Source organism: Coffea eugenioides, chromosome 6 (assembly GCF_003713205.1).
Source record: "Coffea eugenioides isolate CCC68of chromosome 6, Ceug_1.0, whole genome shotgun sequence".
Taxonomy (NCBI): domain Eukaryota; kingdom Viridiplantae; phylum Streptophyta; class Magnoliopsida; order Gentianales; family Rubiaceae; genus Coffea; species Coffea eugenioides.
The window spans coordinates 11824249-11885196 of NC_040040.1; the positions used below are offsets into that span (position 1 = coordinate 11824249).

At 33.8% G+C, this 60948-nt stretch overlaps 7 protein-coding genes across 8 annotated transcripts; 4 read left to right on the forward strand and 3 right to left on the reverse strand.

Moving 5' to 3' along the window:
• Positions 1–8954: 8954 nt before the first annotated feature.
• On the forward strand, positions 8955–11214 carry LOC113775587 (protein TIFY 10A). The gene is made up of 5 exons (XM_027320530.1): positions 8955–9372; positions 9580–9733; positions 9906–10192; positions 10304–10361; positions 10784–11214. Exons 1-5 carry the CDS (start codon positions 9219–9221, stop codon positions 10896–10898), a joined length of 768 nt encoding a protein of 255 aa, XP_027176331.1. The 5' UTR covers positions 8955–9218; the 3' UTR covers positions 10899–11214.
• A 5515-nt stretch (positions 11215–16729) lies between these two features.
• LOC113773096 (oligouridylate-binding protein 1) lies at positions 16730–23664 on the forward strand. 2 transcript variants are annotated; one of them, XM_027317632.1, is made up of 12 exons: positions 16730–17062; positions 18405–18466; positions 18792–18894; positions 19442–19518; positions 19586–19647; positions 19744–19831; positions 19920–19995; positions 20096–20126; positions 21665–21784; positions 22118–22200; positions 22751–22924; positions 23123–23664. In XM_027317632.1, the coding sequence occupies exons 1-12, from the start codon at positions 16967–16969 to the stop codon at positions 23375–23377; spliced, it is 1227 nt and encodes a 408-aa protein (XP_027173433.1). In that variant the 5' UTR covers positions 16730–16966; the 3' UTR covers positions 23378–23664. The 2 variants fall into 2 exon arrangements, with proteins under 2 accessions (XP_027173433.1, XP_027173432.1); XM_027317631.1 differs by having other exon boundaries at positions 16736–17062; positions 22115–22200.
• A 1150-nt stretch (positions 23665–24814) lies between these two features.
• Positions 24815–26181, reverse strand: LOC113774733 (FCS-Like Zinc finger 13-like). The gene is made up of 2 exons (XM_027319343.1): positions 25509–26181; positions 24815–25351 (listed from the first exon to the last, which is right to left on the reverse strand). The coding sequence occupies exons 1-2, from the start codon at positions 26108–26110 to the stop codon at positions 25186–25188; spliced, it is 768 nt and encodes a 255-aa protein (XP_027175144.1). The 5' UTR covers positions 26111–26181; the 3' UTR covers positions 24815–25185.
• Positions 26182–34220: 8039 nt separating this feature from the next.
• Positions 34221–35178, forward strand: LOC113773555 (beta-galactosidase 15; the record flags this gene model as incomplete). Its single annotated transcript, XM_027318192.1, has 5 exons — positions 34221–34400; positions 34515–34686; positions 34824–34888; positions 35011–35049; positions 35104–35178. Coding segments are annotated over exons 1-5 (531 nt in total), but the record flags the coding sequence as incomplete, so codon positions are not given.
• LOC113773556 (beta-galactosidase 15-like) lies at positions 35179–38267 on the forward strand. Its single transcript, XM_027318193.1, has 12 exons — positions 35179–35247; positions 35347–35435; positions 35539–35644; positions 35762–35849; positions 35956–36074; positions 36196–36357; positions 36492–36685; positions 36778–36881; positions 36967–37076; positions 37243–37464; positions 37576–37787; positions 37880–38267. Exons 1-12 carry the CDS (start codon positions 35179–35181, stop codon positions 38265–38267), a joined length of 1863 nt encoding a protein of 620 aa, XP_027173994.1.
• An 823-nt stretch (positions 38268–39090) lies between these two features.
• Positions 39091–39895, reverse strand: LOC113776328 (ethylene-responsive transcription factor ERF011-like). Its single transcript, XM_027321462.1, has one exon. The coding sequence runs from the start codon at positions 39887–39889 to the stop codon at positions 39347–39349; it is 543 nt and encodes a 180-aa protein (XP_027177263.1). The 5' UTR covers positions 39890–39895; the 3' UTR covers positions 39091–39346.
• A 10683-nt stretch (positions 39896–50578) lies between these two features.
• Positions 50579–51666, reverse strand: LOC113776155 (ethylene-responsive transcription factor ERF017). Its single transcript, XM_027321255.1, has one exon. The coding sequence runs from the start codon at positions 51549–51551 to the stop codon at positions 50895–50897; it is 657 nt and encodes a 218-aa protein (XP_027177056.1). The 5' UTR covers positions 51552–51666; the 3' UTR covers positions 50579–50894.
• Positions 51667–60948: the final 9282 nt, after the last annotated feature.

Below are 60948 nucleotides of genomic sequence, written 5' to 3' on the forward strand. Positions count from 1 at the left end.
AACGACATTTGCTTGACACAATATATGTTGGTGGACCGCCCGAAGTTTCGATGACATTTCCATGCATTGTTAAGCGATTGTTAAGCGACAAAAACGAGTAAAGGATAAAGAGGCATCCATATTTTATCTGTAAACTTGGAAGATTATGGACGACTCCGAAGCATTTGTTGGCAATGCATACCTAAGCATGAAAGGGTAAGATTCTATGTCCAATGTGAATAACTATGTTATAAAGTATTGCTACATATTTCTCGACTGAAAGAAATAATCACAGATAGCATTTTAGCAACAAAAAAAAAAAAAAAAATTTTGGCATCTCATCTTTGAAAATGATATGTTTTAGTAACGCATACTCGTGCGCGTAATCATTTCTTAAAATAATATATGTGCTACGCATGATATGTTTGACATGGGGAAGCTGGGAATTAGGGCATCTTCTACCAATTTGCAGCATGAATTGATATGGGGGGAAGCTGGAAAAAAAAAAAGCTACCTAGTTATATTCCAATTTCCCGGGACCATCATTGTGCATTGCTTCAAAAATGTTCCAAGTTTATCATTCTAAATTATTCTTCTCTGACCGGGAACGTGACTATGTGAGTGAATACATTCACCAAAGCACGGAAATGGGAAATTGTCAATTACGATTGGTGTGATACTTGGGAGACATCGACAGCAAGAAAGGATATGCATGGGTACACAGCATCTTCAGTCATGGGTTATAAAGAAGTTGGCATAAACATCTCGAGTTCGTGATTTATGCTAAAATCGTATGTTTTCAATTGGAAGCAATCTAATTCCCGTATATAAACATGTTTTACGAAGTAATCCATTTGACGATAAGCTTGCAGTTGCATAGTCGTAATTAGGGGTGTAAACGAGTCGAGTCGAGTCGATATTTGACCTAATCGAATCGAGTCTTAATTTAGTTTTATGAAACTCAAACTCAAACTCAACAAGTTCAAAATGTAAAGCTAATTTGAGTCGAGCTCGAATTCGAATTCGAGTTTAAAAAAATAATTAGTTTTATTTTTAAAAAATAAATAAAATAATAATTTTTCTTAACAGATAATAAAATATTAGGAATATATATGTAATTTTACTATTAAAATAAATATATATATATATAATCGAATCGAATCGACTCGCGAGTTAACGAACTGAATATCTTTGAGTTTGAATTCGATTTGATCAGGTCGAACTCGATGTTGAGTTTAAGTCAAGGTCGGACTCGACCTGCTCACGAGTAGTTCGATTTGTTTGCTAATGTGGACTTTGTCGTCGCGTAAGGATTGATGAGTGGGATTTAAGCAGATAAATAATCCATGATCTACAATTATTATTATTTTTTTAAAGCAGAAAACAGGTGGGATTTACTAATTGGGGACGAGAAAGGGAACGATAAGCCACTAATTGTCAGCGGGCACAGTCAAACGTGTGGTGCTACATTATGCAGCACGAGTTCCTTCATGAAATAAGTTAACCTCATTGCACGCTATTTTCATTAATCACGTACGGCTAAACATGCTAGAACCAAAATGTTAATGATATGAAGAAAGCACAAAGGAATCCAAACAAGTTCTTGTCAGTTCAACAATAGACATAGAGTTATTTCTGGCCATTGGATGAGAACCAAATACTATGATTGATTTGTTATTCTTGTTCTCACAATTATCGTAATGATATATAAATGGATGAATTGTAAATCAACAAAAGTTATGACCTACGATTAAGGCTCGTATAGGTAGTATCCTATCAAAATACGTAATTTATTTTAGAGGGAACATCTTTGAATTAATTATGGAAAATTCACTACGGGAATTGAATACTTGAGAGAGAGAGAGAGAGAGAGAGAGCTATGTATCTCCAAGTTTTCTGTGATTAACTTTAGGATTTATTTATTTCATTTTTTTCCCTCCTTTTCTAAGGTAATAAACTCTATACAATGTGAATATTATATGATAGAGATTAGAGAACATGTGGATTAATTAGTACCCGTAGCTCCATTCTTCATTAGTTGCTCCCAACTGCTTTATTTAGATTTTAATTCTGGATCTTTTGTTATGCGACTTTTTTAATCTTTTTCTTTTTCTTCAATTTTTTGGATTTTCAAAGCTTAAACAAAGCCAAACTCGAAACTACAAGAACCTGTTTCTTGAATCTTGAGGATTTACAAAATCAACTTTTACAATAACTCGAAACAATTGTAAATGAGACAAAACATAGAGCTTGAAACATTAAAAGTTGGATTTTTCTCAACCATTTCAAAGAAACTTCCTAGGGTATCAATGGTGTACATATCCTAAGTAAAAAACTTAATAACATCCGTAAATTACCAATCCCCAGTAATTTGCATTTTCTTTTTATTCTCTTTTTTTTTTAATTAGACGGCAACCGTTAGTATAATCTACTCCTACTCCTACTCTAACCTGCATTAGGGGAAAAAAGAGGTCCAACAAGGTCTAGAGAAATCGACAAGAACTGAACTATCATCGGATCAGAAAAGTGCATTACGCACCCATATAGATTTTTAAAAAAATCACATATAATGGCATATTGATATAAGGTAAAATTTGAACTCTTGACCTTCCCCATCAAGACTTAAAATCTTAATTTAATGTTACACAACTAAGAAGAGCACAATACACAAATTAAAGGCTGGAAGTGGAAGATCAAAAACGATTCGTTGTTTCATGATTCGTCACGTGCTGTAGAAATGAAATCATTAAAACATTGGTGAAAACTTTTAAAGGAAAGTTGGAATATAATAATTTTAAGAAAAACGTTGGATTTAAAACTGCTGATTATATATGTGCTTTCTATTGGACATTTCAGAGGCCCCATCAAAAATACTAGTGATCGAGTTGTTCCTGAGAGGGACAGGATCACACGAAGTAGTTGCTCTATGCCTTGCTCGAAGGGATGGGACGCTTGTCGCTTGAGCATGTCTTCTTGTGGATATGATGAATTGACATCCTACCAAAGGCTTAATAGTTACTCGGTAGTTATATCTATTTACCTAACGTTAATTGTATAACTCCAATCATTTTTTTCACCGCTTTAGCATTTAACGAGAACTCGTTCTAACATTTCCAAAGACAGAATATGGATAAAGTGAAAGAACATGAACTGTATTTAATTTCATATAAAGATTGTTTTTTTTTTAAAAAAAAAAGGAATTATTATACAACTGTTTCTATATAAAAGACTTATATTCTCCTAAATTGTAATCTGGAAAATGATCGAATTTTACTTTTTCCTCGCACCACACTTGATTGATTAACATAAAGAGTCTGGACTTGGTTTTGAGTGAGTGGGTTGCTTTTGATTTCAGCAAAGTCGGCATTGGCTTCGGTTAGCTGGTTTCCCAAAAGAAAATAAATGTCGGCAAGGGTGACGCCGGGTCTTTATGGATTTTCTGCATGGGACTCGTGAGACGAAAATTGACATACGGATCGTATCACTGCATGCCGACGCGGTTCGTCTTCTTCGCCGCTCCGTTGGCTCCACACGATCCGTACAAATGGTGGATCCTATGAGGATAAGTGCTTAACTTGGCATGGCTGGTGCGAATGTGATGAGCTGATTCTTTATGTAAAATTAAACTCCGATGCAAGTTGTACGTACACGTGCAAAATTTTATTTCAGATTTTATGGTTAACATCGAGCTAAGGCCTGGGCAAGCTTGAGATTTGGACCACAAAAAATATTACGTTGAATATTATTGAGGGAGAATATTAATATGATGTAGTTCCCCAGAAGAATATTTGAACTCAAGCTTTACCCAGATCTGGAGCTTATTACCTTCTCTCGCTCTTATGGTGCCAAGTATATTCCACTTTCTTGTCTTTCCAAATTCGTGTTTGGATTGCATTTTCCGTCATTTTTCATGAAAAAATTACTGTAGTGATTTGATATATGTGAGGGAAAAAGGTGATATGGAAATGTGATCACGGAAAACGATAATATTTTCTGACGGAAACAAGCAATGCAAACAAGGCAGGTACCCCAATACGAGTTCCACCGTTTTTTTTTTTTTGGGCTTTCCCATCTGAATCATCCCCTTGCAATAATTTGCACGGTAATAATTTGATAAATGTGAGGTAAAAAATGTAATTCAAAAATGTATTCAAAAAAATATATAAATTTTTTTTTCAGAAAATTGCATCCCAAACAACACCATAAATATGATAACAAATTCTTAACTACAAACATATTCTAATTTGGCAACGTACAAATCAATAAGATTTAAGGAACAAGTGCTCAAAAAGTGCAAAAATAGGTATTTCCTGATGATAAATTATTTACATGACAAAATAACAATTAACTTCTAACATATTTGGAGGGAAAAGGGATGTATTGGATGGTATAGAACGAGCGAGTGTAAGTAAAAGATTTCAGATTCAAAATAAAATAAAAATTTACTTCTAACAGATTTCGACTCAATATTATAATATGATCGTTTTAGGAAATCATTACATCAACACATGTCTAATGGCTTCTTGTTAGCACATTGTTCAACAATGGCAGTGATTTACATTGAAATGAATGAGATTAGTGTGATCCACAGATAAAGAATTCCTATCCATCATCCAACCACAAGTTGGACTCTTGAAAGTGTCTCCTTATAACATGACTATGGGAGGACTCTCGGGTATCTTGTTTTATCTTTGCACAGCATGACTCGTTACATCTTTCTTTCTATATACAAAGCGTGAACAGGATTTGGTGTTTAAACAGAAAAAGTATTATTTTATTTGTTTTGCTAAATATATTCTTTCAATATTTACTATCCCCGTCGTATATATAAACTTCTAACTCTTGCACAACTACCATCATACAAGTCGGCACTCTTCTTGCCCCCGACTTGTAAATGCTTAAACTTTATTTATTGTCTATCCCTTTTCCCAAAAAAAAAACTACCACTATACTACTCCTATGGCAATGATCCGCTATTGTAAGTCATTAATCTATTGCCTTTTACCAAAGAATTTATTTGTAAGTCATTAATCTTCATTCTTTTATACTTTTTATCCTTTTGGGTTGTCCACTATGCCTTTTGCATGTGTATGTTTCTCAATTATCATTCATTCGTTTCTTAATCTATCTTATTTATCGGAGTGCGCGCCCACGCACACACACAGCAAGCGTGCCTCGATCAGTGATTACACCGGAACAAGTCACAATTGAGGTAGAGTAGCGAATCGATTTGAAAATTTCAAAAACTTGTAGGGGACACGTTTACCCCGGAGTGCTCTTGAAATTTCGAACTGAAGTACAACAGGCGAAGATATTTTTTGACAAACCCACCGCACCACGTCGCCGGTTGGTAAAAGAGTAATTTAAAAGAGTAGACATGAAGATCACGTGGTGGATTAGTAAAGCGTCATAAATCGCGTCACTCACCGCCCGTGACTTGACCCCTCACATTTCATTTTTCTCGCAACAGCCTATCTCCCATCCCCCAACCACAGCCGCTACTACCGCGCCTCTGACTCAGCTTCCATCCCCGTAGCCCTTAGCTACCCCTAACCAAAGAAATATTCAGATCATTTTGTGATTATATCAGGAAGCCTAATGTTTAAACTTACACGCAACACACAAATTCAAACTCACATGGGACATTCCTTCACTGTCATTTTACCCCTTAATGTTTGGAATTCTTATCAATTTTTCTTTTAACGTTATTTTAGTCATGTTACCTTCAAAACTAACAGTCAAATTTAATAAAATATATTAAATAAAGTGATTAGACATGTTTAGCCTTTAAAATTATTATCACTTTACTTTTATAAACTATAGTCTTATTATTAATTCACCCTATAGAGTTATTTTTTAAATAATTTGTCTCACCATTAATTCAATATAGCAAGTTAGAAATCTTTAGAACATAGTACCCTCTTTTGTATAATAAAAACAATAACAAATTTAGCGTGGCTCCTCTAAATTTTAGTATCAAGGAAAAAAAAATCAAGTATTAATCTCTTTCTTCTTAACAATTTTATTAATATTGAAAACATAGAAAAATATGAGAGAGAGGGAGAGAAAGAGAGTTTAATTCTTTTTTTTTTATACACAAACAAGAAAGAATTCAATAGTTTTATTATTTTAAAATTACTTTATTTTTTTATTTACTATCCAAATCCAATCTTAATCCTGAAAACATTAAGGTAATACGACAATATTAGATTATTTCTTAATTCTTTTTTTGCAAAATCTAATATTCTGTCTCTTTTTTGTCCTATTGCTTTTTCTTTTTCTAGTATTAATAAGTATGAAAGAAGCAGTTTTAGAAAACTCTTTTATTTTTATATTTTTTGTACTCTTAAAGTAAAACATAAGAAAGAATAACCATTCCAACTTTTTTACTTTTAATTATATATAAAAAAATGGTAAATACATTTAAGAATTTTTTTTAACATACTTGTTAGATTAATGATAGAGTAAAATACTTAGAAAATAATATTAGAAAGTAAAGCTATTGTATCACAGTAATTTAAAGAGATAAAGTGATAATAACAATGTACTAATACTATAAAATAAAAGAATATTTTTATTAAAAATTTATTGATATGCTGAGTTAAATTATCTATGACATTAAATAATTAAGAGATAACGTTATGGGGTAAATTAATAGTAGTAATAATAAAGTAATAACAATCCAAACGATAATGATAAAAAATTTCCCCTACAGGACAGTGTCAATCACACCTTAAAAGTTGCAACTGTGTTCCCAGAGATTATACCACGCGTCCACAGATATTGCCACGTGACGCGGCATGCATAGTTTCAGTACCACGTGTCGCCTCTGGAGTGGCGGAAAAGAACGTGCATTTGCCGTTTTAGCTTCAAAATGGTTAAGAACTTTGTGTGGTGGCCCACTCCGGCCCCGACGGAGTTTAACTGAAGTACGGCACGAAACCCGCAGAAATACATGAGAATAACAGATGGACGCTTTTAACTAACGCCGTTAGTTAGAGGTTAGTTTAACACCGCCAAAAAGGGGTGTCTACCTAAGAATAGCCGTTGTACAGCTTCGAAACTCTTCCTTTCTAAAGTTTGGTGGGTCATTCACGATTTACCCAGTTGTCCAAGATGAAAGAATCAACAACTGGCGTTAATCACACATTTGCTTTTTCAGCCACGTGATTAAATTAGGTAATGACCATTAATTAATTTAGTGAAGGGAATCAAAGTTGGTATTTAGTGGGCTCAGAGTGGTTGATTAGTTGTAGTATTTGTTTAATAATCCACAAACCCATTTGGTTCTGCAAGGAGAAATTTCCTCTAGTCATAAATGTTTACAAATAATTTCCAATTATGTAGAGCATTCTAAGGTACACCCTTGTCTTTGGCTCTGACATACATTGATTAAAGAAGCATACTGAACTTACCCAGGACAAAACCTGACTCAAACAGTGGAACTTTACTTTTTTTCAATGATTCTTAACCTTGTCAGGTACTCAATATTCACTTTTGTAAGCTTTCCTGTTGCCTATCCTCCAATAGACTAGTATTTTATATTTCTTTTTTGATTCTGAAAAACAATTGGCAGATTTCATATTAATTTGTCTTTTCTACATGCGGGAGTTGACTATTAGCCTCAGGCAATATGTATTCCAATCCAGCAAAGGGAATCAACCACTAATGAAGAAGTCCTAAGCATGCTTGTGGAAAGAGGTTAAGAAAGCAAGATTTAATCAAAATGTTCCCCCTCAATTGTTTTTTGGATTTTCTGATAAAAAAAAATTACTGTAACGATTTGATATATGTGAGATAAAAATGTGATTGAAAAATATATTCATAAAAAAACACATCTAGTTGGTGATACTAAGTGGAAGTTGTGGTTTCCTGCATGGCTTATGAAAGAGGAGCACACGCTGATTATTTGATAATTGCCAATAATGCGTAAATACTCTTGTAGCTATCATTACTACTCAATATATACGATGATGACCTTCGGATAGAAAAAAAATAAAAAGACAAGCACTTAAGATGTCACAGAAATAGCTAAAAATTTATTTGATCGTTCGACTTTGCTGATTAAATTTGGGCAGTTCATGAGTTAGTCGTCCGCCTCATTTAATGTTCACAATTATTTATCATTAATAAGTTAAAAATTTTATAATGATCATAGTACCATTGCATTTTTCATTTACGATAAAACCATCATATTTATTGAAGTCAAATACCAAGCCTTTAATTCCTTCTCGTGCTGTATCCCTCTTGACCTGGTAAACTCGGATGCCTCTATCTTCTCTCTCTACACTACTAATCAACTTTCTAGAAATGAAAATGAAAATATTTATTCTCTCATTACTGTATACTCTGTTCTTGTTTATTATTGTAATTAAGATCTCATTTGAATTGATATTTTTTAGAGTTTTTATTAAAAGAATATAGATTGTAACGATTGATATACGTGAAATTAAAAGGTATTTAAAAAAATATGTTTATAAAAAATATAAAATTTTTTTAGTAGAAAATTGCAATACAAAAATTTTTCTGTAGAAAACTGCAAACCAGACGCAACATGCCTAACCAAAATTTCTTGGTCTCCTTTGGGGGGTAGTAACCAAAAAATTTCTTTCTTCCTACCTCTTCTCCGGAATGTGGTGGAGAAATCGAGAACTCCCTGACAAGGAAAAATGGGACGAAAGGTAAAATGCGATGGAAGAATTATGAAAGACTTGAAAAATAGATAAATGAAGAAAAGCAAGTGGCAGGGTTGATGGCTGACGGCAACCTGCCCCGAGGACAGAGATTGTAAATTCACAGAAAAGGAAGGACACGCAATGGACACCGCTTCAGTGGACGCAAAGAACACGTGTTTGAAATGGTTGGAGATAAAAGAAAATACAAAAGGACCCCACCTAGCAGACCAAAAAACCTTTAAGAAAACTGCAAAAAATCAACCCTTGAAAGGTGCAAGGTGCGACCTCCCAGATCCCTAAAACCCCATATAATCCTCGTGTGTAAATTCAGTTCCTTGTACCTTTAACCCTTGACTCCTCGGCCAACCCAAATAAAAACCTCATACGTTCCCCCTGTTTCCCATATTCATTCACAAGTCCCTTACATAAAAAGGCAAACTCCGGTGATTGATTTCTCTCATGCCCAACCGCTCTCCATCTCTCTCTGTGTAGGCTAAGCAAGAGACAACATATATTCCTTGTTCTAGGCGTATTCCTGCTTTCCTGTTCATCTTCTCCGGTACTATGGGTTCGTCGGAAGTTATGGATTCCGGGAGGTTCCCAGCTGCCCAGAAGTCAAACTTTGCTCATACTTGTAGTCTTCTCAGTCAATACTTGAAGGAGAAGGGTAGCTTTGGAGATCTCAGCCTTGGTCTCACCCGAAACTTTGAGCCTAATGGTATTTTCCCAGATCCAATATTCTTATGTTAATTTTTCTTTTTTTGGGAACTTTTGGGATGTATTCAATCATTCCTTAATGAAACTAAGATGCATTAAAGCCGTCTTCTCTGATACTGTTTTTAATCCCCGATTCATTCTCCTTTCTTTTTTGGAGAAATACTGGTAGTACATAACTGATTACTCTCTCTCTCTTTTTAACCCACAGGGCCTCCGACTAAGACCATGAATTTGCTCCCCATGATCGAGAAAACGGGTAAGAATTCCGATGCGCCGGCGGCGGCTAGGACTCCCAGCATGCCGGTAAATCTTTTTGGCACCGCATTCCCTAAAGGAGAAGCCCAAAAGAAAACCGATGACAGGTTGGTACTCGGCGGCAGTAGTAATTCTACATACTAAAAATTTTGACCATTTTACCCATGCCTTTGTAGAATAGTAAAGTCATACGATGTGGTTCTTCAGGGTTATTATCGTCCCGAACAAACTTATTGCAGACGTTTTAACTTTTTGTTGTTCGATTTTCTGATCTGACAGTGTGGTAAAGGCGGAACCAGAAACTGCCCAAATGACGATTTTCTACAATGGACAAGTCATGGTGTTCAATGACTTCCCAGCAGACAAGGCCAAGGAAATCATGCTTTTGGCCGGCCAGGGATCTTCACCGCATGGTGTCAACACTTATGCTACTGCTAACATGGTTCCAAAACCGGCTGAATCTGCTACCACCAACTTGGTTACCTCTTCTCCAAGCATTGTCCCCAGCTTTGCTAACAACTTGGTCCAAGAATCTGCCCAGAAACCTCTTCAACCGAATTTTAATGGTAAGTTAACGTTTACTTGAATCTTTACTCCGCACCCGTCTTCTTTATTTGGCGTTTTGTTCGAATTCTAACATGGGATTTATCTCTTTTTTTTTTTCCCGGCGTTTGCAGATTTGCCAATTGCAAGGAAAGCTTCACTCACAAAGTTCTTGGAGAAACGAAAAGATAGGTAGGCGTTTGGAATTGAAGTCATGCAGTAAATGTTCTTTACCAATATCATTCTGGTCTTTATTCACTTTAGCTGGAGATGGACATAGGAAGGAGAAGATAAATACTAGTGTAAAATTGCACTTCCTTCTTAGAGTCACATAGCAAAAAGAGTTTATTTTTGTTGGTTTGAGAGTCGTCGTCTATGATTTTGCCAATTATTTCCCGATAGGAATATAGGAAGGAAAGGTTGGAGCTTGATACAATACGTCGTTTTGTAAAGGAAAAAAAGATGTAAACATTTATGATGATTTATTAATTCAAAATTCATTTTTGATACTATTGGAGTTGTTATTCTCATCTGTTTGTTTGTCTAATATTTGGGATGAAGTTGAGATATTGATATCCTCGTGATTTTTTTGTATTTTATTGTTGACATTACAGGATCACAGCAAGAGCACCATACCCGGTGGGAGCTGCTGATCCGAAGCCGGCTGAAAGCAAGACATGGCTGGGCTTCGCTGCTCAATTCCCTGTGCAAATGGAGCGCCATGCGTAGTTTCTTGATAAAAAAAAAGTCTTGCTTTTGGGTTATGCTAATCTGTCCCCGGATTGATGATTGATTCCGCAGTGGAAGTTAAAAAAAAAGCTGTTTAATATCATCGTTATTAACTAGAGCATTTAAGTGTTTAGATCTGACCATATACACCAGTCAATTTTTGTTATTGTTGGTTCTTCCTTCGTGTAATTAGAGACTAGAGAGAATATTTTATTCCTTGTCCATCTATCTAGTTCATGTTAGCATGCTGCTACTATATGTATCAGAAGATCCTGCTGAGATTCATCGATCTGAAACCTGAATTTTCTTGCGCCAATATTCCTTTCGAAGCTGTACATAATTAAAATTTACTACTATTTCGCCAAATTCCTGTCTCACTGACTCTGAAAAGAGTCTTCCGTTGTTATGTTATTGTCGGTTCGCGAGAAACATGGGCCCTGGTGTTGGTGTTCTTGAGGGGGGTGGTGAAATGTTTCAACGGAGAGACGAATCTGCTACACCTACACCTTAATGGCAGTTTGAGTACACGATTCCTTTGGCCATTCTTCTGATGACTCCTGCGTGGGTTCGATCAGTGCGTGTGTGTGTGTGTTTATTTCGTTTCCGAAAGAAAAAAAAAGAGTACACGATTCTTCCAAATTGGGATGCAAAAGAGAGTCTGCGACTGAAAGTTACACGAATGGCAGGTTATTTGATTCTTCTTTTACCAAATTGGATGCTAAGAGAGAAGGGAAGGAGGAGTCAATGAGGCTGTGGAAATCGGGTTCGGTGGACGATTTGTCATCATTGACATGTTGCTTTAAGGGTTTGCATGACTGACTGTCCATTTTTGGCCACAAGCATCCATCGTATCGTTCGTCGGCGCACCGCGTTTGAAATTATTGCACGTACCGTTTCGTCGGAGTACAATCCATTTAATTTAAGCAAGTCTAATTTTTTTAAATAATAAAAAAAAGTTGCACCGTCTGATTCCATCCACTCAGCTCTTTTTACTTTTAGAATTTTAGTTGTTGTGTTTGGTCTTCGCGTTTCAATTGGGTTCGGGTTCAAAGCTTTGGAGACGTAAGCGAAACGCTTACTGTATCTTGTACCAACACATATATATTTTAATAAAACTCGGAGAACAATTTTCATTTCAATTACTTACTAGTAACCAAAGCCAAATAAAAAAAAAAAAAAAAGGTAAAGCAAACATAAAATAAAAATGAAACCCAAGTAAAATATCTGGCTTTTGGGCATTGCAGTGGTCCATTACTACTGTTTCAACCTCCCACGGGATCGGGATGGCGATTGAGAGCGCACGCGGTTTTGAAAAATAGTACCACGCGGAAATGGCTTGCATACTTTTGGCAAAAGCAAATGCTCCTACAAATTGGAGGAAAACGGAGAAAGGCTCACGAGACCCATGATCCATTGCCCAGCCACCACTAAACAAATTTTTGTCAAAGGCACATGCTCTAAATAAGTCCCGTTTCAGTACGAATGGACGACCATTCGTTAAGTACTACAGTAGTAAAAACCAACCACTACTATTATCGCCGTGCCCCGAGGAAAGTGGTTGGGAAATGGAATTGGTCAAAAGCAGCGACAGATGGAGCGCATTCTCACCAAAACCGATAGGCTATAATAGTAGCAGTAGTATTTCAAAATTAAAAACTGGTCACGTTGTTCATGCGGTCTTTGCTCTTCTCTGCATTTTAGTAACTTGACCTCTATAATTATCACAGAAAGAGGGCCACCATTCATGATTTTTAGGTCACATTCACAAACCATCCATATAGACTCTGTACATTTATGTCCAATTTGGCCAGGATGATGGGAATGGGACGCGAGAACTAACTATATTTACAGTAGTTGATCACTACATGTCTTTGTGGGGTAGGAGGTCAATGATTCAAATCTTGACTCCCATCAAAAAAATTGCCACTTAATATGATTTCTCTTAAATTCATATGGGTGTCTCTTGCATCCGTATGGTTCAATGGTAGTTCAATCTCCGTTGATTACTTGTGATCCTGTTGGATCACCCTCTCAGTATAGATTAAAGTAAGAGGAAGAGTAAATGTAAATGGTTATAATAGGTAAAACAAAACAAAAAAGACTGGGATGAGAGGGTGGGAATGCCAAGTATGGCATGATGGTGGCTAAACGCACATTTGTTCATGCCACCACATTCACGTCCACATGCTGTGGTTTGATGGATTGGTTGTGGGTGGAGGCTTTGAGACGTCACCTTTGTTCCAGAATACAATTTTTTTTTTTTTTTTCAAATCTTTCAAATTAAAGCTCAAGGGGAATGTACTAAAACAAATTTTAAACTGCTTATTGCGCTTGGCAATGTGATGTGCAGGATGGTTATGTAGGCCTATGCTCAACCATTATGAGTCGGGACCTGCTTCCTCGATGTTTCCTTCTTGCCTTGTCTTAACCGGGAAGCCAATTGGCGGACCCTGTTACGTAGTAGTAATTCCAAATGTCTTTGGAGATAGGAGAGTGGAAAAAAAAAAGGATGAAATTAGCAAGTGCAAAATTGCTCCCGTCGACTAATTTCTTACTATTATACTACTAAATTGTCACTATTAATTAACAAATGTTATTATTGTGCTGAAGGACGAGGATTTGTCCCAAGATAAAATCCCATCTTTTGAAATTTTGCAAGGTTAAATGTGAGGGTTTGTTAAACAAACATGCAGTAGTGTTAAATGCGAGGCTTAATTTGTTATGGATGCAGTAGTGTATGAGAGGCATTGATTGATACATTAACTAAATACTACTACTAGTTTAATGGGACAATTAATTAAACTAAGAGAACTAAAAAACATTTTATTACTATTAAAATAACGGCAATGTTTGACGTGCCAGTATTACAAGCATTGAAAATAACCATAATATATAACTCCAAGATTAATTAAGTGAGGTTTTGGTTGACTTTGGAGTTGCAGGTGTGAAAAAGCTGAACTGCCATGGGCGGTTTAGTTATGAATAGCTGCAATTTTGGAATAAAAAAAACGAACCGGAAGAAGAGAGGTTCCAACTTGCAACTGAAATCAGCAAACCTTAAAAGGAGTGAGGACAGTAGTATCATTTAGTTTGTTTGCATGTTGTGCAGGAATGTTGAAAATTTTCTTTCATTTTCCTGCACTTTCTTGTATTTTGTATCCTATACAATTTTTACTCATAGAGATTTCAATAATTGTCACTAACTTTCTATTTTTTCTCAATGTTTTCCTTAGTAATCAAACGTGTATGAAAATTTCATATTCATTTTCTTTTACCTCACTTTCGTTTACTTTATTTTCCCATACAACTTTCCTTCTGTTCAAACAGAGCGAGAGGAAAGCCAACAACATTTGCGATTTAAAATTGATAACTACTTTGCATGCACTAAGTGGGAGAGAAAAGAGCAGGTTTGAGGTATTTTCCCTTGATTCTGATTTTGAAGGGAAAAAATATAGGAGAAAATAGAGATGATTGATTTGTTAACATATAGGGAGAGAAATTGGAAGTTATTTATTAAACTGTATTATAATATCGATTTGCTCATCGGACATTCATCAAGATTTATTAAACAAGAGAATAAATAGGCATGTAAATCCACATCCAGATCCAAATATTATTCTTTTCTTCTCTTGTGTTCTGCATAGTTCTTTATGAAATAACATCAAAATCTGTTCTCTTCTATTACTATGAAATAAAGCACTAGTTCTTTATTTTCTTTCACGCCAATAGCAGGCCTAAGCATCCGGAAGAAATTGTTACTTGACAACAAAATCGGAAACAAATTATTGACATTTAGGTGATCAAGGACCCCTTTTTTCCCCCTTTTCCCGTTCAGTAAACTCCAAACCTTACAAAGGAGACGAGAAAAAGGGAGGACTTCTAGAATCAAAACAAACATCTCGCAGTCATCTAACTAATCGTGGGCATTAGCAGCATTAGGTCAGCAAGATGGCATATCAGCCCAATCATCTTTATTGTGGACAAAGGCATTTGAAAGGTCAGAGGGGCAATCACCAATCTCATGCTTTAACCCACCCAACAATCATCAACAATGAATTGTTCCAAATTTTTATTCGGGACATATTTCACAACTCATTATAAATCACCATGGCAAGAAAAAATACATTACTATTTTCCATTTTAACCTGCATGCCAATTACATAATACAATAAAAAATTTTCTTTGCCTTTTTCTTGAAAAAGACAAATACAGATTAATATACTACTTCAAAGCCTACTAGATTAATTACTCAAAATGAAGCCTCCATTAACTTAAGCATCCAAGGCCGGAAAAGAATACAGCTGGCCCTTATCGTGCGTGGATGTAACTCCAGTTCTACGGTTCAACTCAAGCTTCACTCTGGACAAAAGCCCAATATACGAGTCTTTATCTGAATCGTGGATCATCAAGTTTTTGGATACACACTTTTTGCATGGGTACGTGTACTAATGTTATGGACTTGTGGCCTATGATCGGGACTTCAACGGGGTGCTTGGGCTTGGTGAACCGGTCAATCTCATTTCTGATTGTAACTAGTCCAATCTCAATGCCATAGATTAATCAAATCAATGGTTGATACAGTAGGTGTGTTTGGGTAGGGGATTATTTGAAAAAAAAAATTTTATTATTTAAAATAAATTATAATACTTTTTTTATGATATGATGCATGTAAGATAAAAAAATAATTTGAATTAAATAATATTTGGAAATTTTTGTCAAGTTAAAGCCACTTAGGCCTTTCTATGTTGTTTATCCTATCATACCAAATTTTTATGGCTGATGTTGGTTCCACGAACCTTGCATTTGCACCTCTCTTGATAGTATGCCCCATTTCAAACCATCATGTACATCATTCATCCTACTAAACATATCACAGATGTAACCAATAATATTTTGCTGTCAATGTACCCTCGTTTTTGTTCAAAGAAGATGTTTTTGAAATATCATTTTGGTACAAGCTCGATAAATCATGATGTAAAATAGCGATTATGTTTTGATTGAGTGATTAATTTTCAAACGTAAATAAATAAATCATTTTTATGTATTTTAAAATATAAAAATGTTCATGAAATAGAATTTGAATCAATCATCAGTTAACTGGTACGATACAGTTACCAATTTGATGAACCCGACCTTCTTTCGTCCACATTATGGACTTAGACATGCTAACGTTGTTTGAATTACACATTATTTTCGTCCACTTATGAATTGAGTGTGTTTGGATTACATATTATCTTCATCTTATATACGCACTGATTTACTTACATAATTAACATATTTTTCAATCACTTTTCTCACATACATCATATCAAAAAAGTACTATAGTATTATGGTTTGTTTGGATAAAGTATTATTTGGAGAATAATTATTATAACACTTTTTATGATGTGATGTAGGTGAAATAAGAAGGTGATTGAAAATATAAAAAAATAAATTAAAAAATATAGTTATAATGTAAATAAAATATTGTTTAAAATAATTTACTATTTAAATAAATTTATTATTTTTTTATAAAATTATCTCAAATAATTTACTATCCAAACACACGGTAGATGTCAATTTGGAACGAGGAATCCTGTACGAGTGTAAGGGGAAGTGACACCCAGCTAACGTTGAAATTAATTCATCCGAGTAGGTCTTTTCTTTCTGGGAATAAATAATTGAGAAATTGGGTCTGCCACCAGATGCAAAAATCCCAGAGATCGAGCGGTAGACAAAACCCGATTGCCCCGCTAATCAGCTTTGAGAGATGTACCCTATTTTTATTCACCCTCCATTATAAAGATCCAAAACGAGCGTGAACGCGAGGGGGGAGCATCAGTACATCATCTCCTTCTCGCCTTCTTCTCTCTCTGTCCTTCCAGGGTTTCTTTTCTTTTCTTTTCTTTTTTTCTTTTTCTTTTCTTTTTTCTTTTTTCCCTTTTTATTTCCGTTTTATTTTTCCTCTTCCCCCCCCTTCCCATTTTTTCCCCTTTTTCAAGCCCTAATATTCAACTCCTTACCTATTAATTTATCCGATATTTAGCTAATCTATTATATTCTCGGAAAAATAAATTAAAAAAAGGAAGATGCAGCAGCAGAGGCTGAAGCAGCAGCAGCAGCAGCAACAACAAGCATTGATGCAGCAATCTCTCTACCACCCGGGTCTTTTAGCTCATACTCAGGTCTTTCTATTTCTCTCTTTATCTATTTTTCTTTTAATTTGAGTTTTATTTTGAAATTTTTTGCATGATTATTTATCTAGGTTTCAGTAGAGATAAAGTTAGCACCTTCAAAAACATATAGTGGAAGAATTATGTTTTTTACTCTGTTTACGTTGATGTCGAGTCGGATTTTTTTTTGTTTCGATATTATTACGTATATATGCTTAATTAGATATGTTTTCTGTTTTGTTTCGCTGAAGTCAAATTTGTTTGATATTTTGTTTTGAAGTTGTTTCTTTTTTGGACAATTAATTTGTCTACACTTTTTCTAGCTAATTGCTCTATTTTGCTTAAGAAAGATGGGGAAAAAGTTTGGAAATTAATATAGCTCTTGTTCTCTCTCTCTCTCTCTCTCTCTCTCAAAAAACAGTTTTCCAGAATGAATACTCAGCCATGCTCGTAGGTGCACGTGGGTTCTTTCTTCCTTAAAAAAATGGTCAAATTTGAGTTTAAAACTTAAGTTGCATCAGAGTCAATTCTACCTCCTCGTTTTATATTCTTAAACTGCGGGGATATTGAAAGTTCAGTTCTTTCCTGTAAAATTTGTTTCATTTTCATGAGCTATTATTAGTTTATTTCTATTATTACTGTAGTAGTAGTATGGATGCACGTCTATATGCTGGTTTGTATTTACCTTTTTTATTTCCTTCTAATTATGAGCTTGTTTGCGTTTTCATGTTTGTGCTTGGAAAATTTCCTGTTATAAGTGGGATTCGACGGCTGTGGACTTTGGAGAATTTCTTGATTGAGATGAGAGGTGGAATTGGAAAAAATTATTGTCTAGCTTTCTGTAATTGTTATGTTTGCATATAGGTGCCTTTATTTCAACGATGGAGTGTTAGAGCTAATTTGGTATTATAAGTCTTGAGGTCAATTGTCCACCACCTTTTCAGGCATATTCACGTACACGTGATTTGTGCTCATGAGAATATCTTTTGCTGCCCTAAATGTCTACTTTCTGTTGAAGTAGCGAAGGCTTAATCCAAGTATGAGTTAGATGAGTGGTTTTATCTGTTTTGCAATGTTTCTATGAATCCAGAATAGAGATTAGACTTGGTCCTTTATATCACCCCACTGATTACTATAGATATATTTATGTACAGAAATGAGATTTTATGAAGGCAAACCTTTAATTTTTGAGTTGAAATATTGATCCTAATGAGTGGTCACCTCCTTATTATTTTCTTAATCTTTTTGGAATTAACTGTAGGTTTCATTTATTTTGGAGTTTACCTCTCTCCCTCGCTATTTCTTTCTTTTCTTTTCTTTTCTTTGGATCTTTACATTTATCACTAATCTGCAGATAGAGCCTATATTGAGTGGAAATCTGCCTCCAAGATTTGATTCAAGTACATGCCGCAGTGTGTGAGTGCCTTGCAAAGATTTTACTTTGTTTTCTCTTTTCTTTTTGGGTAGCCTTTTTGACATTTTTTTGTTATTGCATCTCTTGGGGGTTTTCCTGTAGGAGATGAGTGCATAAATTAAAAGTTTACTTATGGTAATGCATTGGTTCATAGACAACACAAGAATGATATAAGATGTACTTAAGTTGTACTTTTGTTTATGTTCAATAAATTCTATGGATGTAATCTGTGTGCATGTGTCTGTTTTCTGCTGTTCCGTGTCAGTTCTCAAGAAGTAAAATGCCAATATACTCCTCTTAAGTTTGTATTTCAATGAGATATTGCAGATATGTTGGGAATATCCACCCACAAGTGACAGAACCACTTCTTCAAGAGGTTTTCTCTAGTACTGGTCCTCTTGAAGGTTGCAAGCTCATCAGAAAGGAGAAGGTTTGTTTACATTGCTTCAACTTTCTTTCTTCCTCTCTGCCTGATTTTGTAAGACTGTTCCACAAATTTATGTAAGGTGCCATCAGCAGTTTACATTGCTATTAATTTATATTAAATACAACATATCATTGAAACTTTCTCAAGCTGACTATAGAAGTATGGTTGAACATTTCCAATTTAGTAAGCTGCTCTTTTAGCTATAGGAATCTTTCAAGTAATGTAAGATGAGAATGCGATGCATTTGGACCTTTTTCCCATTATAAGAAAGACCTATTGGTTTTTGAAACATACCCCTTCTTTAGAATCTGCTGTCTTCTTGTCTTGACTAAGCTACAACCAGCTCCAGAATTTTGAGCATCAACAAATTTCTTCTTAATGCTTGAGTACCAAGATTTCCTACTTGTGTCTGTAGTCGATCAGTTTATAAGGATTCAGATTTCTTTTTTTTTTTTGGACCAAGAAGGCAAAAGACTTTGAAACATCATTCCTAGAATTTCATGTCCTACTTGCTCAATGATGATGACTTTTTCTGCTCCTCTTTATGCAGTCATCCTATGGTTTTGTGGATTACTTTGACCGAAGATCAGCTGCACTTGCTATTGTGACTCTTAATGGGCGACATCTGTAAGTGTTTTACATTTTTGTGGTCTTAAATATTACGACTTTCGATATCTGACGTCGTAGTCTACAGATTTGGACAACCTATAAAAGTTAACTGGGCATATGCCAGCGCTCAGAGGGAGGACACGTCAAGTATATATATATAAACTCTCAACTGATGATGTTGTGTAGTTTTTATATCTTTTTTTTTTTATTAATCCCATTTAATCCTATGGTCATGATTTGTAGATCACTTCAACATTTTTGTTGGCGACCTTAGTCCAGAGGTTACAGATTCCACATTGTTTGCTTGCTTTTCTGTCTATCCTAGCTGCTCGTAAGTTTCATTATTCTCTTGGTCATTCCTACTTTCTATGATTTGGGTAAGAATGAAGGTGGCTACAATGTTTTGCACTTTTTAACAGAGATGCAAGAGTTATGTGGGATCAAAAGACTGGTCGTTCAAGAGGTTTTGGATTTGTTTCTTTCCGTAGCCAGCAGGTGCTTACATGGTCTTGTTGAATCCATTTATAGGCATTTCACATTTGTACTTTTAATTTTATCCTGTCTTTATGATTTTGATATGTTTTTTCCCTCCCAGGAAGCCCAAAGTGCTATAAATGATTTGAATGGTAAGGAGATTTTCCTGCTGTTTCAAAATTGTTCGTCTCACTATGTTCTTTTGAATCTACTACCACGATAATTTTATGGAGGCTATTTGCTTCTATACCTTTCTGGCATCCTTTTATTGTTCTTGTTTGTTTGCCAACCTTCTTTTAAAATTTTCTTTATTTGGAAGGTGGATGTTAATTTGTTAAAAGCAAAGATATTTAGCCATATCAGTGAAGCATAATGTATTGGGATCTGGATTGGTGAGCAAATTGGCTTGCTGATCATTTATTGTTCTAGTTGGTCAATCTTCATGCTGGAGAAACTGATCTCAGCAGTGTTATTCAGTTTTCCCCAATTTTGATGGGGTCTTTAACCTCATTTTTTGCATTAACCTGGACTGCACCTGGGGAAATTTATCCGTGGACTAATTCATTCTCTTTGTTAATTGTATATAATGTATTTTGGGGGACATGTTCAATACACTGCTTATCTTTAGTTTTCTTTGTTGAAATTGTCAAGGACATGGGCTGTTGCTTGTTTGGAGTGGAAGTGCTTGTGCACGGTGGGACTAGGGTGGCTTTTGCTTTATGTAGTGCACTGCAAGAGTTGCATGTCTTACACAAACTTGTTTTGGCTTGGAAGGAGAGGAGTTTGACGTTCGCTAGGGGGAAAGTTCTAAAATATCTAGTCTAGCTTGAAAATGTTTAGTGATGTTTTAGTAGATGTTTTAGTATTAAAAGAAACTACACTGGAAGATTGGATGCCTATTTTGAAGTGGCAGAAATGACTACATGGAATTGGGACCAAGACTTCAAATAGTGTCAACTACTTGTAAACTGTTTATGTTCAAAAGACTTCCTTAGGTCCTTTTCTCCTCCTCTGAAAGCGTAGTTTTGTACTTCTTCAGAAAAAGTAACTTTGTAGCCTGTAGGAGATGCTGTCTTGTATAGGTGGCTACAACATGTTGGAGGTTGTATTGAGATGCTTATTTACAATAGAAATTTTGTACTTATTGAGGGTTGGGAAAAGGTTAAGAATTTTTTTTAATTTACCGTTATCATTGTACTCTTGTGGATATATATATATATATATATATATATATATATATATTCTGGAGTTTAAAATATAGTAAAAGAAACTACACTGGAAAATTGTATGCCTATTTTGAAGGGGCAGAAATGACTACGTGGAATTGGGACCAAGACTTCAAATAGTGTCAACTACTTGTAAACTGTTTATGTTCAAAAGACTTCCTTAGGTCCCTTTCTCCTCCTCTGGAAGCGTAGTTTTGTACTTTTTCACAAAAAGTGTCTTTGTAGCCTGTAGGAGATGCTGTCTTGTGTGGGTGGCTACAACATGTTGGAGATTGTAGGGAGATGCTTATTTACAATAGAAATTTTGTACTTATTGAGGGTTGGGAAAAGGTTAAGAAATTTTTTTTAATTTACAGTTATCATTGTACTCGTGGATATATATATATATACACACACACACACATTCTGGAGTTTAATATTGTCATGCTCTTGTTGGAATTGTAATTCATTCTGCAACACTGCAGGGAAGTGGCTTGGGAGCAGACAAATACGCTGCAACTGGGCAGCAAAAGGTGCTGCTAACGGTGATGACAAGCAGAGCTTAGATGCAAAAAGTGTGGTGGAACTTACAAATGGAACATCAGGTGGTTCTTAGTGCAATCTGGAATGTGATAATTTTAGGCACCTTGTTGTCCAGTTGAATTTGATTTTCTTTCACCACGTCCAAAAATCTTGCTGTTTGTTTAATTCTGATATTTTGTACGCTTCTAGTTGAAGTGATTGATTCAACCTACATTTTGTAGTACTAAAGGAAAATGGTCTACAGGTGCATCTTAACCACTGTATTTCGTGAATGCATTGGCTGTCTTCTTCTTTTGTTCATTGTCATGCATCTATGGTTTTTAAGAGATCTTACTGAATGACAGTTCTCAATTTTAATGTATAGCTTACAAATTTATGAATTCATCATGCAGAAGATGGTCAAGAGAAGAGTGGCGAAGATGCTCCAGAAAATAATCCCCAATATACCACTGTTTATGTTGGCAATCTTGCCCCAGAAGTGAGTTTAAACCAATTTAACAAATGCAACTTATATTTCTCTTTCATCCAATTTGTTGTTGTATATTATGAAGTGCTCCTGCCAAATCTTTGTAGACCATGGCACCAAACCATTGATGCTTCGGAGTTTACTACATACCTATGCTTCCTTTTTACGGCTCAAGACATTTTGTTATACCTTAACCCAAGTTAAGTGCGAGCCACAACTCAAAAAGAATATAGTACAGAAATCTAACAATTCTTGCTGCATGCAACCATAAATCTATCAGTTTTAACTTGCTCTTTGATGTATTGTGCCGGCATTTATCTTTAATAGTTGCTAAAACACTATTCATCAAATGTTTTGACATTTTACCTGCTACTTTTGTTGGTAATGTCGCCTTTACACACTTTTCCTCTAGTTGTTTGTCACTTAGTTTTATGTGGGTTCCATTTGTATATTTTATTGGATATGAAATATTTGGTTGAGGAGTGGGTCCTAAATTCTATGGTCCTTACGGAGATATGCTCATAGGCTTATCAATTTTGGATTTAACATTGAGACATTGCAGGTGACATCGGTGGATCTCCATCGTCATTTCCACTCTCTTGGAGCTGGAGTGATCGAAGATGTCCGTGTTCAACGAGACAAGGGTTTTGGTTTTGTGAGATTCAGCAACCATGCCGAAGCTGCTCGTGCTATTCAGTTGGGAAATGCATGTATTCTGTTTGGCAAGCCAATCAAGGTAAGCCACTAAGCTACGAATTTCTTGCAAGTTACCAAGTGAGTGAGTAATTGTTACTTGATTTCTGCGGAGTATAAAGCATGGTCATGATGATCTATTGTCTCCAGACTCAGTCTGACAGAAAATTCTTATGCTCCTTTTTTGTGCATGTAGATTTTTGGTGTCAAAGTTATTACATATTCTTATGCTTTCTTGTAGTGCTCCTGGGGTAGCAAGCCTACTCCTCCTGGGACTAGTTCCACTCCTCTACCCCCGCCAGCTGTAGCGCACATGCCAGGATTTTCAGCCACGGATCTTGCAGCCTACGAGCGACAAATTGCTTTGAGTAAAATGGCTGGTGCACAAGCTTTGATGCATCCCCAGGGTCAGAGAATTGGAGCTGCTAGCCAGGCAATCTATGATGGTGGATATCCGGGTATTGCTACCACCCAGCCACCTATATATTATCAGTAACAAACCAAAAGAAATTCCTGCAAATGATTTCTAGGCAGGTATTGAGTGTGTTGATTATACCTGGCTTGCTTTCTCTGCCTTAATCTTTTGCTTCCAGTTTGTTGGATCACCATATCTTACAGCAATGTGTATGAATATGTAGCCTGTATCTTATTTTGGGGATAATAGATTCTGTGAGACTTGTCCGTTGGGGATTTAATGATCTTATTAACTTTGGATGTTTTTTCTTTAGTTGCGTATTAAATGACCATTCTTTATTTTGCCTTAGAGGCAACCTTCGTGGACAATTTATGGGGCAAAAGTCAGTTTATGTACTTGGGTTCTGCTGCTCCCACCACACCATGACCTAATGGTGTGGCTGTATTTGGTGGTGGGCAGAAATTTTTGGTGATTGTACAAAAATCAAAATATAGACAATGCATATCCATTTAATGGAGTATACGCGTTGGCAGTGCACTTGTACATCCGAACTTCGATAGCAGACAAAATGCTAGTCGGTGGGATTTTTTTCTTTTTTTTTTGCCATTTACGCACCACTGGTTGCAAAGAAAAGAATTCAAGAGTTGAGAGACAAGTGGGCTTAATCGATCTAATGCATGGAGAAGGTGATTTATAGAATTCCGTTCTCTTTTGTTACTCAATCCTAGCTAAAGCCAGATACAAAATGTTAGTTGAGTTCAACTCCGTTAAAATGGTCGTCATTTGCAATCAATTCAATTGCAAGCATAACGATGCAAAAGGACATTTGCCTAAACTTCTTACATTAGGATGACAAAATAAAATAATATTTAAAAAAAATTGTAGTTGAGAAAATTCAAAAGTGATTAGAAAATATTTTTGTGATGTAAATAAAATAATATCTAACAAAAAAATGGCGTACAGACAAGACCGACCTAGTATTGGTGGCCCGAGGCATATGAAGACCAACAAGTCTCTGATGTCTATGCTTTTAGATATTTGCAACGAACGCATGGTGAGATACTGCTAGAGCAGAAGTATCGCATGCCGTTGTTCTGGCAAAAAGTCAGGGGACCTTTCCAGTTTCCAACGGACTACGTTACTGAGAATTTCTTCAGCAGTTCTGTGGGAAGAAAGGACATAGCCACTATACCTGGTTGGTCAGTACACGACTTCATTAGACCTCACTTTTCATATACCCTTTCCCCTTGGGATTCCGTACTACAAGTTAGCAATAGGGCTCTTCGCTCATACGTGCATCTTGTACCTTTGTCCACGATAAATTCTTTTTAAAAAGAAAAACTAAAGGATAATATTATTAGACAGCATCAATCACTTCTAAATTTTTGTGTCTGGATTGAATGGAAGATCAGACCAATAAGGGTTCGAAGTTCTTCTTTTTGGGAAGGGGTGCGAGTTCGAGATGTGCTAAAGATAGAGCTCATGATGGCTCCTATGCGGAGTGGTACACATGTTCCCTAGAGGTTCAAAACCTGGGCCTCACTCATTTTTATCATCTTGACAATAAAACAGGTTTTCGATTTGGACAAGCCTTTGCAGCTTCATGCTTCTCCAATCTCCATATTCAAAAAAAACCCTCCAAGAAACTTGTTCTTTCACTTCGAGTGACAAATTAAAGTTGAGCTGAAGATCTTTTACCATGAAACTCAAAATTCTCATAAATTGGAGGTTGAAGCTTAATATTACATGCAACCAAAATTGGAGAAAGGAAAAAGAGACCTTTCTCTAATCGGTGGTTCCTCATATGTATAAGACTCTTCCCGTATATACATGGACTAATCGTTTATGGCATGACTCTTCATGCTTGATTGAAGTGTCGTTTTGTTAGTTTAGATTGCAAAAATTCCTGGTGAAAGTATCTGGCCGTGGCCATTTTTGTAAGGTGAGCTTGAAACTTCTACTGATCTTGAAGCTTCAGAGCTACACTTTTCTTTGTGTTCATCCATCATCATGTGACTGTATCTGCACTCTGTACTACAAAATGCTCTCTCTCCCCTGCAAATCATGTAAACCAAGATATGAATAATCGCCTCAACAACCTATTGATCAATAAGCAATCAAGGATGGGGTAGGGCAGCATGATCACAAGGAAGAAGCTACATAAATAAGAAAGAGAACCATGATAACTGCTAAAGCGTAGCTGATACTGTACCTGTACATGTAAATGTCTCTGCCTTGAAGCTTCTTGTGGCATAAGTTGCAAGAATCGAGAAAATCACAAGTCGGGATAGCTGGAGAATTATCAAATCTAGGAGGAGATAAGGTGAACAAGCTGGGACGGTTACTTCTTGAACCTTCCCTACCAAAATCACTTATTTGATATCCTTTGCTCCCTCCATCATAGTACACTCTGGTAAACGACTTGTTGCCTGGTCCACGACAAGTCACAAAAGTATAATCTTCCATACTATCCATCTCCGCTTCCTCAATACCTCCCTTGCGGTTAGTTCGATCGTTAAAGTTCCCAGCTGGATTAACAGGAATTGGATTGGACCGGTTAATATTCCGATTAGACAAGGCCTTGGTAGCAAGATTTTCATTTGCATGATCATGAACTGACTTTTCAAGGGCAGCAACGATTCCTAATCCAACCCCACCAAGATCATAATGCTTCATGCCTCTGGGGGATTGAATCCTGAACTCCAATGGACTTCTGGGGCTAGTGGCAACATCCATTAGCCCGGCCGTCCGTTTGCCTAAAAAGAAAGAATTGGTCAGGTTCCCAATCACTGGAGTAGGTCTCTTGCCTAGCATGACTGACTAAATCTTTCTTATAATATTATAGTTTGAGAATTGGAGCTCTGGCTTCAACTCTTACGAATTCAAGAAATGCTTGTGGCTGCAAAGCTCTTTTATGGGAGCCTAGGAGCCTAGGGAGGAAGGGTGGCTTGGGGTGCGGGGCATATGGGCTCCACTGCTCTTTTTTGTTTTTTTGCGGGTGGGGTGGGAAGGGTGTTAAAATAATGCTGCAAATTGTGATGTTTGATGGAGTTGTTAGACGACTAAGCCCATTGGTTTGGTTAGAAATTATAGAAGTGGTGATTGGAATTGCATGGCAGAGAGGAAGAGGAATAATGATGGAGTCGCTTTTGTACAACTATTAAAAATTGATTGCTTAGCAACTTTAATGCAAATGTCACTTGTCAGTGGGCTATTTTTTAAAGGCACGTCCATCTCCAGTGATTGGGACCCAATCCCCAGGATGGACCCACACGGACCGTTGCTTGGCGCAACCAAAGATTCCGGTGATTTTCGTCGCCGGAGATCGGGACACGTTTCCGAGATCGAAAGATGGATTCAAGGCCTAATTACCCAGACCCACTAAGGAGGTTTAGGGATTAGGAGCCCACTGATTTTATTTTAGTGCGTGTCCTTTTTATTTATTCTGTGGTTTGATGCTGAGCCCACGAGAATTTTGGGCCCCACGTGCTGTACCTGAGAGCGATTTTTGGTGGCCCCGTAATTCCTTCTTAGCAGTCAGTGATCAGTAGAATTTGAGGGTTTAGGGTTGAAAAAAGTTAAAATGATTGATTAGAAAACGTATTTGTGAGGGTAAATAAATAATATTTTATTAAATATCACCAATCAGAAAACGTATTTGGGAGGGCACAAAAATAGTATTTTATTAAAAATCGCCAGTATCCATCACAATTATGGTTTCCTTGATCTATCCTATTGTAATATCTTTAGTAGCTAACTCTTGGGTGGAAAAAAAAAAGTATAAATGAAAGATATTTTTCATAGTTTACCACTCAGTCCCCTATTTTGTTTTGTGATACCTTTTATTTTATAGTCTTTAGTTTAGGGCCATGTTATTTGCACTCACACTATCTCATTTTTATTTCGATGAGATCATATTACCTTGTTTTAATTTCTTCTTCTATCCCATCTCGTGTTCACATGTAAGGAAGTTTGGCACAATTGTGTTCTCTTTTTTCTAATCTACATAACTTTTGCTTCTCTTTTCTAAATTTACATAACTATTTTTTTATTTATTTTTCATATTCTTATTTCAATTTCAATTTTGCATATTTTTTATGAGCACAATTGAGGTTTCTGTTGCATCATCTGGATATTAGATGCTGTTATACTTTTGTTGAAATATATTAGAAAGTTTCACTCCTTCTATGATGGCTATATGAGCTATTTTTAGTAGATTTTTTTTGAAGTAGTAATGTCCTATTTGTGAGACATTGTAGTTATACTCATATTTTGGTCATCTTTGAAGCTTGGGATTTTTTTTTTTTTGGGTTTGAAGTTTGAAATCTATTCATATTACATTGAGAGATTGATCTTTTGCATGATATAAATTCGTGAAGTTTTGTAGAAAAAAACATAATACATATTAGTGACGATTTTAAATTAGTCATTTTACTGTGTAATGGAATAACTAATTGGTTTTAGAATGTAAGAGGAAATCTAGTAAAGTTAATTCATAGGCTAGGAGAAGAAATTAAGAAGAGGGTACTATGGTCTCATCAAAATAAAAATGGAATAGTTTGAGTGTAAATAACATATGAAGAGTGCAAATAACATTACCCTTCGTTTATTGATGAAAAGGAGAAATATCTTCGTTTTTTGGTTTCTTTTTGTTTAAATGATCAATATTTAATTTATTTTCCTTATTTGGTATAATAAAACTTCTCGTAAAATACGAACATGTACTCAACTGAGGGTTTTGGCAATAATTTCAACTTTGACCAACGAATGACATTCCCTTTTTAAGATCACTATCGATTCCACTGCGCTATTTGATACCTTAATTGACCTATGAATCATTATTTTTTTTTAAAAAGAAAAAGAAAAACAGTAGCGTGAACAACTTGACAAAGTCTTATTATGCTAATTAATGATCCGTGGGAGTAAAAGAAGCGCAAACATAGAATTTGTGAAAACGTATCTAATCTAATAGTACTACAAATATGAGTTTGTTTGGATTGTAAGTTATTTGGAATATTTTTACTGTAACACTTTTTATGATGTGATGTATGTGAGATAAAAAGGTAATTGGAAAGATAAAAAGGTGTATTAAAAATTGTAATGATGATGTAAGTAAATAAAATTGGATAAATAATGCTCAATCCAAACAAACCCATTTCAGCAAGCGGCAGGCAATTGACAAGGCCATTTCAGATGTTGAGGCCTTGATGTGATAAATATTATTCGTTGGAAATTTCCAGTAAACGTAATAAAACCCCATTCTGTCTTCCATACTGCGTTAGAAACCACGGTTTTGGTTTCATTATAGCAAGAGTTTTTTAAACGTAGTCATGCGTGGTAAATTTTTAGAAAAGTGTCGAAATACAAACCGGACGAAAAATGCGAATATGTATTCACATAATAAATTAGATGTAATTTTTTCGTAACATATTAAATATTCGTTAGAAAAATCCTTTATATAATGAAAAGAAAAGGTATGGATCTTTGAGGGGCTTTTGCCATGTATAATCTACTGTCGTTTTGAAACATTCATGTTGTGAGTAAATGAAATCTGGTCCAGATCTTACCAGTCTTAATTCTATTGGATAAAAGCTGTTCATTTAATTATTTTATGAAAAAATGGGATAAGTTTTTTGTAAGGACTATGTGCTATCTCCAAAAAAAGAAAAAAAAAATTAGATTTATTACATTTGGCTTGAATAAGTGTTATTAATTTTAATTACTTAAAATGTCACATCAAAATCATATTTTTTTTTGTCCATTATCACAATCTACGTCTATTTTTACTTTAACCTATATTAAGGAGATGATCCAACACGATTATTAGAAATCGACACACACACGGGTGCCTCTTATGAGTTAAAAAAAGTTACATTAAACTTTAATTTTTCTTGTAAAAAGTAAGATTTAAACCTTGACCTTCACCCTACGAAGACGAAGACAAAGACAAAGACAAAAGACAAAAACGGGGTGACCAAATACTATTGAGGTGGTTGGTTCATCAAAGCCACACTCGTTGATGTCTGATTGGCAAGTCTCTTGTCCAGCCACGTGAAATTGTGCCCCTCGAATGAATACGCCATCCATCTAAGACGGTGACGTTCGACAGTGCCTCAATTATTTGTTTCTTGCAAGAAATTTGGGGCGCTTGGACGTTGACCGATTAACAATAAAATCATGCTCTAATTTCTATAGCTAAAATTATAAGGGATAATTTTTGAAACCTCCCTTGAGGCTTTTAATAATTGTAGTTGCCTCTCCTAAGGTTTAAAAAATTAAACTTACTTACCTTGTTGCTACAAAAAAACTATGATAGCCTTCATAAAATTTACAAATTTTAAATGAAAATGAGTTTAAAAGAGAAAAAATAAAAATTCTTTTTTGGTAATACTTTTTTATTCTAAAACACTAATGTCGTCTAATTTCATACGTCATACTTCATTCCCGACTTTTCTTGCTATATTTATTAATCAATTTATACAACATGAATTGTTATCTAGACATACTTTCTATGAGAGATTTTCGTAATTTTTCAAACCTTAGGGGAAGTGATTGTAATTGTCAAAAACCTCAAGGGGGTTTATAAAATTATTCCAAATTTTAATGTCATCACAAAACTATCCTTATCAAATCAATTTGTGATGATATTTAAATTTTACTTGAAAAAATAATGCTAGAAATAATGTTGTCGTACAATGTAGACTAGAAATGACGTTCCCCACCAATGTATTTGGACTTGAAATAATAAACAAATGCATCTTGATATTTCAAGAGGAAATGTTTAGGTGGCATGATGTTGACGCACCTTAATTTTTCTTCAAGGCTTGAAAATGATATACTTAAAACTACTTCCTCTGGTATAAATCAGAAAGTTCCATCAACCTCTGTCGAGTTGGTTATTTTATTTATCATCTTTCGAGGCAAAAAAAAAGGATGATGGAGAAGTTTTGGAGAGCTTCTGTTCCTTTCAGTCGTATAGGCAATCAAATTAACTGGTTAATATATAATTAGCTACGCTAAGCCTTGTTCCCTATCTAGCCTATTTGCTAGGCCGAAAATAAAGATCAATTGCCATTTCAAAATGTGATCAAGAATAAAAATATACTTCCGGGACATTAAGCTCCTAATTGTAGTTGCTGTGGACTTTCAACTATACCATGTTATGTGACAATTTTAGTTAGAAGCACTCAAAAAACTAGCTTATCTTTAATCACTCCTGCTACTGTCATGAAGTTAATCCTAATCAACTAGCTGTGATTTGTTTAACTCTTGGATTGTTTGCATATGATGAGCAAGATAATGACTTTTAAATATAGATTTTGTTTCAACATCCCAATAAATTCAATGTAGAGAGTTTTTAAGGATTTTGATTTGGTTAGAAGACTTAAATAATTTTTTAGCTGTCAAAGAGTGGAAGAAGCTCACCCCCATATCCAATTATATCCAAGTATGGGCCAACAAAATAATTGACCCCAAAGCTGCTATGATACTAGTGTTGGGACTTTTAGCTGGGCTTATGAGATACTGTTTGCTTTACAAAATGTAATGGCAGCTTTGTTAGCACGTAACAGTAAACCAAGTTAGAATTGAACTATGTCTTGTCATTTCAAGTTGCATGGTACAGCCTCTGCCTCCGAAACTGGACTTCCATTTGATGTCCAGTAATTGATCCAATTAAGAGCATTTTTGGACACTATTGTCCAACAAATTTTAGTAGGCACAGAGGCGTGATATTTATGGGTTGGGAGTTTTGGATAAAAAAGAAAAGAAGAGAAGAGAGGTAAAGATTTTAATATTGTTTGAAGGTTTAGAAAGGAAATTGAATGATTTTGAATATATAGGTAAATAAAAATTTGTGTTGTAGATATGTAAGGACAAAATTAGCGTTTAAAAAGTTTGTGATCTAACTATACAAAGACTCAAATTGACTTGGACAACAATTCAGTTTGTGATCTAACTATACAAAGACTCAAATTTACTTGGACAATAATTCAATCCATCCGTTCTCACTTAATTAAAAATAGTTGATACCTCATTTTTAAATAGATACAGAAAAAATATGCTATTACTTTAGTTAACTTGCTCAAATACCAAGTAATGATCTTACTTAACATAATCAAATACCAGAATGTTGCATAACATTAAGTGGAATGTTGGGGGAAGGTTGGGTTTATTGATAAGGTATGGAATGGCGAGTTCACAAAGATGTTGCCTTTTTCATTTTATCAATGTAACGAATTATGCTCGTTACATAGATAAATGCATCAGCCTCAATACATCAAGAGGAGAAGATCTTTGTCCCTAACCAAGAAACAAATATGCAACTAGTATTTGCCAATCAATATTATAAATGCACGAAATCTTCATCGCTATTTGTAACAAGTCTTACGCAAGTTATCTTTTGCACAAAAAGTTTTTGCTTCATTCACTATGACAATATACCGATTTGTTTGTATTTCTATATATAACTTTTTTCTTAAATTTTTGCTTGACATGTTCATGAATGTGATGACAATATATTAATACATAGTTATCTTATTCTGATTATTATGGATTAGAAGAAACCAAATTTATTGCTTTAGAATATATAGAATTGAAGGATAGTAAAGAGTGCATGCATGATCGTGTACTATTATCCAAAATTATTTTTACCAAAGATCAGGATAAAAATCTCAACAACCAAATTAGGATACATTAAGATAGATATTATTAAGGAAATATATGTTGAGATAATGTAAAACAAGCATATCCTTATTCTCATCAAATTTTGCCACTTACTCAACCACCTGATACTTAAATCATTAGAACAGAATTCTACCAGCAACAACTCAGCTAATCCCTTTCAATCTCTTTTCAATAATACCCTTTCATTGCCTTAATTTTTTTAATTGTAATTATAATAATCATATGTTAAAAATAAGGACAAAAAGTATGAAGATGTTGTTTTTTTAAAGGAACAACATATAATGATTGCAACCATAAACAATATACTTTACAGTACAAACAAATAATAAAATTTTATTTAACATGTTTTCAAATTACAAAGTAATTGTTCTCCTCTAAGGCTTGTCTATTTGGTACTCTAAGGTCACATAGTAAGAAATAAACCCGAAAATATTGTTATTATTGTTTGACAAAAATGTAGATTTCTTCTACAAAAGTGTTGCAATTTAGGAGGCTAGTTATAATTTAAAACTTCAGTATTTGTCCAACCCTTATTTATCCATATGTTTCTTAGATTATGAAATGACAAAATCTTTTTTTTTTTTTATGTAAAATGTTTCGATTGAATTTAATAAATTTTATGAACCTTTTAGAATCTTTAATTTTTATTTATTTGAATCAATGGCTTGAAAATTTAGAAAAGGGAAAAATTTTAAATTATATTTAGAATTTATTTGAGTTGTTTAGAAGATGAAAAAAGTTATTTTCCACATCTTTACAATATTTCAAATAGTTTTTACATACTATGTTAATTATTTATAATTTATTAATTTAAAATTTTGTCTCCAAATTATAGATGAAATTTGTTAAAGGATTTCTCAAGTCTAAACTTACAATTTTTTTACTAAGAAACACATCCATCAAATTTTCAAATGTGAAAGGATTTTAAATTGATTTGTCATTACAACTAAGGATCACAATAAAAGGGCAATTTTGGGATGAAATAACTTTCTCTTTTCTAAACATAATATTTTAATGATATAATTTGAATTGGATTGAGAATGTTACAAAAATTTGAAAATAAGGGGGATAAGTAATATTTCTAAACTTTAAAGGTGTTAAGTGAAACTATTAAAAACCTTAGGGGATATTTCTGAAATTATCCCTAAAATTAAATAAGGATGGTAAACCGTGCATGCATGATGGTTTACTATTATCCAAAACTATTTTTTAACCAAAGATTAGGATAAAAATCTCAACAACCAAATCAGCAGGATAGATATTAATCAGGAAATATATCTTGAGATACGAAAAACAATCTTATCCTTATTCTCATCAAATTTTGCTACTTAACCACCTAATACTTAAATCTTTATAGGGAAAATGACATGTTTCATCCCTCACATTTTGGAAAAATATTCTTTTGTCCCTCACTTTTAAAATGAAGCAAATTCGTCCTTGATATTTAAAAATTAAAGTTATTACATCCCTGAACTTAATTTTCAATCTGAATCAAACCATCTAATAACTCAGTAATAAATTTCGGAAATAGAATTGATAAATCATTCGGTCAATTTCATCATATTCACATGACATTTATTAAACCAAAAAAATAAAAATTATAATATAAAAGGCCATTCTTTGTCTTGGAATAGTAGATTTTTTTTTTTTTGGTAAATCTTTTCATACACCGTTAGTATATCCGCTTGCGAATCTAGATGTGTATCATAAATATAAAATTTGGTGTTTAAATTTAAATTAAAATGATATGGCGGTACATAAAACCGTCAATGTATACAATGATAATATAGGAAAGATTAATCTTTCTTTTTTATATTATAATTTTTTATTTTTTATTTTTAGGTTCATTAAATTTCACATGAATATCAAGTTGAGTTAACCAAATGATCTATCAATTACACCCCCAAAATTTGTAATCAGGTTGATTGGTGGTTTGATTCAAATTGAAATTTGGATTCAGGGATGTAATAATTTCAGTTTTTAAATGTCAAGGACGAAATTGCTTCATTTTAAAAGTGAGGGACGAAAAGAATATTTTTGTGAAATGTGAAGGATGAAACCAATCATTTTCCAATTTTTATAACAGAATTTCATCATAAACAACTGCTCACCGGATCCCTTTCAATTTGGATGAGCGTTGGAGAAAAACGGCTAGTAAAACTCACACTATAAATACAACGAATAGAACTAGAAAACAAGAAGAAGAAGGAAGTACCCTATCCTACTGCCCATCGTTCCCATGGCATACTCCAACATTAATTGTTGGTTCCATGCATGTATTCTCTCCTTTCTGGTCTTAAATTCTTTGTCATGTGCTTTTGCTTATGATGTTTCTTACGATGGAAGGGCCATCAAAATTAATGGTGAACGTAGAATTCTCATTTCTGGCTCAATCCATTATCCAAGAAGCACTCCCTCTGTAAGTAGTTATATGTTTTTCTTTTCTTTTTAGTTGGACGATTATTATTATTATTACGACTCATTGTTCAAGACTGACAAATGTGTCTTTACTTTTATCCTAACCATTTTGTAGATGTGGCCTGATTTGATAAACAAAGCCAAGGAAGGAGGGGTGGACGCTATTGAAACCTATGTTTTCTGGAATGCCCATGAACCACTTCGTCGTCAATACGATTTTAGTGGGAATTTAGATCTCATAAGGTTTCTCAAAACCGTTCAAGATGCTGGACTTTTCTCTATTCTTCGCATTGGACCTTATGTCTGCGCTGAATGGAACTTTGGGTAAACTAATTTTTTTTTAAAACTATTTTACTAATTTCTAAGCTCAATAAATCTTGCTATATTATTTCCTCACTTTGTTTATCGTCAATAATGAATAGAGGGTATCCTGTGTGGTTGCGCAATCTGCCAGGCGTTGAGTTACGAACGGCCAATGATGTCTACATGGTAAAAAATATTGTTAACTCTTCTTCATTTCTTTTTCTTTTCCTCAGGCATATTAATAAGCTTTCATTTTTTTTTAAAAAAAAAGGGTAAAATATTTATTGGTTGATTTTGTATTTGTTCAGAATGAGATGCAAAACTTTACAACCTTGATAGTGGACATGGTGAAACAAGAGAAGCTTTTTGCATCACAAGGAGGTCCAATTATACTTGCACAGATTGAGAATGAATATGGAAATATAATGGGACCTTATGGAGCTGCTGGCAAAGTGTATATCGATTGGTGCGCTACTATGGCTGAATCTCTGGATATTGGAGTTCCATGGATTATGTGTCAACAGCCTGATGCTCCACAGCCGATAGTATGTTTGTTCTAGCACAAAATACAATGTTTTTTTTTTCATAAAATATTTCATGGTACTTTTCTTTTGTGTTGAACTATGCTAATATATTTTTGACAGATAAACACCTGCAATGGCTGGTACTGTCACGATTTTGAACCAAACAATGAGAATAGCCCTAAGATATGGACTGAAAACTGGACCGGATGGTCAGTTCCATCTATCTAATTGTTTTGGTTTTCCGATTGGACGATAACAAGTATGGAAATTTTGATCGGGTTTGGTTGTTTGTTTCTTTTTAATTATATGAAGGTTCAAGGCTTGGGGTGGAGGAGATCCATATAGAACCGCAGAGGATGTGGCTTATGCTGTTGCAAGATTCTTCCAAACCGGAGGCTCCTTACAAAATTACTATATGGTTGGTTTTCCATCATCATTTTGCAAGATCAAATAACAGTTCTTTTACAAATCAAAACCAATTCTTCTTACCTGAATTGACCTATTTAAAAAAAATTCGCTGTTTGACATCTTTCAGTATCACGGTGGAACTAATTATGGTAGGGAAGCTGGTGGTCCGTATATTAGCACAACGTATGACTACAATGCACCATTGGATGAATATGGTAATAATGACGCGAACGGAACTTGTGATCTGATCTAACTATACATACATTTGTTTGCCAATTCTTGATGAAACAACTCTTCTTGACTTGTTGATTTCTTTTCTAGGAAATCTAAACCAACCAAAGTATGGACATTTGAAGCAACTCCATGACACGCTACATTCACTGGAGAAAATTCTCACCTATGGCAATGTTACCAATACAGATTTTGGAAATTCTGTTAAGGTATGGCCAAAGACTTGAATTGTTATAACTAGCAATGCATGCAAAATGTTTTTTTTTTTAAATTTAAAAAAAAAATTGAAAACATTTACCCTTTTTGTTGTTGTGATTTGATGTGTTTCAGTCTACCGTTTTCACTCTCAATGGTACGTCAGCTTGCTTCTTTGAGAACTCAAATACTACAACAGATGCCACCATCACTTACCAAGGATCCCAATACAATGTTCCGGCTTGGTCCGTTAGTATACTCCCCGACTGCAAAAAAGAAGTCTATAACACAGCAAAGGTAGGAGGAACTTATGCGTGTTAATTATTTCTTGAAAAGTAAGGGATACTATATAACTTATGTGTGTTAATAGTTCTTAACGTTATTATTATTATTATTATTATTATTTTTACGTTACTTTGCTGTCTGTTTAGGTGAACACCCAAACTTGGGTGAAGGTGAAGAGGTCAGATGAGGCAGAGAACGAACCAGTTTCTTTAAGCTGGACATGGAGGCCTGAGGCAATAGATGACACTGTTGTTCATGGCAAAGGTCATGTATCTGCAAATAGACTCCTTGACCAGAAAGTTATTAATGATGCTTCGGACTATCTTTGGTACATGACCAGGTAATATGCCCATCAACTTACAGAAGAAGAGGTCATCACATCCTAATCGGCTTCTTCTACACATGTGATTGACCTTTTACCTTCATGAACAGAGTGAATCTCGAGAAGAACGATCCTATTTGGAGCGGCAATTTGAGCCTTCGAGTGAATGCCACTGGCCACATTTTGCATGCATATGTCAATGGTCAATACGCTGGTACGTCAATTCAATTTTTTCCTTTTCTTTTTTGGCCCCATAAACTCTAAGTTGTCACTGAATCTGATTGATTAAATTTTTGCAGGTTCTGAATGGGCTCCTTATGGTGTATTCAACTATGTATTCAAGAAGGACATTCAATTGAATCGTGGATCTAACCAAATCGCATTGCTTAGCGCAACAGTTGGACTTATTGTATGTTTACAGTTCTACGACTATATCTCTTTTCTTTTTCCTTTTTTTTTTTGGAAGGGGGAAAGGGGGGGTTCAATCATTTTTTACTGTATGTATGTATAGGCTTAGATTTAGCAGTGTGGTTCACTTTCACCATTTCCTTTGCTTCATCTTTTATTGCATTTAGAACTACGGTGCAAGATTTGACGAGATTCCAGCTGGAATTTCCGGGCCAGTCGAGATAGTCGGAAGAAATGGTGATGAGACGATCATAAAGGATTTGTCACACCACAAATGGTCTTACAAGGTTGGTCTACGCGGCCTCAGCAAGAAAATTTTCAAGTCTTCTGATCCATCACTTTGGCAATCTCAAGATCTACCCGTCAATAGAAGGATGACTTGGTACAAGGTAATATTTGTCCTAGTTAGAACTAGAATGAGCTAAAATGCTTCGTTCCCTCTAATTTTATTCACAATTCACCCAGACAATCTTTAAGTTCGCTCTTGATTTCTCACCCAGACAACTTTCAAAGCTCCACTGGGAGAAGATCCAGTTGCGGTAAATCTTCAAGGATTAGGCAAAGGTTGGGCCTGGGTAAATGGCAACAATTTGGGCCGGTATTGGCCTAGTCTCTTGGCGGATGACCAATGCTCAACCGACCCCTGCGACTATCGTGGACCTTATACCAATAGCAAATGTGTCACGGGCTGTGGCGAACCAACCCAAACATGGTTAGAATGCTTCTTCATAGAGTACATAAAATCTTTTGACTTCGTCTCCTAATATAACAATAAATGTGTGTGTTTTGATGTGTTGTTTTTAGGTACCATGTTCCTCGGTCGTTCTTGAATGACGGTGATAATGAATTGGTTTTGTTTGAGGAATTTGGAGGCAACCCTTCGCAGGTGACTTTCCAAACGGTTACTGTTGGGACAACATGCGGCAATGCGTACGAGAATACTGTTCTGGAAATTTCATGCCAAGGTCGACCCATTTCTGACATTAAATTTGCCAGTTTTGGTAACCCAGAGGGAACTTGTGGTTCATTCCGGAAGGGTACTTGTGATGCCAACAATGATCCACTTTTGGTTGTTCGCGAGGCATGTGTTGGGAAAGAATCTTGCTCGTTCGCTGCTTCTGAAACCTTACTGGGGCCAACCAATTGCGATGCAAGCGTTACCAAGAGACTCGTGGTAGAAGCTGTCTGCTAGCTGTCCCCCCCCACCCCTCCCCTTTTGCCTTTTTGGTCCAGTTTCGATGGAAAATGATTTTTTTTTTTTTATATAAATTAAGTAGTCAAGGAGATATCACCCCGTTCATAGGTATTATTGGCTAGCGTAATATTTGTTATTTGCATTTCTTAGATTTTTCTTTTTTTTTATGGATGTTTCTTCTCACAGGAAATATCATGTTTCTTAGTATTGGCTCAATAATATATTAGAATCTCTTTATATTTGTCTCTATTGAATCAGTTGAGTTCTATTTCTAATTTCTTTTAAACACAAATCTTGAATGAGGCAATGCTTTAATGTCGATTGGTTTAGCAAGCAAGATCCCGAGGAAATTTTTGCACTATGTTAAAGATACGGGGAGCGGAGCTGGTGCCTTTTATTTTGGAGCTTAGTTGAACCACAATGTATGGGATAATTTGTAGACCAGCTAAGTCGTTGCGGCTAATTATGCACCGAAAATATGCTTCAGATGCTGGCTTCTTAGAGTGGGGATAACTAGTTGCCGACTTGCCGTACCTTTCGCAATTCTGCGTCGGATTATATGGCATCTTCTTCTTCCCCTCATTATTATTATGATCATCATCATCATCCAATTAAGCCTAATTAGAGTCTCATTGTTGATTTATTATAGTGACAGTACCCAGAATTTCTTATTCTTAAGCGTCATTGGCAACTAATTGACCATATTATGGCTTTCAGTTCCGAGTAAGTGAGTATTTCCTGTTGAGCTGTATTTCTTATTTGCTGGCGTGGAAAGTTTTCATTTCGTGTCTTATTTTTGCTGAAATTGGATGGATTAACACTCAACTTAGCAGACTAGGCGAATAACTCAATTTGCACTAACATTCATTCAGCATCTATACTAGTTGAAATTGTTGGACGAGGCAAAAGTCCACTCCATCCAAATAAAAATTTGGGATCTAAATGTAAAACTCATCCAGAAAACAAGCAAACAAAAACAATAAGGAGAGAGTGGGCCGGGGGGGGGGGGGACGGTCTTGTACACTTTCTATTTGTCCTGTGTTGGTGAAGAATTCCAAACACCTCAATTTGACGAATCAAAAACTCCACAAAGCCGGTGTCCCGAAAAAAGTTGCACTAGACATCCCTGCACTGCCACCGCCACCGCCACCGCCACCGCTATCATCTCTCTCACCGCCTCTTTCACAAAAACCATTCCTCAAGAATCCACCGAAGTCAGAGCATTCCTGCAAAAATCCCCCCTCCACCCCCACCTCCTCATTCCCATCAACCAATGCATCCTCCTCAACCCTCCGACTCCGGGCATGCCTGGACGCTGCAACTTGAATTTGGGTGGCCGATAGCTCACCGGCAGCTGGAATTCGAGGTGGGTCATCAGGAAAATTGAGCATCACGGACGGACCCCGTAAACAAAATGCAGCAGCATCATAAGCTCTAGCAGCCTCCTGTGCAGTCTGGTACGAGCCTAACCATATTCTGTCACGACTCTTTGGCTGCCTGACTTCTGCCACCCATTTCCCCCATTTTCTCATCCTAACTCCCTTGTAACGCCGGGAATTATTAATACCATTACTACGACTAGTACCGCCATTTTCTCTTCTCGATTGAGGTCTAACCATTTTTGTACAGACCAATTCCAGATTTCTTTGTCTGGGAGGGCTTGCTATTTAATATTTATAGATGATTGTGATGAATACGTGGGCTTTATATTGGGTGCCGCGTGTGAATTTGACCGATTTTAGAAAGTGCTACTTGGTGGGAGGAAACGGAAACATAAAGAAGGCATTTTTCGATTAGATACAGGCGGGACAGGTGGGGGTTTGGGTCCTGGGTGCCTTTAGATCATAGTGTATTACGTAGTGTTTTATTTAGGAATTGCACGTGTCCACTTGTCGGCTCGGATAGGATGAAGTGGACACGTGGAAGGTAAGCAAGTCCATTTTTATGGTCTACCTCCCAACTATTTTTGTTTTCATTTTCTTTTTTTTGCTCTGTTTCGGCTGTGACGTGACCATGTTGGATGCTACTTTGTGAGATTTCTCTTCCTTTTCTTTTTCAAAATTTAATTTTCAGCCTACTAAGGATAAAGATAATCTGTATCTAATGCGTTCCTATCTACATCTATATATGTGTAGAGCTTTCAAAATTATTGTTCTGCGTTCGGTTCTTTTCTCGATACAAGATCGATTAAATATAATATTAAACTCATTTAATAATTGAGTCCAATATGAACTTATTTGCAAACTATTCGAATAGTTCGTGAATGCATATATAATTAAAAAATAAATAAATACAAATATGAATATATTTGATATTATTTAATATATATTATATTTAATTAAAAAATAATTATAGATAGATTAGTATTATCTATTTTTTAAAACCAATAAATATAATTAAACTTATTCTAAATGATGTATTATTCATTAAAAATATAATTAAATCATCTCCAAACTCAAATTCGACTTGTTTAGTTTAACGAGCCAAAATTCAACTCAAACTCGAATATTTATAATAAAAAAAGGAATCGAATTTGAGTAATACTTATAATTCGTCTAATATATGAGCCGAACTCGAATCCTGTTCATATATTGAATCTAAACACCAAGTATTCGCTTCGATTCGGCTCCTTACAAACTCTATATGCGTGTATGTTGCAGTATTTCTATCGAGCTTACTCTAATAGTCCAATCTAATCTATCTTATCTTATTTTTCCTTGAATACATATTCGAAGTGGAATTTTCCGCTGTACATTTGTGGTATTTTGGTCAAATTATACACTTCTGTTTGAATCAAACAGAACTATTAAAATAATAATATTTTTTTTTCAAGAGAACCAATAATGCTTTTCCACATTTTAGTTACAAGTAACAATATAATATCTTTGTAATATGATCTATATGATAATACGAAATAAGAAAATGATTTTGCAACCGTGTTTTTGAAGTAACTTTTCTTGTTTTTTTTTCCTAATTTTTTTCACCGATTAAGCAAAGGTCGAAGTCAAATTAGACAGCTAGATATCCACCCGAAACAATAAATCATCCAAATAAACTCTTATCCAAACAAACTCAGTGTGTTTTGATAGGATATTATTTAAAATAATCACATTTTTTTGTGATGTGAGATATATAAGATAAAATGTTGATTGAAAATTATGTTTGTGATACAAGTAAAATATATTGGATAAATTTACTATCCAAATTCTATTATGCACCCTTTATTTAGACCTTTTAAAATTATGCTTAAGGGTCCATTGTGAAATTTCATAATTTGCTTATTAGGCTATTTAAATTTTCATTCCATTTGATCCCACTTATGGGAGAAAAAGAAAAAGCAAAAACTTAGGTACTGTTTGAAAAATCAATTCAATACTTAAACTTATATGTTCAAATATTAATATGTTCATGAGCGTTTGATAACAAAAAATAGAACATCCGAATTAATTAAGCTGCATCAAATTTTTAAAAATAAGTGATAAGTTATTTATTTATTATTTAATATAATGTATACTTAAATGTATCATATTTTAGTACTTAACAATTGAATAATTTAATAAATTTAAATTTCAGATTTTATTTTTATTAGACGTACCTTTAGACTGTGTTTGTGAGGTTTTAAACTCTCCCGTTACCATTCGTTTCTCGTTTAATAAAAGCACAAAAAAAGTATTTTTACCCATTTCTTGAAAATTTTCTTTCCAGCCCTTTTTATCGCAATCCTGATAGTGTTCAACAAATAGTACTCCCACCAGACAATTTGCAAAGTTGTACGGTCCAAGCATGAATGCTCACACACACACTCGAAACGACAGGTACACACACACCTTGTTATATCGAAAATTCTACAAAATGGTATAGTGGTTTGTACCAATCGGTTGGTAAGGGGTACGGATCACGTAAATGTAAGACACGATCACAATTACTGACGTCAAAGCGGTTTGGATCAGGCACATGAGTGGTAAATTTTACCGGAGACATAAGGCTTAATACAGATTGAGAGGAACGAGGTGCTGTTGTGACAAGGTTATGGGACCCAGATTGAATGGACATAAAGATGATTGAGAGAACTGAAAGCAATGTTTTAAAAACTGGACCGTTAATTGAACCGGTGAAGTGAAAAGGGTCGAGGTTCAACCAGTCGGACCGGTTTAACCTCGGTTCAATAAATTTTTTAAAAAATTATTTATATAAATATATATATGTACAAAATAAGACATGCAATTGATTAATTTAATACTTTATATGATGAAAGGTTTACTATTTTTTAATAACTTGGATTTTTTAAATTTTAAGTTAAAACAAATAAATTTCATCTAAATTTCAATTATATCTAAATCCAACCCAAAAATATCACAATATTTTGAAATTATACAAAATTCACGTCTATGAGAATTTAGATATTGTGAACTTAAATTTTAATTTACGTTTTAGAGATTGCAATTTAAAAAAGGAAGTTTGGAGTTCGAAGGAAGTCAAGAAAATCGAAAATAGAAATGTAAACTTGATAAGAAACAAAAAATGAGATAAAAGTGAGTGGTTGTAGCATTAAATAATTTGGGTTAAAAAAATAATTCTTTTTAACTTTTTTCAATTTAATGGACAAAAACAAAATTAAAAGATGGAAGAAAACATCAATAAATTAAAAATAAAGAGGTTTGATTAAAAAGGGAGTGAAAAAAAAAAAAGGATAGAGAGAGAGAGAGAGAGTTGAAAATTAAAAAGAAATAGCCATGAGAGGATGAGATTAAGAAATATGAGTGTTTGCTTTATATAAATAAGTTATCAAAACAAACTAATAAGATATGATGGTGCAATGGTTAATACATTGGTCTTCTATTACAAAGGTCTTGAGTTTGAATCTTGATAGCTGCATTTTGCAAAAACAAAAAGAGGAAGGTTGAAAACCGGCTCAATAGCGGTTCAATCGCGATTTTTACGGTTTGACCAGTTCTTGACCGGTTTTCTGACAAAGTCAACTATGGCATTGAACTGGACCGATGCCATGGCCGGTTCGCGGTTCAACCGGTCGAACCGGCCGGTCCGGTCCGGTTTTCAAAACATTGACTGAAAGTGCAGAGCTATTGTTGTGGTGGGCAGAGTCGGGGAAGTTAAAAAGCAACTTGTTAGTGATTGAAGCAATTAACGAGGAGAATTAAACCAAGGGTTAATCAAATTTAATCCCCTTAAAGTATACTTCATTTTTCAGTTTACCCCATAATCTTTAATTTTGCTTACTTAACCTCCTATAGGACAAAATTATCCTTGCATTATTTGACTTTTCATTTACCTTGTTTTCCTTTCTTTTATTTCTTTTTCTCTTTCTTCTTTATTTAATTCTTCCTCTTTCCCACAAAAATTTTCACCTTATTGATTGAAATTAAAAAAGAGAATTGCAGAGATTTATCTTCTCCTTAAATGATTAAAAAAAATATTTAAATCACTTTCCTAAAATACAATTTTTTTAACATTTCTAGTCTTTTATTTTTGGATTTTCCTCTTTCCTTTCTAGTTTCTCATTTTATTCCCAAAAAAATATCTTAAAATAAAATTGTGACCTGATTAATAATCATCAATTGAAATTTGTGACACGTGGTATCATACAAAAAATCAAAATTAGTTTTTGATGCCTTTTTAACCTTCGCCTAAAAATATGCAATTACAAACTCAAAACAAAAATTTTCGTTGAAATGAAATTTTCTATTGGGAAGGATGAAAGAAAGAAGAAAGAGAAAAAGAAAGGAAAACAATTTCATCTTATGATATTTTCTTGAGAATAAAATGAGAAACTATAAAGGAAAGAGGAAAATCCAAAATTAAAAGAATTGAAAGGCTAAAAAAATTGTATTTTAGGAAAGTAGTTTGAATTTTTTTTTAATCATTTAAGGAGAAGATAGATCTCTGCAATTCCTCTTTTTTAATTTCAATCATTAAGTTGAATATTTTTGTGGGAAAGAGGAAGAATTAAATAAAGAATAAAGAGGAAAATAAATAAAAAAAAAGAAAATAAGGTAAATAAAAAGTCAAAATAATGCAAGGACAATTTTGTCCTGTAGGGGATTAAGTGAGCAAAATTAAAGGTTATGGGGTAAATTGAGAAATAGGATATACCTTAAGGGGATTAAATGTGAGTAGCCCTTAAACCAATCATGGGTAGGAGGAAAATGATCGTAAATTAGTATGTGCAATTAATTAAACCAATCATAGGAATTAATAACTGTAAATGAGTAAACGAATGGTTAATTAATTAGTTGAGATGGAATATTTGTAGCAGAAGTAATATGTTGTTGCATGATTGTTTTTTATATTTTGCGGGTAGAATATAAAGAAATGTTTTAAAAATGCATTTGTAATAGTATTAGACCAAATTAATGAGAATGAATTGATGACATAATAACCGCAGTGCGTATAGGTGAAATTTAATTAGACCATATTTGTCACTTTTAAATTTTCAGCATTATCATCGCAATCACTTACGAGCAAATCTTATATACACTGACAGCGTATACACTATCACTATTGAATCTATGACATATATGCAAAAGTTGAATTTTAAATTCAAATTTTGCATATTTGTAATTCATCCAACTTTGATACTTTATACACTGTTCGTATAGGAAAGATTAATCCATCACTTAATTATACTTTTATCATATGATTAACATGTTGGCTATGTATTGTGAACCAATACCACAACTAACTTTCACCAATAACCAACCACAAACATTATAATTACCAAATTCATTAAAATAATATTAAATTTTTTTTTAAAAGATCAAAGTTTTTTGTTTATTAAAATTTTATGCCATCTTGCTCCATATAAAAAGTGATTGTTTAAATTGTACATAGATTGAGTGCGCCCTTTATCACTAGTAATACTAATGGTATTTGTTCTAATGTATACATGCTTGAAATCAAATATTCATATTAATTAAACTATGTAGTGATACAGTTAAGAAATATTTTTAATAGGTGTAAATACAAACATATAACTGCTCATTGTCTATTCTAAAAGTAGGACAACAAACAATCTTCACATTAAAAGTATTCCATATATTTTCATGGATAATATAATACAAGATGACATGCCCGAATTTACTAATGAATGAATAATTTTCTTTCAAATAACATAAAAACTTTTTACAGCTGGTACCCCTGAACTTGAACATATTTTTAGGCAAAAGGAGATAAAAATTTATGATTAAGTGACAAATCACCTCCACTTTATTAGAAAATGATATCACAATAATATTAAAACTAAATAATCACTAACCAACCATTATGAAGAAAATAAGTTTAAAAGTTGTAATTTAAATCAATACATAACATATATCCAAATTTTGGAAGAAATACAATTCCTGTTTATAATACTCTGCATGTGTGTAAGACTGATCATTAATGCTTGGATCAAAACAAATTTGGTCACCAGTGTTTCAAATCTTAAGCATATTTAGTAAATTGACGAAAAAATGATGATTAAAGATCAAAGTCAAGTTGCCACTACTGAATAGTTTTGACTTTGCATCTTTTATAGCAATGTTTCGAATTTGGATCATCATGGTATCTTAGATTTTAAATAGTGATATTAACGGTTTCAAAGGAAAAGAAATGCAAATTAGATTGAAATTATGTTGAAAATGTGCAAAGATTGACGAAACTTCTTTCTTTTATTCTTTTATTTTGTGTATTCATCCCACTTGTTTCTCATAGACTTTTACTCTTGCATAACTGGTCCCAAATGTAGCATTATATATGTATGTATGGTTTTGCATTATGGAGAATTAATTGATAATGAATTCTTTTTTTTTTGTTACTTGTATTGATATTTAAACGCTCAATTAGATATCCATTCAAACTATAAAGAATATGAACTATAAGTAAATCAGGTTTGTTTTCTTTTTTCAATTTTAATAGATTATCAATTGAATTTAAGATGAAAATAATATTTTGTATAATTCTTTGAATCATTCAATAAGATTCTTAAGGTAACCGGGGGGAGGGTTGTGGTAAAATATTAAGGTAAACAAATAGCAAAGTAACTATTTTAAAACTTTCCATTGAAACTTTGGATTTAATAGACAGAAAACTGATAAAAGTATATAAATTGTGCCCCCACTACGAGAGCAATTTAGCACGAGTTCAAAGTATTTTAAATGTCTCTTGATTATATGTAGTTTACCTACTATAGTTTTTTTTTATGAAATATATTTTGATTGTTTTACTTTTTTGGTTCTATAGATAAATAATTCAAATTAGATAACATAGTGTCGTTAGCCACTATGTACTCTATATAGAATAATATAGGCACAACATTATCATTTAACCTAAAAAGTATATCTTCGTTAAATAAGTTAAAATTGGATAATAATACACATTTGATATACAGAACAAAAATTAGGAGGTTATAATATAGGAAAAATTGAAATAGAAATTTATTGCTAAAACGATTTTGACTGTTAATCAATGTTAAGTTCCATCAATTGTTCTAAATATGCTTAAAATTATAAATTTTGGAGACCAAAATTTTTATTATTGAAATATTATCATTTTAATATATAACTAAACATTCACATTCATAACCTGCCTATCATGTGATGCAATTCTCAGCACACCTCCTTATCGGCTTACCGGTAATCTTTTAGTTCTACTCTCTTATTTTGTGCTTCATTTTCAAGGTGAAGTCAGCCTTGTCAGTTGTCCTTTGGTTCCTATTGACTTGATGTGAGGCAGAATACCATGTACCATTGTGTCAGTTTAATACCAAAGAAATGGTAGAAACCGCTATACCATTTTGAAGAGGCTTCGCTTGTTATATTAGACGCGCTCAGAAAGTTAATGGCTAAACGATCTAGAGAGTACTCTAAGGAGGACCCACAAAATATTCACATCCAGTTGATAACAGAAGAGAGCTCCTGAGGACCTTAAACCCAGGCTAAGAAACCCACGTCTAACCGTCCAAGCATGAATGCTCAAGCCTCGAGGAGTTCACTTTTTAGGGTAGATACTAGGATGTTAAAGCCTCGGACATTGATCATTCAGAGCTAGCACACAGGTGTTCTATTTTTCTGATGACAACGGATTTTTTTTTTTTTCCCTAATTTGTTGGCAACAGATTAGACATGGCACACAGGAAAATGTCAGATTCTAGCCCACAATATCCGATGGGTGACGGGCTACTTCCGCCACAGAGAAAGTGGTGTGCTGGTCCAATTCCCCAAACATCTAGGTCCACATAGTGGAAAATTTAGTGAAATTACCTGATGTGACGGGGTTCAAGTGCCAGTGTAACAATGCCCCGCTAGCCCGACAAAAAAATCTTGGTCCACACGGTCGAACATGAGACTCTTTCAAAGATTTTATCAAAATTTCCCCCATCTAACTATCATGATCCTCATCTAACTTTCCCCCCTATTAATCAGCTAATTTGGTTCGAATTGCAAATGATTTATCAAATTTGACTTAGGGACTCCAATCATTACAAGGAGAAAGAGTTTCATATACCAAGACGAGAATCTCGCGGGAGATGATTTTTAAATTTTTAAATTTTTAAAATTTTAAACTTTCTAAACTTCTGATTTGATAACTTCATTCTTAGTGGTGTATATACGGTGTTAGATTACGTCTTTCATTAATGGTAGACAAAATTTTCAACAAATTATTCAAGTGAATAAACTCTCTTTTGGCTCTTTGAGCACACTTTTTTTGGATTAATCTTTCCTCTACTGACAGTGTATATACTGTCAGCGTTTGATGGATGACAATTATGTAAAATTTGAATTTAAAATTTAACTTTTGTACATATGTCATGAATCAAACGGTAATAGTGTATATACCGTTAGTGTATATAAGATTTACTCTTTTTTTCCAACAAACAGCAATATCATTATATATATTAACATTTGATAATACAATAATTAATTACAAAAAAGGGTCATAGTCCTCTCATTCTTCCTAGCTGTTTCAATTAACCATATTGGGAAATCATTTGTTCAACAAACGGCTCTTTGAGCACCTTGAGTGTTCTAACTTTACTCAATTCGTTTTCTACTTATGAAAGTATTCACAAGTCATGACTAGTCAAAACAATGCGGCAATCACACGTGATTGGCAATACTGACTCATTCCTTTTGTTGTTGGCACCTAATCACCATTTAATTTTTGTAATAAGGTAGCAATATCCTTCATTTTGTAAAAAGAGTAATGATTCTTGATTCTAATCTCATGCATTAGTCTTGCTTTGATTGAAATTGGTTTTCTAACTCGTGCTTTATAGCATGTAACCTTTTTTTTCCTTTAGGTACAACACTATTTCTAGCAAGTTACTCACTTAAATCTTGTCTATTGCCTTGAAGCGTCGACTGGGGTGAATTGCAAAAGAATGGTATCTCATAACTCATAGACAAAAAGGATTGTATCAAAATAAAACATCCTGGACTAGAGAGAGAGAGATAGAGAGAGGCGATTGAATTTTTCCTTATTAATCGGTTATCTTAATCCATAAATACATGGGTTGCTTGGTTAAGCTATAATTAGAATTGTTATTGTAATAGTTGAGAGAGTGTGCTTACCATCAAGGGATAATTTCAGAAACCTCTCATGAGATTTCTAACAATTTTATTGAACTCTCTTGAAATTTTAGAAATTACACTTATCTCTCTCCCTCATCTAAAATAACAATATTAGCTTTATCATTTTAATAAAAACTCCCTTGTTGGATATACATATAGAAAGAATGGGATTTATAATTATTTTTTCTTTTCCGCTTCTCTTCTTATCCCTCTCATATTTTTTTAAAAAATATCATTACCAAATGTTGGCTTAGTGGCTTTTTTGGTTGACAATTTTGAATATCATCCAATTTTTTATTGATTTTTTTTCTTTGTATCAAAAGCAACAATAACTTAAAAAAAAAAAACTATGCAAAACTGCTACTAAACTATAATAGTTCCAACAATTCAAAAATCTATGAACTCTAAAGAATCATGATAATACTTTCTGCTCCAACTTTGAAGGAATATGTATCTGCAGTAAAACACCGTCTACATCATCCTATCGTGACGATAAAACTATTATAATAATTGCTTATTCAATAATATATATATTAAAAAATTGATGCTTTTTCTTTATATTTGTGCTATATATTTTACAATTGTTCTGGAAAGTAATCTAAACTTTATAAATCGAGGGCATTTTAGGTTGTTCATATAGATTTTTGATCAAGTTTAAAATTTGATTACCAAACATGTCAAATCAAGAAAGGGAAGTGTAATTTTTAAAATCTCAAAGAAACTCAATAAAATCATCAAAAATTTCAAAAGAGGTTTACGAAATAATCCCTATCATCAAAATAAGGCGTGTAACATGGATTCTACAGATTGAGATGTATAAGAGGACATGCAGGCACCGGTAACTAGATTCATCTGTCAAAGAAGTAAGTTGGTTTTATGGATAAAGTATTCGAGAAGTGGAGAACCCAAGATGTGATGGATATGCGAGTACTTTTAAATTTGATGCGTTAATAAAATGAGGTGTAACAGTTGCACGTAATGAGTTCTTTTTTTTTTCCTCGCAATGATAGCATCTATAACCTAATTTATTTAATTCTACAAAAAGAGAGAATTTTAAAAAATTATATAAAGAACTAATATATATACAATTTTAACTAGATTAAAAGGTACCCTGACACCTACTTTGAATTTGTTCGCTGCTGCAGGTATTTAGTCCCTTTTTGTACAGACTTACATAGTGGTTACTTGAAGAGTTCTCCACTTGTAAATTCATCACGCATGTGATTCTGCAGAGCTATCTTGTATGACTTGACAGATTACCTACCATTTAGGTGACCAAATTGACATGTGCCGAATGTTTAACACTTAATGCTCAAAACTCAATAATTTATTTCAGCTTTTGGCTGGTCCGGTTATGGTTCGATACGTTGCGGGAGCCACCAGTCTATTACCAATAACATATGGGCAGCATATCGGCCTGGTTATCCATTAGGACTTTTCCTTAACTAATGTACGGGGAGTATTAGGAGTATAGTTCTCAATAACACACATGCATGATAGCATCCCTTCATCATGGAGAGGAGGCCCTTTTATGTCCTTTACGATCCGTTTCGGATATATGTTTCATGTTACCGTAATTGCCCTCGTGTAAATTTTTTTTCTTTTTTTGGGGTAATTGACCTTGAATCATACTCTCTACCTGTGAATTTTTAAGGAAATTACAAGAGAATATAAACATCTGGATTGGATCTCTGATAGATAACTTGATGAAGCGAAGAAACGTTAAGTAAGACGGCTCGATGAATAGAACAGCTGAAAACAGTTTTAAAAAGAATAGCACATTTCATATATGTAAAAAAATGAAAAGAATGATTCTACAACTCCATTCACAATTTGCCTTACAGGCCGCAATTCACCTATAAGTGAATGATGAAACCTCCGAAAGAATGAAAGAATCAGCCAAGGGGAGGAGAAAAAGAGTCGATGGCCATACTAAAATTGGTCCATCAACGACCCAAAATTTGATAAAGAATCAGGAAAAAAGAAGGGAAGAAGTCAGCAATTCCTGCAGCAGAAAAAAAATTGCAGAATTGTGACGACTGATTTTGGAAGCTGCTTAAAAGTTCCAAAGAGTTGAATCCTGTGAAAAATATCCTTCAAAATTCTCTTCTCCATCCAGATCAACGGTAGGCATGGGTGGCACAAAAAAATCATCGAACCCAGGGAATATTCCAAACATGTCCAAGAATGCGTTGTCCAGAGGTATTTCGGGCAATTCACTCTCCAACTGGACCACCCCATCCGACACCGAAGGACAGGGCGATTCCGCCTGGAGCTCAAGTGAGGAAATGGAAGAGGAAGAATTATCCGAAACCAAATTGTCAATCCGGGCCGGTTCCCCGATCAAACGGTGCTCGGAGTTGGCAAACTGGGCGGCGGCCACCTGAATCTCCGCCGGAGTCATTGACCTTCCGTTGACAATCTCCGGCGGGTTATCAGGGAAATTAAACTTGGCCAACTTGCCACGCAAGCAAAAGAGCGCGGCGTCGAAAGCCCGGGCCGCTTTCTCGGCCGTATCGTAGGAACCCAACCAGATTCTCTCCCGACTGTTGGGAAGTCTAATTTCGGAAACATATTTCCCCCACTTGCGCTTTCGGACACCCGTGTACTTAATGCTACTACTCGAGTGATCACCGGCAACCTTAAATCTCTCTAACGTTGCTGCTGTTGAGGGTGGAGATGAAGATCGTTTCTGGGCTGCGGGCTTCACCATCTGCGACGGGGGTTAACCAGATATTTAGAATCCTTAATTATTCGTTATTGTAGTCGACGTTTTCTTTGGATGAGACTTGAGAGTTGAGATTGTTGTTACTGCTGGTGACTTTGGACGTGGGACTTGAGGAGGATTGGCGGCTTGGGGTGTGTATATATATATAATTTGAGGGAGTGCAGTAGGAGAGTGACAGTAAGGTGGGGCTGGATTGGGTCAACAGGGCGCGTTGATCGTACCGGTCCAGAGAGGAAAAGTTAGGGGCTGAGAGTGCCACGTGGAAGAAAGAATGTAATAGGACATTTGGGCTTACGCGTAGTATTTGAGTAAGAATAAAGAATTCTAGAAATGACTGCACGTGGTGTTCGTGTAGTAACTCGTGGGATAATTTGAGTGTCGTCGCGGAAACCACCGGATGGGAAGTGTTTTTTAAATGCTTTCCTCTTTTTTTATCATCCTCGCTCTTTCTATAACTAGTGGGAATACCCGTGCTATGCACGGTGCTGACATTATTGAAAATAAAATAAAATGGTGAACAAATAAAGGCGAAAAAATTTTACCAATAAAATTAAAATATAATATCTGTTTAACAATAGTTTGAAATATAATAGAATGTATATATCATTCAAGAACCGTCTTTTTTCGGTTGTATGAGAATTTTTTTTATCATTGTATGAGAATTGTTAACAAAAAAATACAATAGTTAATATAGAATAGCATCAATAGAATTTAATACAATTGTATTGTAATCAAATGAAAAATACGCACCAATTGAATTGTTTTTAGCACCCATAGTTAATGAAGTAATCCCTATATAAAAATATTTTGGTACATGTAGTAATTGGTAATCTATAAAATAAAATAAATTGCTAATCTATAAAATTGCTAAGTTGTCTATAAATAGCATCAATAGAATGTAATACAATTGTATTGTAATCGAACAATTGCAATACAATTGTATTGTATTGTATCTATAGTTGATTTAGCAAGATAGTGCAGCCAAAAAATGTGTATGTAAGATGAGTATGACGATATAAGAAACTGTATATTTACCATGATCACGCAAAATCATTGGTGATGTGGATGCCTGGCGATCTTGAGGACAGTTAGATTTTTCATTTCTTTGATCTAGAAATAAAATATATATTAAATTAAAAATCAATAGTTTATGTATTTATTTTATGTGTAAATAGTGATACATTGTATGAGAACTGTTAACCAAAAAAATACAATAATTAATATAGAAATAGCATCAATAGAATTTAATAGAATTGCATTGTAATCAAATGAAAACAATTACAGAGAAGTGGTTACCTGAACTAAGGAATGCAGTTTTAAATGCTCAAAAGTGCCTTGACGATTGCACATATGTCAGGGGCTTGGTGAGTTTTTTGCTCCTCTTGAATCATTTTCTTTTTTCTAATTGTAATATATTACTTGCAGGTGTTAAGTAGGACTTGGCTCTAACCTTTCGTTTAAGTACTTTAAGCAATGAACTATTTATTCCATGAGTTGAATTGTGCTGTTGCTAGATAGATGAATCACGTAGTTGTAATTGTCATTGTTGATAAAGAAAAGAAAGGCTAGAATGCAATTTTGCCAAAAGGATTTCTGACGAAATTAAAAATTAATCCAATTTTAATAATGGACGTATAGTGCCTTAGTTATTAGTAGTATCTGAATTGTTTTTCTCCAATTATAAACCATTTTTAATTATTTTTTTTAATTATCAAAAAATCTTTTTTTTATTTCATGCACGATCATTTTTTGAATAAAATTATGAAAATAACTATCGTAACACCTATTTTATGCACGATCATTTTTTGAATAAAATTATGAAAATAACTATCGTAACACCTATTTTATGTGATAAATGTGCAATAAAAAATAATTAAAAAAATTTCAGTAATACAAACAAATAAATTTTTATAATATACAATTTATGTTAGAAATAGTAGAACCCTCAATCATGAACCTATACCATCCGCAATTATATAAGCAAGCAATACCTTTTTATCTTTGTTTTACAGTGTAACAATAAGCAAACAACCATTCATAAGATTTTGTAAAAAATTTTCAGAAATAATGGATGATCAGAAAATCAATACAATATCATTCATGACAAAAAACAAAGCAAAAGCAAAACATACTTAAAAGGCAGAGGGGACTGACCTGGAAAATTAAGCCGGCCGCAAGAAGGTTGATTTCTGCTGGAGTCTCTGCACATAATATCTTCCACTATTGCTCACAAAAGAAACAAAATCAATACATTTACAAAATCAATAGAGAACCCAAAACAAATAAGAAACTGAGAGAGAGGGTGAGGGAATTAACTCGATAAGTTAATTAAATCGATCAGTAAAAGAAGAATTTGTAGGAGTAATTGTTGGAGTAATTGTAGGATGAGTTAAGATAGTGGGATAGTGGGAGTGAGATAGTGGGAATATTGATTGGTGATAAGGTGATAGTGAGATAGTGGGAATATTGATTGGTGATAATGTGGGTTATAACCCACTACTTTTTTATGTATTAAAATAAATACAAAAATATGAGTTAAGATAGTGGGATAGTGGGAGTGAGATAGTGGGAACATTGATTGGTGATAGTGGGATAGTGGGAATATTGATTGGTGATAAGGTAGGTTATAACCCACTACTTTTTTATGTATTAAAATAAATACAAAAATCTAGAAAAAAGTATGACAAGTTTAGAAGGCATTGAGAGGGTTTCTGCTAAAAATCCCTTCCTGAATACATATAGATATAGATATTCTATTCTATCGTAATCTAAGAGAGATATTCAATTGAGCCTACGGGAGATCAATGAAAATTGAATTACCATCGCTATCCACTCGTCTGAATTTTTTAGAAATGCCACATTTATATCTATATGTATTGTAAGAAGGATTTTTAGCATAAACCCTCTCAATGGCTTCCAAATTTTTTATTCTTTTTTTTAGATTTTTGTATTTATTTTAATACATAAAATCTAATTAAAAACTTTAAAATAGTGGGTTATAACTAATCCTATCACAAGTCAAATTTAAAATTTAAAACTTTCCTATTATCTCCTTCATAAACCGTTTATAGTTTGTTATTTATACTGTAAGTCCTTTTTACTCCTTAATTAAATAAAATACATTTGTCAAGCCAAAATTCTCAGGGATAATTGATTAGTCTCATTTTAAAATTATTCACCCTATTATATCTTTATCACTTTAGCCCTTTTTATTCCTTCATTAAAAAAGATTAATTTATCTAGCCAAATTCTCGAGATAATGTGATTAGTCCTATTTTTAAGTTATTCACCCAATTATTTCTTTATCCCTTTCCTTCTGGATACAATAATCATTTGTCAAAATCTTCTAATGATATACTCGATTGCTCTTATTTTTTGATAATTTATGTTACAATTATTAAATCAAATTTCTTGTGGTATTAAACTTATCTTCTTCTTTTTTTTGTATTCATCAAGTTTAGGGCACTTTAATAGGTTTACTTTTTATAATTTTTATATTTTTATGTTGGATTTTATTCAATAGGTTTTTTTTAAAAGTTTTAAAATTTGAATGTTGAAATTATACTCTAACATTAAATTGAAATATGTAAATTACAATTATGACATTTTATTTGCACTTAGAATAAACTCAATATTAATATCTTGCAAGCATCTAGATGACTTTTCATTTAGCACATGTACACCAAAAAGTGCATGTAAAGAAAAAATTATGTATGAATTTTAAATTAATAAGGTGTATTTAAAAGGTTGCTTTTGGTGGTATTTTAGCAAAATTTTGATAAAAAAGGTTGTATTACACCAAATTTACATTTGAAAGTTTACTTTTTCTCGATGATTGCAATTCTAGCATTTTATTTGATTAAAAACACTTAAAAAATGAGATAGCAACTTGGAAAAATAATTCTAACTTTTTATATGTCCAAAAACACTTAAAAAGTGAGATAATGAATTCTAAATAGTGAAAGGATTAAAAAGATAGAACTGCAGGGTTAGGGAAGGTAAAGATTAGGGAACAGTTATCAAATTTGATGATTCATATGAGTTTGGGCAAGTTATAATTAGGCTAATCTATATATTTCTACTTAGTTAATGGTTCAAAAAAGACGAGTCGTCAATGAATATAGTTTTATATGAGTTTGGATTATCCAATCACCCATTCACGGCTCACTACTAAATTTTATTTACTTTTTCATCCATATTTTATTTAGCAACAAAATAGTAAATCATATCAACATATCAAGTTAATAAATCAACTTTTACCTAAAGAAGGAGCCTAAAAAACATAAAAAATTGCTTAAAGGAGCCTAAAATGATCATCATAGTAAGTTTCAAATTTTGTCACTATACAACAATTTAAAAATAATTTAGGTATTAATGTAAACAATCAATTAACATTCACGAAATTTATTAAACTTTTATGAAAGGAATGGAAGAAGTAGGCTAAATTTTAAAAAATAAGATAATATAAATTAAAGAAGAGGAAAAATGATGAATACATCTTTGTAAAAATTAGACTATAATTATTAGAGTCATTTAGATTTACCCACTAATGATTGAGTTTGAATCTATGTCTAATTTAATTAAGTCAAAATAAGTGACCCAAATCTGTCAATTTCATACCCACTAATTAATGGGTTAATTTGGTCACCCATTTGAATCCAATTAAATTACACACGCAAACTTATTTGTTAATAGGCGAGCCAAGTAAATAGATTATCATTTACATTTATAAATAGATGAAAATAATAGTAGAATAGGAGACAAGTGGACTGTAAAATTGGATAAGAGATAGGATAATTGGGTGGGAGCGAAATAGAGTAAAGAGAAAAAAGGATTTGATAAAACAAGAAAGGGTTGTAGGGATACAAAAAAATTGGGTAGGATTTGAAGGAACGGCGAAAGGTTGTAGGGATGCGAGAAAGTTAAATTCAGAAAGTGAAAAGGAAAATAGTGAAGAGTAGGAGGAATATCGAGGAGAGAAGAGGTTGAAATGTCGAAAAAGTGGCACGAAGGGGAGAATATGAGAGAAAGTGGTAATAATGTTGTGTTCGACCATATTTTTCCTCCTTCTCATATAAACCCGTGCATAGCACGGGCCAAAATACTAGTATTATAGTAATTGTTGTGAGGTAAGCTTTAAATCATTGACCTTCTATCCCATCAAATCTTAAGGATTTGGTGATGTTTTTTAAATTCTTTCGATTAACGTGATTTTGGCCATCTGAAATTACATTACATCTATTTTACTTGAGTCTGTTGTAAAAGTAAAATCATTTTCAATAATGTTTCTTTAAATTCTGAAACTAAACTCGCATCCATTTCTCCATTGGTACTTAGAGTGCCTATAAATCAAGCTGACTGAGTTTGAAGTTGAGTCTTTGATCGCGTTGTTCACGAGCAGTTTGTCTGTTGACAACTTTAGTTTTACGATAATCTGATTTATTTTGACATTTAAAAATATTAAAATTTAAAGCAAGGGCTAAATTAAACTGAATTTTCTATTGCAGCGCAAGTTTGAAAGCTTACTAATTTTGGAGGCACGATTAAAATTTTGGGACATTTTGAAGGGACAAACTGAAATTATCAGAATTGTTTCGACGTTGCTACCGTAGCAGTTTACATCATGCTCTGGGTCCATCCTCTTTGTGTCATATATCACATTTTCCTTTTTGGTTCCTTTTTGTGTCTCACCAAAAAGGAAGAATATTTTGCCCTTTTGTAAGTAATTTGTCGGCAGCGCTCGGGTTAAGCTGAGTAAAAAGACTACAATGGGATGATATTTCGTTGGGCTAGCTATCTTACGCAATCAAGGGAGACCGTTCGGATCAAATAGCCTTTTTTTTTTTTTTAATATGTGAGAGGGCACAAATAGTTACGTGTAATTAACTATGGGCGGCTAATTCTTTTGGTGTTATGCATTTTATTTTCTTTACTTTTCTAAATACGCAATTTTAATATATGTGTGGCTAACTATCTATAAATTACTCGTAAAAAAAACTCAATTCATGCCCATGTTTTGATAGACTCCTTAAATCCTCTGTTTGTCTTATCAAACAATAGTGCTCTCTACTCCAGCATTGCCTGGTGATTTTATATTAAAATTCAATTAGGTAGATCGCCATACAAGACTCCATAATTTTTTCCAAATTGATCAGATCTGGTCCAGCAACAGTAAATCTGAAAAAGTAGATCTCATTTGTAATTAAACAAATAATTTGATCTATATTCATTTGTTTCTAAAAAAGTAAAATCTCACCCAATTCACATTTATTCTTGCCACTAAAAAAGTGGAATTTGGGTTTTTTTTTTAATACATAAAAATGATTGCATATAGGATACGTGGTGATTTCAGGTCAAAAAATGATTGAAAATTTAAGTTGAAACCAAATTTTATTAATTTGAATTTATAAGGGATGTAAAATTAATAGTTTAAGAGTAAAAAATAAAAAAAATCATTTGATAAAATATAACGGACATTTTAAACATTTTACCATTAAAAATGTGCCAAACTCAATGTAGCAACATAGATCCAGTTTTTTTTTTTTTTTCAAAACGATATTTGATTATATTACTTTCAAAACATAGATCCAGTTCCACTGATGACGATTACACCTGAAAACAATTTCTGAGAGGTCGTTTTCGTGACGTAACACGCATGCCCCAGTTACTTCCCTCCAAATTACAAGTCGGATTTAAAGAACTTTTGTCATACCAAATTCAACAATTACGACTCTCAAGTGCCTTTAACGCGTTGATACAAGTCTTATGTGTAGTGGCGGTTGCCCGTAAAGGCATGAAAAGGCCAAGGAGTTGAATGTCTGAGGCTGCGCCATTGCCTTTCATCTGTTTTTTCCGTCCTCCGGCCACGACAGCACTTACGTCATTCTCCATGGAACTGCATGCGTCAGCCCAGTTACTAAAATTAAAATGTGTTACATTTCCTTAAATTTCTAATGTTCAGTCTTAGTTAATCAATAATAATAAGCAGTACTTGCTAGCTAGTACTTATCCTTAGCGGTGGGTTAGGCGTGGAGTAACTCTATAATTGCGTGCGAGTTTCAAATATCTACCCTTCACGCATGCATGGATTGAAATTGTAATTGAACTCGTTCCTTAATTAATTGGTCAAGTAAGGCATGCTCTAATTCTTATCTGATTTTCAGGATATGTACAATACCCATATGTTATCTAGTTTTAATAAGCAATCGATTCACAAATTTGTGAGCTTGTTCTTGATTGATTATTATTTTAATTGATTTTGGATAATCAATTTTTGTGACATTCTCGATTGCTTTTATATTCTGATTATGGATTTTTTAATGATAGAAAAAGTTAAAATCTATAATCACCTAAGGAGTAGTTTTTATTGGTTCTGATTATTCTCCGTAATTAGTTTTCATAATCAGATTTTGTAAAATTTAAAATAATCGAGAATAAGGCATGTACATATAATACGGTTTCAGAGATTGTTGATTCTAATTATATTGTACCATTTCGGATGCTTTCTTATTTGACCATGAATGGAGGATATTGGAAATCTGGAAAAATGGGTAAAGAAGAAGATAATCAATCTTCACATAAGTGTAATGCTACCATGTTCAAGGGGCAAATTCATAGGGATATAACCCGGAGTTATTTTAAGCTTGATTTTTCAAACTTCTAATTGAGGTTTGGTGGTTGCTTGCACCCTTTTTTTTGGTGTAAGCAGTTTTTTTTTAAATATAAATAAAAATGGCATCATTTCATTAAAACAAGATCCATATATGTTATGTGGTTTGGGGTAAACAATCAGTTACTACGTTAATTTTGTGAATCTCATTGAGATATTGGGATAAGCATGCAGAGTTGACCTAACTAGCTAGTTGGATAGTGCTAGTCCCTGAGCAATTCCTGTAGCTCACTTGAAGATTTATATGATTTCGTAGTCATGAATTCGTCCTGCCTCAACCCAGGAGAAGTTGATCAACTAGGGACTTATTTAGCTGAAAATTTCAACCATATTCGGACTCTATGTTGCATCTTTTGATATGGAACCTGTCATGCTCAAAAGAGCATGATCCACTTCCATTGATGACGATTAAGCCTGAAAACAATTCTAAGAGGTCGTTTTCCCGAGGTAAGGCCAGGGTCCCAGTTGCGTCCCCTCAAAATCACGGGTCCGGTTTAAAAAACCTGTTTGCGATTAGTTGCAAGCGTTTTAAGTCTGCGTCAAACTAACTTCAACATTCAAGCCTTTTTACGCGTTGATACAATACAATCCTAAGTACGGTACTCCATAGTGCACTTTAGTTGCCTTTTCTTTCTTAAACTCTCGACGGCCAAAAGAGTTGAATGTCGTCCAAGGCTGCCGTGCCACTCTTCTCTGTCCTCCACCTCAGTGCTTATGTCATGCAACGTGCCTTCGCTTCCATTTCATGCACCTGCGTGCAGTGACGGAGTCAGGATTTTTTGTTGAGGGGGGTCAAAATTTTTTTTTCTAATAAAATTATCTTAATATATTATGTTCAAAATAATTTTCTTCAATTTAAATATATAACATCTAAAAATATTAAATATTAAATTTAATTATAAAGGTATGTCTATTCATAAATATGCGGTATAGTCATAACAAAAATTAACAAAAAAGATAATTTTTGATTAAATATCTTATAACATCACAAACCATTCAATTTGCACATTATGAGAAGATGCTCTCCAATATGTCACCTATGCAATATATATATATATATAACCATGTAATATAAATGTAATTATTTTCAATTGAAAAAAGATAAAAGTTATGTTAACATAATTTGAAATTTCAATATCTTTTCTTAGAAGTAAATTGAGCTCTACGCTCTTTCATAGAACTAAATTCATCTATGATTGAATCATTGCTAAATTTTTCAGCAACTTCCTTTTCTATATACACAGTTAGACAATCATTCAAGAAATTATCTTACATCTTGTTTCGGAGCTTTGTCTTGATTATTTTCATAATTGAAAATGCCGTTCTGTAGTTGCAGTTGATATAGGAAGAGTAATAACAAGTCTAATAAATCTGTCAATAAGAAGATATATCACTGATTTTCTTATCTTCACCAAGTCTTGACATAACTCATGAATACCAGATAATTCTTGCAATTCATGATAATTTGGAATGTCGAACTCAAAATATTGAAGTTCTATTCTTAGACGTACTAGTTCTTGCTTTTAACAATTATGAATTGGGTCTTTTTATTCTAATACATCACATTGGGTCAATTTACTATGGAACATCAAATTATATGTTTAATTTTTGAAAGTTAAATAATTAGTACAATAAAAAATAAACAACTTTTTCTGAAGAAAAAAATTAATTCAAAGATAAATAATTCATATATATATATATATATCAACTCTC

What these genes read in the sequence shown, in the direction of transcription:
- LOC113775587 (XM_027320530.1), top strand. Translation starts at nt 9,219, where the DNA reads ATGGGTTCGTCGGAAGTTATGGATTCCGGGAGGTTCCCAGCTGCCCAG. An exon ending in CCGAAACTTTGAGCCTAATG is followed by an intron (nt 9,373 to 9,579) that starts GTATTTTCCCAG and finishes TTTAACCCACAG; the next exon opens with GGCCTCCGACTAAGACCATG. An exon ending in TTGGAGAAACGAAAAGATAG is followed by an intron (nt 10,362 to 10,783) that starts GTAGGCGTTTGG and finishes TTGACATTACAG; the next exon opens with GATCACAGCAAGAGCACCAT.
- LOC113773096 (XM_027317631.1), top strand. Translation starts at nt 16,967, where the DNA reads ATGCAGCAGCAGAGGCTGAAGCAGCAGCAGCAGCAGCAACAACAAGCA. An exon ending in TCAAGTACATGCCGCAGTGT is followed by an intron (nt 18,467 to 18,791) that starts GTGAGTGCCTTG and finishes GAGATATTGCAG; the next exon opens with ATATGTTGGGAATATCCACC. An exon ending in TGCTATAAATGATTTGAATG is followed by an intron (nt 20,127 to 21,664) that starts GTAAGGAGATTT and finishes GCAACACTGCAG; the next exon opens with GGAAGTGGCTTGGGAGCAGA.
- LOC113774733 (XM_027319343.1), bottom strand. Translation starts at nt 26,110, where the DNA reads ATGCTAGGCAAGAGACCTACTCCAGTGATTGGGAACCTGACCAATTCT. An exon ending in AGAGACATTTACATGTACAG is followed by an intron (nt 25,352 to 25,508) that starts GTACAGTATCAG and finishes CATGATTTGCAG; the next exon opens with GGGAGAGAGAGCATTTTGTA.
- LOC113773556 (XM_027318193.1), top strand. Translation starts at nt 35,179, where the DNA reads ATGGCTGAATCTCTGGATATTGGAGTTCCATGGATTATGTGTCAACAG. An exon ending in AAGTCTATAACACAGCAAAG is followed by an intron (nt 36,358 to 36,491) that starts GTAGGAGGAACT and finishes CTGTCTGTTTAG; the next exon opens with GTGAACACCCAAACTTGGGT. An exon ending in GGCGAACCAACCCAAACATG is followed by an intron (nt 37,788 to 37,879) that starts GTTAGAATGCTT and finishes TGTTGTTTTTAG; the next exon opens with GTACCATGTTCCTCGGTCGT.
- LOC113776328 (XM_027321462.1), bottom strand. Translation starts at nt 39,889, where the DNA reads ATGGTTAGACCTCAATCGAGAAGAGAAAATGGCGGTACTAGTCGTAGT.
- LOC113776155 (XM_027321255.1), bottom strand. Translation starts at nt 51,551, where the DNA reads ATGGTGAAGCCCGCAGCCCAGAAACGATCTTCATCTCCACCCTCAACA.